We start from the raw sequence: 71,708 nt of genomic DNA on the forward strand, positions 1-71,708 counted from the left end.
GTAAAATGGGGGGAAGCAGCAGAAAGTAACATGCAAAGGTCATCACTGGCACTGATTGAAATTGCGACACGAACAGGATAAGTAAATTATTAGACTGTGTATAAGTACAGGATTATCTTTTGCTCCAGCCGTGTATGCACAGGGCTGCTCGGAAAGCATAGCTCTGCTTGCAAAAAATATCTTTCTTCACCTGGTCTTCACCCCCCAGGAATAGGAATGTCATAATGTATTTTAATATTTTGTTGGAAGCTGCCCATCTGACTGGGGAAACCCAAACAGATGGGTGGGGTATAAATTATAAATTATAAATTATTATTATTATTATTATTATTATTATTATTAGTTGAAGGTGTGCCTAATTCAAAGCTACTGTTTATGTATATAGTGAAAAATTCTGAAAATAAAAAGTGATTTTATTTTTAATTAGTCATGACTAAACTTTAGCTTTAATCCACTAAATATTGTTCTTAGCTTTTGCATGGATGGAAGAAAAAGAACAAAAGTTGATCCAGAATTTATTAATGGAAAGAATCAAAATTTGGAAACTTGCCAAGACAAACCAAACAAAATGAAACCCAACCAGATGGGGTTTAGCTTCCTAGTGAATAAAGAACCTTCAAGCTAAATAAACTTGCTTAAACGCTGCCCCATTTCTCAACTATACTGGAAGAGATTAAGAAACCTATATTCAGTGTTCTATAGGGCATGATTTTGGGGGGGGGGAACACCAACCTTAAAGTGCATTGAGAAATCCAGAAATCAGCTTGTGACTAGCGCTGTCTTCCATTGATTAAATCTGAGGTGCAAAGGCAATAAACTAGAACAGCATTTTCAACCTTGGGGGGCAACGCCTATATGCCTCTTCCCCATGATTCCACCCCCGTTCTTCTAAGTTACCAGCATCTCTAATGACATATTTCTTTTCAGTGCCTTCAGGCAGATGGAAATTTCCTTCCTTCTTTGAGAGTCAGGAGAGTAGGAGACTCCTCATCTCGGAGTTGTGGGTTCAAGCCCCACGTTGGGCAAAAGATTCCTGCATTGGACTAGATGACCCTTGTGGTCTCTTCCAACGCTACAATTCTATGAAATTCTAAGAACATTTTGTGTATGGTTCAGCTTTATAGATAATGGCCTTAAAGCTTCGATGATTTCCTAAACTCCTTGAATTGGTGCAAAAACCTATCAAATCAAGCAGATTAAATGGTTAGGCAATGAGCCTGGTGTTCTCCAGACCTTTTAGAGTTTAATCTAGAATTGCCTGTTGTACAAGGTTGCATTGTACCCCACGCAGAACACTCAACCAAATTTCTTATAATTAAACAAGACAGGAAGTGCCTACTGTAAAATTTAAGTGACATTTTAATGACTCACTTTATAATATGAGGGAACAAAGAGGTCTATTCCAGGGGTCACGAGGATCTCATTTACATAATATATCTCTTGTAGAAATTAAAGTGTTACACAGCCCTCACATTACAGCAACACTAGAATGGTTCAAACTGCATGGGGTACATTTAAAAAAGTAATACTCTCTTCTAAGAAATACAATGGAATTACAAGCTGAACCTCAAAAGTCTATTTTGTGCAATTCACAATACAGTAATCACAGCAGAAATTAAACCTGGGAGCTGTTTCACATATTGCATTAAAAAAATGCACACCTAAAAATTTATATATAGATCTAAACCTATAAATTATGCAGAGACAAATGTGTTTGGAAATACATCATTAGCAATGGGGAAGAAATTCATTTTAATGCAATTTGTACTTTCTAAAGCAACACATAAAGAAGGAGCTATCCTCAAAATTCACACTGCCCTGAATTTTGCAGTACAGTTCCTCAACTGAATAATGTGTACAAAAATGCATAGATTGGTGAAAATAACACCCCAAAAACATTAGGTAAAATTACAGTGGTACCTCTCCTTATGTATCCCTCCGGTTACGTAAACTTCAGGATACGTAAGCGGCAAACCTGGAAGTATATTTCTGGGTTTTTGCCGCATGCGCAGAAGCGCTCTATTGCCGTGTGTGTGTGTGCAGAAGCGGTCTCTCCAGTTGCAAAAACCTTTTAGTAACACACACTAAAATGCTGGTGGGTTATTGTGTGGGGGTTTTGTGGGGGGGGGGGAGAGGGACTGCAAACTGATACAGATTCTGTCCCCGCTGCTATTCCACATCTATTGGCACGTGCCCCCAACCCCCGATGAATAGCAGCGGGGACAGAATCAGACTTGGTGGCATGTCACAGGGAAGCTGCCAAGATGTAGACAAGACGTAGACATGTGTCTCAAGGCTGTTTTCTGGTGCTGGTCATGCAGCTAGGAGCTGAACTACTGCAACATGGGGCCTCCAACTCCCAACCCACGGAGAGGGCCCAGGAAGATGCTGTGGTCCATGGCATCAAAAGCTGCTGAGAGATCTCCAAGCCAGCCTCTCCCACCTCTCCCTTGAAGGAGGTCATCTGTCAGGGCGACCAAGGCTGATTCCTTGCCAACATCTCTGCTAACATAGGTCCGGATAATCTGTTTCCTCCAAGGGGGCTTGCAGCTGAATCCAATGCCATTTATACAGGAAAGTAAGGGATCTTTTCTTATTTCATCTGCTTCTTAGGGGACCGCATATCTGGGTCTTTGTTTTTTTTTAAGTGCTGCATACTCTAAAAAGCGAAGGTTGAGAGCTGCTATAGAGCCATCGCTGTGCACGTCTGTGAGTTTACAGAGGCTATAGTCGCTAGACAGAGGCACAAACCACCTGCCTTGAAGAAAATATGTGAAGGGAGAAAGGTCAGAGGGCAGCAGTGAGATGGATAAAGAGGAAGTGTCAGTGATGATTGTGGAGGCTTCTTATAACAGGTCAAGGCCCATCACATGGGAAGGAGATGGTCTTCAGGTTCTAAAACAAGAAACGAGCCCAGCAAAGCATCCGAGCAAGGAGACAGGAGACATGCTGGAACATGAATGCAATACGTGCCAGTCAAAAGCTCTCAATATTTTAATGCCAGCCTCTATTCCGAGTGATTTTGGAGCCCAAAGGAAGAAGCCCAAGGCCAAGACTCTGTTGGCAGTTGCCGTATTTGTCCAGCACGAGCAGTTGGGTTGCCAACTAGGCTTCTCTTGAAGATGCTTGATTTGGGCAGCAAAGCTTAAAAGACAGCAAATAACTTAGAATAATAGAGTTGGAAGGGAGCCTGAGGATCATCTAGTCCAACCCTCTTCAATGCAGGATTATACAAGTGTCCCATACAAGGTTTGAACCAGCACCACACTCTGACCAACTGAGCTTAGGAGAATCATTTTTTTTAAATGTAGTGAACCGATCAACAATGCTTCTTCGTTTTCATTGAAACCTTTTCTTACCAAGGGGTGAGGAATCCTTTTTTGCTTTTCACTTTTTAAAGTTGTTCTTGTTTCTCATTAGATATTTTTCTCCTGCTGTTCCTACTTAACTTCCACCTTCCTTGACCCTTGGTCCACGATGACTGGGGATGATGGGAGTCCAATGGGGCCATAGGTTCCCTATTGAAAGAATATCCTGTTGCAAGAACCAAGGGGCCACATAGTCCAGTCTCTTTGCAATTGCTAAAGATATTCTGGCTTTTCTCAAACTCTACAAAGCGGGGTGTGTGTGTGTGTGTGTGTGTGTGTGTGTGCATGCGCAGGGAGAGGCACACTTCCCTCTTCTCTAAGTTACTGGGTTAAAACCATTTTATTCTCTTGAGCTCTTGGTGAGTAACAGCAGTACTGGTTCTCCAAGGCCAGAGCTAGCAGTCTTTCCCATCAAAATTGGGGTGCAAAGCTCCACCAGTGAACTCTGGCCCCCTCCCCTAGTGCAACACAGTTTCTTTAAAAAAAACCCACTGCCTTAAAAGTCCAGAATGCTGAATATTTTCTTGATGATTCCTTGCTGTTTCTTGGATCCTTAATGATGCACACACGTTCATTGGAAATCTTAGAGACCTGCTGAAATGGTGCCACGTGGGGGGACGGGAACAGAAGAACCGTGCAGGAAGAGACGACGAGCAGCTAAGAAGCAAAGCATGCCAGTGGGCTTATTTTAAGAAATAAAAGGGAAGACTGCCAGGCAACAGCAACCCTGTGGCTTCAGTCACTAGAGCGGCTCATGCAAGAAAAGGCGGCTATATTTAGCACAGCACCACAACCTTCCCAAGCCCAAATCCAGGCACGTCGTCAGCAACACAGCATTAGCAAAAGCCTCACAAATTCCTGCTGGTTTTAAAATACTGTCGCGCACTGTTTTTGCCTTTGTGGCCTTCTTTTAATGTGGCAACAGATGGTCAGGTTGGGACAGTACATCCAGATTCAGTGCTGGCCTCCCTCTCTGCAAGTCGGCAAAGCCGTTCAGCCGGGTCTCGCTGCCGGCTGGATTTTTCCAGGCACAAGGTCTGGGATGACAAAGGAACTGATTTCTGACCTCGGGAGGCTTCTGGGAGCAAGGATCGCCCCCACGATCACGGGGGAGTTTTTGGACAGGCTCCCCAGAATTACTTGGGCAAATCTCGCCACTCCCATGTGCTTTGTGGGGCAGGAGGACCCCACATGTCACAAAGGCCTTGAGTGAGGAAACACAGAGGGGGAGCTGTCTGCCAGTTTGTCTAATGAGGGCATTTGTGTGTGTGTGTTAAGGACGATTGTGGGTCTTTATGGGTCCTGCTGCTGAAATCCCAAAGTTCACTGCCCCAATATTCTGCTCCCAATGTAGGCATTTTTATTTATTTAATTTTCTGCAGCAGCAGCAACAACTTGCTGGCTGCTGCTGCACCTGTCTAATGGCAGAATTAAAATGGTAGTTTCAAAAAGTACTACATACAGTGCTATTTTATCCTGCAGTCTGTTTTCCAAGGCCAAAATCCTTTTATTGTTCACTCACAAATCCCATTTAACTAAGTCCCCCTGCAATGCTAATTAGTAGCTTTCTTATAGATTCTGCCCATTATTATCTTTTTTGCTTTTAATTTAGTGCATTTGGAGGATTTATAATTTACCGCCCTTTAGTCAGCATCTGTTGCCAACATGCAGCTTTTATTACTTGCTTTCTCTTCCCCATCAATTTTTATTTGATAAGTTTTATTTTGCTATAAGAGGGGGGAAATGCTATCTGAAAGGAAAGCAGTAACCAAAGCCACCTCTCCAATGCGGAACTCAAGTTGACTGACCAAGGAGCAATTAATCACTAATTCCTCAGCTGCATTGAACAAGAGAAAGCAGTAAAGGGGGCAGGCAGAGTGGGTAAGGAAGAAGCTTTTATCTAATCAAATTACAACTTATTTAAGTAGCCTTGAAAAGCCTCAGAGCACTGCCCAAGTTGGAAAGGCAGGCGCCGCAATTGCATTTTATTACTGTGCTGAAAAATAGACATAAACCAGCTATGAAACATGGCAGGAGACCACGTCAGAAAACCATAGCTGTCAACTTTCCCCTTTTCTTGCAAGGAATCCTATTCAGAATAAGGGAATTTCCCTTTAAAAAGGGGAAAAGTTGACAGCTATGCAGAAAACCAGTGGGTTGCAAACATTTATCCACATTACCAGGATTCTCAGGAAAGTGGGGAAAGAACGGCAGGGCCAGGGAAGACAGCAGGTCTTATAAAGAACACAAGTAATTGATTGCAATAGTGCTAGGATAATTCAGATAATAAATCTATCCTCTCCCAGCTGATTTTAACTGCACCATTTTCACTGGCCTGTAGAAAGTATGTGATGTTACTTTAAATGTGGACAGAGAACAGTGAGCACCTGGGCTTGGTTTTTAGGTTTAGGAATCGGACTAGACAAGAACAACAAACTGGTAGCAAGCCATCCCTGAATCGATGCCCCCAGCAAGTTTAAGAAAACCACCACATCCATCTATGGAAGGAGCAGGTTGCAACTAGAGTCCACTACTAGGAGCAGATATGTTTTCTGTATAATAGCTACCAAGAACTTTATACGATGAGCTGCAGAATGGAAAAAAGCAGTAGTTTTAACCAATAAAGAAACTTGTATCAAAGTGAGTCAGTGGCACTGCATGGGAGAGAAGCAAACAGAAGCAATTTTTTGCAAAGAGGAAAGGATTTCCATTCTCGGAGCACACTGTGGACCGGGTTGTTTTGTTCCCTTAAACACTTGCACGTTTCAGAATATTCCTGCACTGGACTTGTTCGTTTAAATGGGAAATAATGAATTCCAGACATCGCCATACAACAGAGCAGGGCAGAATGCTGTCCTTCTCGATAAGAATACGTTTGATTAATAGTGAAGAGTGTGTGTCCATATGGTGCTCAATATCACTTGCCCTAGAACAGCAGTTTGTGAGACGCTACTTTACTCAGCCTCCTGCAGCTCAGACGCCAGCAACAGGCACCGACGTATTTTATTTCTGCTCTGCAGCACATCAGTGTTGTTGAACGGATATCCATGAAATGCCAAAACAGAAATTCGCATGTTCTGTGGAGTTATAGTCCCCCAAAAACAGATGGTGCCAAAGTTTCAAATTAAAATACCCCCCTAGACTACCCAGAAGAATTGTGGCAGTCATTTAAAAAAAAAAAACTCATAAAAATATGCAGCTCCCAAGCCTTTAATCTACTGTTTTTGCCCCCATTTCAGGAGGAATCTGAAATAATCCTCAATTCGGTCTGATGCTTTAGTCTTCCTTAATGCTGCATTTCACAATGCTGACCACAATGATGATTTTCTTCAGGTTAAAATCCAAGGAAAAACCTGTACCAGCTGCCTTGTGAAATATCTTTGGGAGAAGAAAAGGCTAAGGAGTAAATCCTACACAAATCCGGAGCGGAGTCCCTAAGGCAGTTGGGTGGCACCTTGTAATCCTCCTTCCTGCAGCCCAGCAGGTGCTAAAGATATTGCTCTGCTTTCCTTTGGACCACGTCAGTGAGGCCGAGAGGGGGGTCTTGTTGTCTGGGCAGCCCAGGACCTCCAGACACACCGCCCAGACTTGCGCCCCAGAAAGGTCCCTTCAGGAAAAACAACGCAGGAGGCAGAAGTTATGAGTTCCGGTCTCCGCAGCCACAGCAGGCGCTGCGATTCTTCTCCAGCAGTTTGACTTCACCCCCCCCCCCCGGAGGCACACTCCATTGTCTCTTGAAACAGAAAGATGCCAACAAATGATGATCTTCTACACAACATGAGATAATAGTCAAGTGTGTTCAAGGCATCACATTTACCAAATCTCTGGTATTAATTCTTTAGGCGGCCAAGCACATTGTTCATTCAAAAGGGCTTAACAATATTTTAATTTTAAGGCTTCTGAATACAGTGGTACCTTGGTTTACAACCATAATCCGTTCCAGAGGTCTGTTTGTAAACCAAAACAGGTTGTAACCCAAGGCGTGCTTTCGCCAATGGGGACTCCATTTTTTTTTTTTTTTGTAATCCCCCAAAATGGGATGTAATCCAAAAAAAGGTTGCAAACCGGGACACGCACTTCTGGGTTTGATGTGTTTGTAATCCAAAACGTATGCAAACCAAGGTATTACTGTAGTTAGACGTCGAAGAGCTGCAAGCATGTTGCCCCACCTACAGGAAATGAGAGTTACATCTTCTTTGCTGGAGACAAGAGTTCTTTTTGCCAGGGATGGGGGCAAAGTGACAGGGCGGGGGTCACGTATCAATTGGTAGGGGCAGCAAGCATACCTTGCCAGTGTGCAGCCGGGAGTGCGATTGCTCCCGATTGTGCGTGAGCAGTCCTCTCTCCACAGACCCATCGCTCGACACCACGCATGATGCGAAGGTGGGAGGAAACGGCCTCATGGGATAAAAGTTCCCTTCCCTTGCTTGATTCTGTACATATACTTAAACACAAAATAAAATAGCCAGCCCCCTTCTACTGCAGACCCGGTTGCAGAGCCCACCACTCCCCAACTGTTTGCTAGGGGAAAGCAACAAACCCAAGGTCTGTTTTCTCTTCAGTACAGCCTCCATGTTTCTAACCCATGCAAGTTAGAATAGATTGCTGCTATATGGTACTAAACACGTATTTATGGAGGCAGCTGAGAGAGGTTTTGCTTCCAAGATCTACATCTAACTAATTGCTGCACTTGGAGACAAGAAACACTTCCCTCTGTCAGATCATACGGACTCTCAATGTCTTTTGCATGGCTTTGGTTCAGCTGTTTCAAGTTTTTTAGGTTTGGCGCTGGGCTCTTTTTTGCAGTCTGCTTACAGAAGCCAAGATTCTGGAGGAAGACCCATTTACAAAGGCTTGACCAAGAACAATCCACTCTTAGCACAAAGGAAATGTTGTCTGCCTACATCCTAAACCCTAATAAAACACTTTCAACCATAAGGCTGCATTTTAATGTATTGTTGCAAACAACTTCTGTTATGGGCAATTGTTTGTTTACCTCGGTTGGCAAGATGTCAACAGATCAAGTATCAGGAGAGGGTGAAAGCACCTGTGTATCCCTCTGAAATTCAGCACTGGAAGGAAAAAGTATTCCCTGAGGGGATGAGAAATTGCCACACTTGGCTCATAGCAGATGGCAGAACTCTGCAAAAAGGCATTTGGAAATTGAGGATAGAGAATACAACATGGAACCAAGCGTCACAAAAATGTGCCAATATCATAACTGTGTCAGGCCAGTCATAATTCCCTTACAATTATAGAAGCTTTTGCAATGAAAACAGGAAGGAAATTCTGCTGACTCAGAACGCTGGTGATTTGTAGACATCTTTTGAGAGCAAAGCGAATTGAGAGCTCTCTTTTAGACATAGAATCATGGGGAAAGGAGGGCAGTCTGAATTTAAAGCTGCAGAAAGGCCACTTCTGATACCTGATCTCAGTGGAGGAAATGGGGGGGGGTGGATCCTGCCAAACTTTAGACTGACAGGAGCAGGTGGAACTTGCACTCCTGCGACTGTGGGCAATTTGGATGAAAACGGCATATCTAGAGGTTGCCTGGTTCCCAATGCATCACTCCAACATCCCTCCCCAAAGCACCATGACCAGAGAGTGCGGGTCCAAGTTGTTTCCTGCCATAAGAAATCAGGACTTCTCACAAGAGACAGCCTCTCCCTGGTGTTTTCCTTATGTGGAGTGTTGTGGGGCAGAAGAGACATTATTTCTAGACATGCTGCATCTGCACACATCACTAATTAAAACCCACGTTCAGACCTGTTGGGCGGATATACCACCAGCAGCTCATCCTTTGCTTCAGAATCAGGTGTGACTACGTTAGCCGTATCACTGCAATCCAGTCCCTACCTTTGCAGCAGGGATTGGGACCCTGGGACCCTCCAGGCATTGCTGACCTACAGCCCCCATCATGCCTGACCATCAGCTGTGCTGGTTGGGACTGATGGGGAGTTGGAGTCCAATGATGGCTGGAGGGTCACAGGATTCAAAACACCACATCTAACAGTCAACTTGGGTAGTGGTGGGCCTACAGCTTGGAAGGAAAAGGGGCTGCCCCCCAAACAGAAGTGGTTTCCACATACTGGGAGGTGGGTGGGGGACTGTATTATGTGTATGAAGGAGCGTCTCCACCCCCATCATTCTACCCGGACACTGAGGTCCAGCGCCAAGGGCCTTCTGGCGGTTCCCTCACTGCAAGAAGTGAAGTTGCAGGGAACCAGGCAGAGGGCCTTCTCAGTGGTGGTGCCCTGCCTCCCACCAGATGTTAAAGAAATAAACAACTATCTGACTTTTAGAAAACATCTGAAGGCAGCCCTGTTTAGGGAAGCTTTGAATATTTGATGGATTATTGTATTTTAATATTTTGCTGGAAGCCGCCCAGAGTGGCTGGGGAAACCCAGTCAGATGGATGGGGTATAAATAAAATAATAATAAATAATGATATAATATGCAGCTGCTTATAAATCAAGCACTCACTTGGCACCGTAAGCACCTCTGACATCCCAGGACTGCCTCTTGAGAGCAGTTGAAAGGCATCGGGCAGACTCAGCAAGGCAACAGCCAAGTGTTAGGATATTAATTGAGGGGGGAAGTGAGGGCTGTGTGAACTGGGCTGCTCAACCCTGCAGAGCATAGCTGTCAACTTTCCCTTATTCCAGCGCCGTTTCCCATTGCAAAAAAAGGGAAAGTTGACAGCTATGGCCGTTTCCCAATGCAAAAAAAAGTAAGGTTGACAGCTCTGCTGCAGAGCTTCTGGCGAGAGCTACACCATTCACATGCAGCCCTGCCGTTCATATTTCTATGTGCTCCATCCGTTCCAAGCAAAGTTTTGGAGCTATTCCCCCAGCGAGCTCAGCTGGTGTCCAGAATGTGTCGGCAACGTGATCAAGCAAACAGCACGTCCAGCCTTTCTATAGCTTTGCTTCTCTTTAATGTCATTTCAGTGTCGAAATTTACAGTGGTTTTCTGATACAGAGCAATTGTCCTCTGCACACCCCTGTAGGTGGTTCGGGGAGGACAAATTCACAATTCATACAAAAGTTAAATTTTACAAATTTTTGGCAATTAAACTGAGTAACCCGTTTTCTCCTATTGCCATTGCCCAACCATTGAAAAAAAGTTATACAATAATTTACATTGAAATGTGTTTCTTCTCCAAAGTGCTTGATAGACTATCCTCGGGAAAATTTACAGGGGCCTGTACAATTATTTACAGGAAGTCCTCCTTGCAGCGCTTGTTCCTCCCCTATGGCTTCTTGGAAAGTGCTTTATACAGGGCCAGCGGTGGCAATACTTATTAAAAGGGTTACAGGTAACCAGTGACTTAAAAGCTGAATTGCTGCGGACAGCCGTTGACAAGCTCCCGATGAAAATGGTTTGTGAGCTTGTGCCATCTTCATTCTCCCATGACAGGAAGGAAAACTGTCCAGCCACTGGCTTCTGTCCAAATGGTGTAAAACAAAAGTAGACTAGGAGATGGCTGCCTTCATGATAAGTCCTCGTCTGTGCTGACGACCGATATCTGTTCGGAGGAGAAACGAGGATTCATGACATTGCAATCCCTCCTGTTTCATGCAGTGAAGCTTTTGCAGCATGTTTGTGGTTTGTGTTTAACACAAGATGCTCCGGGCTGTCAACTTTGTATGATGGGAACCGTACACAATACTTAGCCTGCTTTACTTATCCGCAGAGCTACCTAGACAGTAGCTGCCACAACTTCAGCAGCTAACGCAAAGTCATCTACGTCTAGCCTCAAACATGAGTTAGGTGGGTGCTGAGACAGAACCAGTTCCAAGAGCCCAAGAGCCTTGGCAAAGGGTATCAATGGTGCCCTGGACACCTCCCATCGCTCATTCTCCCACCCACAGATAAAACTCAAGGTGACTCCCCATATAAAGATTAGAAGAGGGGAAGAAGTCCAAATTGGGGTCAAAGGAGAAATCCTCAAAGGGACCTCCCATTTTCTGCCTCCTTCCACCCACTGGCGTACAAAGCCGCTTGGCCACCTAGAGCGGCAAACCTGGGGGTGTTGCTCTGTAGCGCGCATGCACAGCATTGCTACGTACAACGCATGCATCACTATGGAGCGCTGGCAAACCTGCTCGGCGTGCACTTTTCTATTTCCAGCGTCCCTCCCTGGCCCGCCCCTTGCCTCCGCCCGAGCTGGAAATAGAAAAGTGTGCACCGAGCAGGTTTGCGAGCCCCGCCACTGAGTGTGGCTTTTTACCGGGCGGCCGCGGGGCTTGACTTGGGCATTGTGGGGGGGGGGTGCCCAGAGTGTCACCCCCCTCCAGGGTGGCACACGGGGCGGACCGCCCCTAACGCCCCCCTTGCTCTGCCCCTGCTTCCACCTGCTTGCTTTGCAAGTGATCCTATGCAGGCCACCTGGAAGTGAGCCTCACTGAGCCCAGTGGGTCTCCTTTCAGAGGAAACCAGCGAGGCCCCTTCTGAGCTCCTGGATCCCCAGACAGTGCTTGGCCCATGGATGGATCTGCAGCCATGTCCAAAGTTCTGCTATGCAAGTTACCAAAGCTAGTTTGAGATTTAAGCCTTAAGAACCAATTTGGATTAAGGAAACAAATTCTGATTTTCAAGAGTTGCCGGGATCCATTTAAGGCAGTCACTCTGGTGCCCTGCATTCCCATAATCCCTGATCGCTGGGCCAAACAGACTGGGGACGATGTGAATCACGATCCAACACATCAGGAGGACAACACATTGATGGCACCACTGCTTCAGATACGACAGGGAAGTGATGCAATATTCTGCTACACCATTCTAGGAGTACCTATTTCTGGTGCCTAATATTTACTATCTTCTGCAGTTCCACCCCCTTCACTTACAGCCGGATACGTGTGGCCCACTGAAGCGCTGTGTCTTCCGATGTCTATAGAGAGGTCTTCTTCCGTCGTTTTCAAGTACACTGGATTGTCAAAATTCATGCTTTTCATGTTCTTGTGTTGCCAGTTGCGCCACATGAAGTAGCTGCCTGCTGCCGCCATGGTCAACAACACTGAAAGAAATGGCAAGCTGATGTTCCTCTGGAGCATTTTAGCCCAGCTCAGACTGCTGAATAGCCTTCAGTGGCCTAAGTTGAACCCAGCCATCATCAGGAGCAAGTGTGCCGCCTTGCTCCCACGATTTGAGGGGGCAGCGACCACGTGGCATCAGCGGGGCATGCAAGCATGTCAGCATGCTGACGTGTTGTGCACACACCCCACGACGTGCGCACAGGGCTGCCAAGGAATTTTGAGGGGGCCCAGCCCCCACCCTGAACATGGGGGTGGGGCATTGACCCCCCTGATCAGGAGGGAGGTACAGTGAAAATACGTCGCACAATTTCAGGGCAACGTCTTCTACTTACATACGGGAAGAATGGCCCATGCTGCTGAAGAACTTCTGGATGAAGAAAGCTCTTCTGAAACTGGACTACTTAGATTTTGTCCTAGGAAGAAAGAAACAACCATTTCATTCACACCCTGGTTAAGAGTTTTAAAAGGTTTCCACATCTGGTAGAAAGCTTTGCCTACTAAACAGTTTAAACTCTAGAGGAGGCAGAAAAGTTGCCCAAACTTTAGCGGAGGAAATGAGCCACCTGCCAAGCTGGTTCCCACTCAAAAAACCAAGGTGCGCTGCCACAAATCCCCTTGTTTTAGGATACTGGCCAATGCATCATGGCATCACTGCCGGGTGCAATAGCTCTGCTGGCCAGAGTCAGAAGGGGATATTCTAGTTCAGGTAAGAGAAGGATCAGCTCCGAAGGATCCAAGGCCTACCCAATGGGCATTACAATTCTGAGTGGGAAATGGTAGCATGAAGCTTAGGGCAGAAAAGACCAAGTTACTGTTGCTTGGGGGGGGGGCGTCTAGAGACCTCCCTTGAGGTCTGCAGCTTGGGGGTAATCCTAGATTATTTTTACACTGCAGAAATTGCTAGGAATAATGCCTGCCGTCAGCCGTCTCCTTCCCTTGATAAGACAATCCAGACCATGTAATTAATGGCTTTATTTCTAGATTACTGTAGTGTGTTCTGTGTGGCTGCCCTTGGAAGCTAGCACTGTATTGTGGAGTCATATATTCTTATTTTCTGGCTCTGTGCAGCAGCCACCTTGTGGATTAACCGAGGCTTCTGAACTATTAGCTTTGCTTACTTCAAGTGCTGGTTGACTTTTCAAAGCCCCCATTACTCTGGGACCGAAGTATTTTAAGAACTGCCTCCAGGCATATGAAATCATTCCCCCTCAAAGATGATCTGTCCAGCCCCTGCTCTGTGTCCCTCTGCTGCAGACAGGCAGACAAGACACCTGAGAACCAGGAACAGAGCCTTTTCGGTGGCGACACCAAGTCCTGGAATGTTCTATTGTAAAGTAAGTTTCCCTGGACGGAAGTGCCACTCCGCCTTTGGCAAGCAGCCAAGGCTTCTCTCCCAGCAGGACTTTATTTGGCCTCTGAACTGGGTGTGGCTGTTACTTTTATTGCAATTTTTACAATATTGTATTTGTTAAGGTCGCTCACTCTGCATTTTATTTGTTCAAATGTTGCGTAAACAAGTCAAGAGAGCACACTTTTGGCAATCCTTACCAAGGCCTCTGGGATATGGCATTCTCGCTCAAGAACTTAAGTACCTTCCTGGAGGAAGCCAAGATCCAGCTAAACATGCTATAGCTTAGAGCCCCACTCTCTTGGCCCCCCCCCCCAAATTATGAGTCTTTGTAAATTGTGTTTCTAAAGGAACTTTTGTTATTGCCAATGTGTTTGCATTATTAAGTTTGTTATGAATAAAAAATCATTTTAAGTTAGAGCTTAGTAATTATTTCACTAGTAATATGCTACTTCTTAATTGCATTTCACTATTAATATACTTCTTAATTGTAGTTCAGTTCAATTTGATAAAATACCTATTTTGTTATGTGCAAATGGCTTGAGAGAACTATTAGGTCCATAAATTACCACATAGCATATATTCAACACAAAAAACAGTGAAAATTTGTTGTTGACAAAGGACAAGGGCCCCATTACCTTCAGTAGCTGAGGGCCTCATCAAACCTAAATCCGGCCCTGAGCTTAGCCCAGTGTTCCTTGGAATAACCCAAACACGCAGGTCTGCAAAAAGACCTTTGTGCCCCCCCCCCTTTGCCTTCGCTTATTCTGCTCCACCACCAGCAGGCTGCATTCGGACCAATACCTCCAGAAAGTGGTCCGGCTGGTTTTTCTGTTCTGCTGTTCTCTTTTGCCTCAGCAGCTCCTGTACCTGAAATTATAGATCAGCAACTTTGAAGCCCAGGACTGACTGGGTCCTTGTTCTGTGGAGGTGGCGCATCTACAGATGAGCATGTTCATGCATGTCTCAAATTAGCTTTGGATTGCAAGATGTCAGCCGTCTGCTGCAGCTTCATAACGCAGTAGATCTGCCCTCAGACCAGCTCTTAAATGTTTAGAAAGCAAGGCTCAAGTTATCTAGCCCATGGCCACTTAAGCCATTTTTAGTATTTTTAAAGTAAGAGCTTGAGGGGTCAAGTGTATTTCAAAACTATGCTGGAAAATAAAAGCCAAGGCTGAAGTCTGAGCTACGCTGTGCTTAGAGCCAAGCTGCAGGACCAGTTGAACACATTGCTCTTTGGAATGCCAATTATCCAGCACGCCAAGAGATGCTATAGTAGGTTGATATGTGAGGTTTCATACTTCAACTAGCAAACCTTTCCCACCTAGAACTAGCATTCTGAATTAACACCTTGCTTTTTCAAGGCATTTTGCCTCCCAGTAGGTTGGATGTCAGCATACATTCCACTGCAGAGAATATCTTTTGTCCAATGCAGTCTCACAAGTTTGTGGCAGAAAAGGAGATTGAGGCAGCTCACAATGCATTATCGCAATTATTATCAGGACAACATTTGAATTTAATAGGTGCCTACTATAGCTTGTGAAATCCATGAGTATGTAGATGCCAGCCAGAATATGCCGCTGAATGACCACATTGAAGCATTTTGGACAGTATTACTGCACAAGATGGACGGGGCAAAGACTCACGAGACGCAACTTCAAGGAGCATGCAAGGATACCTCTGCATCTTAAGCCATTGTCTTGCAACGTGTCGCCATCGGGACAAATGCAAGTATACTTTGGCGAACGGTCATTGATCTGGGGAGCAGGCAAGCACAGATATTCACAGCCTCCGTTTGTCATGTTCTCATCTTCACACCAGTTCTTTCCTGCGGAGAGACGTTTCCAAGCATGTTCATCTCATATCGGAACTTAAACTTCCATCAAGACGGCAAGGGCTGTGATCAGCTTACTAGGCGAGACATTGTGCTACAACGTTTGGCTTGCAGTCAAGGCTATGCTCAACATCTTCCTAGAGTGGGAGTGTCTTCCAAGAGGAAATGCGAGAGCAGAGAATCCTCCCCAGGACATGCCCTTGAGAGGAAGAAGGCTGCCCCATCTTTCTTGCTTGGGTTGCTATTTATGCCTTGACTATTGCCAAAGTAAACCATGGACCGAGAGAACGTTACAATCCGATCTTGGATGGCCAAAAGCAGAATTTGGGTCAACCATCCACTTCCCTCTCAGATGCACTGTGGCAACTTTAAACAGATTCATTTTTGAAAGTATTTTTATACTGCTGCATCAAAAATATATCACAGCAGTTTACAACAATATAAAACCATAAAGATTAGAAAAAAGTTAAAAACAAGTAGTAAACAAAAGAAGCAAAATAGGAAATTCTTTCCAGTAGCATCTTAGAGACCAACTGAGTTTGTTCTTGGTATGAGCTTTCGTGTGCATGCACACGAAAGCTCATACCAAGAACAAACTCAGTTGGTCTCTAAGGTGCTACTGGAAAGAATTTCCTATTTTGCTTCGACTATGGCAGACCAACACGGCTACCCACCTGTAACTGAAACAAAAGAAGGGAAGGGATCATCTAGTGGAGGCATTCCCAAACTTGGCCCTCCAGATGTTTTGGGACTACAACTCCTATCATCCCTAGCTAACAGGACCAGTGGTCAGGGGTGATGGGAATTGTAGTCCCAAAACATCTGGAGGGTCGAGTTTGGGGGTGCCTGGTCTAGTCCAACTGGCTGCAATGTATTGTGGGAGATGTACCCTTCATTGCCTGTCTAGACCTGGTGGAAGAGAAGTTCTCAGCTGGCATTTAAAAGTTGGCCCACAAAGCTTCTTGCACGGCACCTGCTGACTCCTGTTACCTGATTGCTGTACAAGTTCATGATACACAATGATGTCCCGGGCATCATACAAGTTGTTGACTACGGTTTCCAGCTCAGCGCCCGTAAACTTATTTGCACCGTACACGGCTTCGTTTTCACCATCTGTCCAGTAAACCGTGTCCTGGGGGGAAAGGTGGTTATATCAGACTGAAGGATTATTCTTTGAACTGAAGTTAAAAAGAATGCAAATGAGGCCCAAACATGTTTTCCATCAAATGCCATGAGTCAAGTTAAAAGGAGCAACCTTTCAGCAGCAATTTAGTTCACTACCCTCCTGGCCCAGCGCCATTATCACAGAAGGCAACAGCATTTCTGCAGCTCAAGTGACTTGTCGCCACTCTGAGCTTGCTAATTTATTTCTCACATTTACAGACTACCTTTTCTCCCAAGAAAGCTCAATGTTCTCCCCCCCCCCCCCAGTTCATCCTCACAACAGCCCTGTGAGGTTGGTTAGGCTGAGTGACTGTGACTGACCCAAGGTCAGCCGGCGAGCTTCATGGCCCAGCGGGAATTTTAACCCTGGTCTCCCAGGTCACCACCCGACACTCAACCCATTAAGCCACACTGCCTCTCATTGAGACCTAGGTTCTTACCTCAAATATCGTCAGAGCAAGGGGATGAGCAAGGAATTCATGGGATTCCAACACGATCCTTCGGTCGTGCCCATTCAGATCGACACTGGACAGCTTGTGCAGCTTAGAATCAACCCAGTAGAGACGATTCTTCACACGATCTGAAGAGAAAACATCTCAGAATGCAGCCAAGTTTTGACAAGAGCTTGCCTAAATGCACTTCTAGGCCTAGATTTCTAAGGAAGTTTTGCAGTAGCATCCTTGGCTATGCAATGGGTAATTAAGGCACCACAAATGCAGATTACAGGGTCCTGAAGTCAATGGCAATGATCCTAGAGAGAAGCCATGGAAGCATGTCAAATACCCCCAAGGCTGGGTATTGGCTTGATTTGGGGTGGGGAAAGGTCTCATCATGTTCTGGCCCAAAACAGTTCATCCCAGAAGACTACTTGCTTTCACACCCTTAAGGCACTCATCCCAATTAATCCAACTCCAAGAATTCCTTAAAGAAGGAATTCCAGCACGGTAGGAAGAACATTTATGTACCTAGTGCAATCCCATTAGGCCTCTCAATATCTGTTGTCACAAGTTGTTGCCTGTCAAGTCCATTCATCCCTGCTTTCTCAATTTTGGCTGGTTCACCCCAATCAGACCAATACATGAAGCTGTAAGAGAAACCAGGTAAAAACTGTCAGGAGTCGACTCAGCCGCCTAGATCATTTTGCATGTTTCTTCCTCAGCAGTTGCACTCACTAGAGTTTCACCTTAAAACTTGGGCTGATGGGCCTTTTTCCCCCCATCAGCTCCTGGCAGGCCCAGGCGTTGTATTGTCTAAAACCGGTTTAGAGTTAAAATCACAAGAGCAAGTTTGGAATTTCTGATCAGGCAACGCATCACAAACCCCTGCTCACCTCACTTTCAGCGAGCCTCGCCCCCTTCAAGTGCTCCGCCTGGTGCTTGTCACCCTCCCTCCCCCCCTGCAGCCCAGCCACCTGCCTCATGAGTGGCACTTTCCTGCCCCCCCCCCGTGTCCTGGCTGCCTCCTCCCTCCATCCCTCCTCATGCCGAGTGGAATGGTTGCCTTCTGGGAGCCAAGAGACACTCCAGTCACAGCGAGACACGGCTGGTGGTTCCGGGGAGGCCGGTGGCTCCTCGATGCCCAGCAGTGCCCCAGCTGATGCTCTCTGCCTGGGGCAGCACCACCTGCCCAGCCTCACCAGAAAGAGATAGAAGCTGTGCACGGTGACACCAATCGTCTCCTCAGCCGGCAACTGCTTTCTTCCTCTCTTCCAACATCGTAATATACTGCCATATTGCGAAGTTTAGCTGGCGATCTATTACAAGGTTGGAAAGCAGGTATCGCCCAGCCCTAGTTCCTATTTGTACCAAGTTACAGAAAGGACGGTTATCTTCCGTCAGGGTCATTCTTTTGTTGCGCAAATGCACAATGCACCAAAGCATATAGATCAAACCTAGAAAAACAGCCCCTTCTTAACTGGGGTGGGCAAGTACAGGCATAGGTGAATTCCGGCCCTCCAGATGTTTGGGACTACAATTCCCATCACCCCTAGCTAACAGGACCAGTGGTCAGGGATGATGGGAACTGTAGTCCCAAACATCTGGAGGGCCCAAGTTTGCCTATGCCTGGGCAAGTATCGCGCGCAGCTACTCTGGCAATAGGTTACTAGCAATTCTTCCAGTACCACTTCCTGTCTATTCAACACAGATGTGCTTACATTGGGCAAAGATATAACAGTTTATGAAGCAAGTTATTGCCGTCTTTTCTGTATTCCCCAATGCAATCCTCCATAATGTTCTCTCCAATTGCGGGTTTCCTCTCTCCCTCCTGTGCGGATAGGTTATATGAGAGAGCCTCAAAAAGCATCAAGGTTTATTAAGTTAAGATCATCTCAGACATCGAAACTTTGTTTACCCAGAAAGTGGATCCACAGCAAGAGAGGCGGGCTCTTTGAAGTCTGTGTTAAAGAGGATCTTCCTTTTGGCACCGTTCAGGCTGGCCACGGAAATGGACTTGAGAGAAGAATCCGTCCAGTAGATGTTCTTGTATATCCAGTCAACAGCAATCCCTGCAGGACTCTGCACATTCTCTATGATCCGGCGGTGCTGTAGTGGCTTGTTATTAGAAGTGATTGAGGTGCTGGGAAGAAAGATCTCATTAAGCTGAGTCCCCAGTGGGTGCCGTCTGATTCCGACCCACACTGCACAGACTGCCCCAAACCCAGTGTGTGGGGCTCCAAGTTAATCCTAGACTCTGATTTAGCTAGAACAAGCTTGCAGCTTAAGGGGTACATTTTCCTCATAGACAACCTACTGGGAGCTACATGCAGGGAATGCTCCCATGTGCAACCGGCTAATTTCCAAGCAGGCAAAAGCTGGAGATCCTCACACATTTTCCACCAAGTCAAGCGAGAGGCAGCCCAGTTCTACAATACATTCAAGCTAAGGAGAAGCTGTGGAGGACGCAGATCAGAAACATGGCCTGAGGAGAATTCCCAGGGCTGGGGGCACCTTTGGCCCACAGGCTGGAGGCTACTAACCTCCTGATCTACAAGTTGAGAGACTGAGACCCCATGGCCACCCATCGAAGGAAATTGATTTGGGCCATCAAACTTGCTAGCATGTTTTGGTAGTCACACACAGTAAGATTTCAGCTAGACTTCCCTCCCCGGTCTGTGTGCCTGGTACCAAGCAAAAAAAGGTGCCCAGGACTTTTAGTTTGCAGATACACATCTGCGCAGCTGCATTTGAAACTCAACTGTGTTAGTGATGTCTTGCTAAGTTGATAGCCATCTTGAAGCCAGGTACAGTGGTACCTTGGTTCTCAAACTTAATCTGTTCCAAAACTAAGGTGTGCTTTCCCACAGAAAGTAATGCAAAGTGGATTAATCTGTTCCAGACTTTTAAAAACAACCCCTAAAACAGCAATTTAACATGAATTTTATTATCTAACGAGACCATTGAGCCATCAAATGAAAGCAAACAATGCACTGCATCAATCAATCAGTAGCTGAACTGAGTTCCACACAGTCACAAAAACAAAACGAGTCAATTTAAAAAATAAATAAATAGCAAAAACAGACAGACCTCAGCATAACACTCAAAATGGAAGTGTGGCACCCAAATCGTAAGCGTAACTCTAAAAATGGAGCACATTCAGCTTCCAAAACAAGTTCACAAATCAGAATGCTTACTTCCGGGTTTGCATTGTACAGGAATAGTAGCTCAACATCTTAAGGGAGCCCTCATTATTAGAAGGTTCTCACCAAGTATAAAATTTTGCACAGTGCTGTTTAGAAGATTGTGCTTTATGGTAGCAGCCAGCACTGGAGAGCTCAGTTGGTTAGAGCCTGGTGCTGATAACGCCAAGGTTGCAGGTTCGATCCCTGTATAGGACAGCTGCGTATTGATTATGCATTATCAAGTTGAGGCCAAGAGTAGGGTACAAGACATTGTCTTCACCCAAAAAATAAGCTGCGTAGTCTTAAAGGGAGGTTTGGGGATCTATTGCAAGTCAGCCAAGTCAAAAGCTGCTACTCTTCAGGTAGGTGTGGCAAGCAGCTCTTCACCTGCATGGAAAAAGCTTACCTGAGGAGAGCATTTGGGCCAATGTCCGCCCAGAAGATGGCATGCTCAGCCATGTCTGCATCCAAAGCCACCACATTCCTCAGGTCTCCTATTAACTGGGTATAGTCCTGCCTTTCCAGGGCAAACTGCCTGATGTTCCAGCGATTCGTAAAAAGCAGGCTTGGTTCCCCACCTGCAATAATAGATTAGTAGGTGAAGTGTACAGCCAGATGGTGCACAAATAGCTTCTGACCCCGAGCGCCCACTTTCAAACAAGTTCCTCCGTCGACCTTTTCTCCATCTGCAGGCTCTGCTCAGCCATTCGTGTCTCCTCATTCCAATTACGCATTTCAGGAATTCAGATCCCAAGCGATTCGGCTTCAGGGGCAACCAAGGGCACCCAACGTCAATTACAATAGTCCTCCGGGGACATTTTGCAAGGTGGACAACTTTCATTTGTCTCTCTGGGACGCAAGGCTCTGGGAAGGTGCCCGGAAATGAGCTCGCAATTGTTTTACAGCCTCAAGTGGAAAATTATGGACACCAGGATGAAGAGTTGCTTAGTGCCAGAACCACTCAAGCTCCTTACCGATTGCCTTACATACTAGAGTTTGTGGGTCCATCCGGTAGCCCCGGCTACATTCGCATTTGTACCCCAACTTTGTATTGATGCAGATTTGGCTGCAGATACCCGGGTTCTGGCATTCATCGATGTCTGGAAGAGAAAAGCTACTTAGCATTGCACTACAATAAGAATACAAGTTTCAGGAATACCATCTCGCCACAGAATGCTTACCTCCGCACGTTTTTCTGTCTATCAACTCAAAGCCAGCAGGACAATCACATTCATAGCCTATAACCAGGTCCCTGCAGATATGAGAGCAGCCTCCGTTGTTCACTAGGCACTCGTTGACGTCTGGAAGAAATGAGAAGGGCCACTCAGTCCTTTGTGAGATTTGCTTCATGTGCTTAGAACACGGGTAGGCAAACTAAGGCCTGGGGGCCGGATCCATCCCAATCGCCTTCTAAATCCGGCCCACGGACGGTCCAGGAATTAGCCTGTTTTTACATGAGTAGAATGTGTGCTTTTATTTAAAATGCATCTCTGGGTTATTTGTGGGGCATAGGAATTTGTTCTTTTCCTCTCTCCAAAATATAGTCCAGCCCCCCACAAGGTCCGAGGGTCAGTGGACTGGCCCTGCTGAAAAAGTTTGCTGACCCCTGACTTAGAAGCAATACCTTCCCAGATGCTAATGCAATACCTCCCTAAACCTTCTGGAGATGTCTGATGCAACAGAGAGAGAATTGGAGGCAGAGTTGTTGAATTAGCACATGACCCATTAGAGCCGTGGGGAAATTGCTTTACTCGTGATATGCAGGTAGCAAGGAGCATTACCTTGCTGGCTTCGAAAAGGACATGGAATGCATGTTGCTGCTGAATGTGGTTCAGCTACATCTAAAGTTCCAACCTTGAAAGGGAAGGTGGTTTGTTTGTTTGATAGATCTAAGAAGACACAGACCTATTCAACTGTCCCGGGTGCCAACAATCCACGCTACGCTACCTACAACTTACTGCATTCTTTGAGAGGTTCGTCACTCCAGTCTTTGCAGTCCTGCTTCTGGTTGCAAACTTTGCTGGACTCGATGCACTCGCCACTTCTGCACCTGAACTTGCCGGGTCCGGTGCACTGATTCGCTGGATGTCACAGAGACGAGACAGACCACGTTAAACAGCTGTCGTCCCAAACTCAAAATGCTGTGGCTGTTGTCAATGAACTGTTATTGGTGTCGGCTTAATACATATTCTACCATTTAAAGTATGCCATCTTCCCATGATTGCTTATACTATGCAGAAGCACTTAAAAACCACACGACATCTAGACTAATAAAAATATGAGCAGCAACACTTTAAGCCCCTTTTTTTAATTCAATGTCAAGATATTGCCCTTCGATGATATTAAGGCACTCTATGGGCATGCAAGAGCCTTTAGTAGGAAGGTTACCAGAGCCATCACCAAGTTCATTCCAGATTGCATTTTGCGTGGCATTTCTTGAGGTTTCAGGTCTCAGCCCACCATCTTCCCTGCTCTGTGAGGCTCCCCACTTACCTACTTGGCAGTTCACTTCATCCGATCCATCTATGCAGTCCCTCACCCCGTTGCACTGCCTGGTTCCATGGACGCAGTTCCCATCCTCACACCTGAACTGGTCGGGTCTGCACGTCTGGAAAGCTGGGGGCGGGGGGAGAGAGGGTGTTCAAGAACTCAGCTTGCAGCCAAAGGAGCCCAGGAGCCACTTTCTGCCGCCTGCAGACCAACGGCCCGCTACTTACAGCAGTTGATCTCATCGCTGCCGTCTTTGCAGTCTGTGTCGCCGTCGCAGCGCCACTTCTTGTGGAAACACTCGTCTCCTGAGTCACAAAGCATTTCGCTCTCCCCGCATTTCACGGTCCGGACCGGCTGGTGGCCGCACTGCTCCGAAGACTCGTCTGACCAGTCGGTACAGTCCGGTTCACCGTCGCACACCCAGTTCACCGGGATGCAAGTGTCGCTCTCGCTTTTGCACTGGAACTCACCGACCCGACAAGTGGGTGCCGCGCAGCCGACCTCGTCGCTGCCGTCGCTGCAGTCTTCGTGCCCGTTGCAAGCAAAGTCCTTGGAGATGCACTGCCCGTTGGAACACGTAAACTCTTCCGGGTTGCAAGTTATGTTGGCTAAGGGGAAGAAGACACAACACGACTTTTAATTTTATTTACTGGGGACTGCCGCTTGACAGGAAGTCACCGTTGGGAACTGCCAAACACTGAAATATTACGCTGATCAGGTTAATTTTGCACACCCAGAGAACTCTAGTACATGTTTTGATTTATACTGTAGTATACAGATGTACCTTGGTTTTTGAACAGCTTAGTTCTTGAATGTTTTGGCTCCTGAATGCAGCAAACCCAGAAGTGACTGTTCCGGTTTGCAAACTATTTTTGGAAGCCAAATATATGATGGGGCTTCTGTGGCTTCCAATTGGCTGCAGGAGCTTCCTGCAGCCAACCAGAAGCTGCGCTTTGGTTTCTGAACGTTTTGGAAGTTGAACGGACCTCTGGAATGGGTTCCATTCGACTTCCAAGGTATGACTGTATTTAGCACTAGCAGGATGGGTTTCCACTTCATCTAGGACCTAAATTAAGGAGCATTTTAGTACCGTAGTAACAGAGTTATTTATTAAGGCTACGTTTTGAAACTTAAGCAATTGGTGAGTAGCAAAATTCATGCTGAAAGAAAAACAGCTCCTATCTTCACTGCAGTCCTGAAGTTGCCATCTACATGGTTTAATACAAAATGGCAGTTTGCAAATGCAGAGATTTTAATTTAGATCATTGTCTCTTCTAGGCACTTTACGGTTTGCTGCTTTGAACAAGTGGCATCCCTGCCTGAGATTCAACACCAGGGCTGGGCCCTGGATTCAGCTGAGGTGTGAGTCAAACTGGGCCTGTTCCTGGGGACTCTGGCATTGGATGAGTTGGGTTCAGGCAGCCACGGATCCTGACAGGTCTGACAGGATGGCCTAGAATGATCCACAGTTGTCAGGGGGCAGGACGGAGGGAAAACCTGCTTGCCTGCCCGATGCCCTCCTCCACTCAAAAGCTGGCGTGTGGGCAATGTGATCCTGCAAAGTGAGGGTGACAAGTCCTGCAGAGATGAGAGGGTGGTCCAAGGGGAGGGGGCAGAGGGGGAGGAGGTCTCTTTCCCAAGCCCCTGGCCTGCCTTGCACTTATTTAGGAACAAGTCCAAGGTGGGCTGGGGGTGGTCCCCAGGCAGAGTGGATCCAGTGCCATGGGGCAGATCTGGGGGCCGCGCACAGCCCGACTCAACTACTCCTGGAAAATGTTACTGGGGGATTTGCTCAAGTCCCTTTTGTGGGATGTATTGTTACAAGAGCAGTCAAGTACAACATTTCCCCATTGCCTAGAATGGACACACGGGGGAGTATGGCTCCAGACAGGAAGGACTTCCTATCATACCTGTTCTGGAGCTTCCTTCCCCTGTGTGTGACCAGGTAGGTGGGCGTGACCCCAGCTGACCAGATCAAAGGGCTCCCCACGCAACCACCTCTCTTGGTCTCTCTCAGTCTCTTGGACTCCTCCTCCTCCTGGACTCTTGATCTCCTGGCTCTTAGCCAACGCATGGCTCAACCTTCACATAGGCTGGAGCCCACAAGCAGAAAGTCTGAGATGTAGCTCAGACTTCTTTTCACTGTAACCACAAGATAAAGCCTGCCTTTAGATTACTGCTGTGAACCGAATGTGAGTAAAACTTTATTCTTGCTTTTAAAGTAGACTGTGTTGTGTTGTGTTGTTATTATTATTTTAAGAGGGAAATAAAAGGGAAAACCTATGAGGAACAATCAGGAACAATGAGGAACTGGACAATCCAGATTGGGTTGCTTAATTAAAGGATTCTAACTAATCAACTCCAACAAGTTTCAAAGGGAATGTGCTCTGCTGTTTACTTAGCGTGAGTAAGGAGGGATAATAGCAAAACAATATATCCTCTCCTACCTTCCTTAACATTCCCACACCTTTAAGCAGAGACAAGAAACCACAACCACCATTTTACTGAAGCTTCACTCAGCTGGATACAGGAACTGATGCTTGCCTATCAAGATGCTATATCAGCTGCAAAGACTGCGTCCTGTGAATTATGGGGTGCGATGCGGCCAAGTCCACCCACACAGCCCTGATGAACTCAGGCTTACCACAGTCATCTTCGTCCTCAGCAGCATCGCAGTCGCTTTCTCCATCGCACTTCCAGGACACTGGGATGCAGCGACTTGACTGAGGGCCACAGCTGACTTCCCCTATATCACACTTCCTTGTGTCTATTGAGAAGCGATCAAGAGTTCACTTAAAAATAATAATCATACCCGGAATACTTATAAAGCTCCCAGTCAAGTGAGGCTTGGTCTATGCTCTGCTCAGAGATCTCCAATCCTGCAGAGGGAAGCCAAGCCAATTCTCCCTTTCAGCATCTTAGGTAAGACCTGAGAAGCTTAGGTTTTTTTGGGGGGGGGGGAGAAGAAGGAAGAGAATCTTGCATTTTTAATACTGCATAGATTTGGCTTGATGTTTGTTTACACATTTAAAACAAATACCAAATGCTACCACAACACAATATCCCATTTGGGGTAATAATGCACTGGCTTATGCCAAGTTATTTGCCAATATATAGCTAATGGTTGGTTTGATGTTAAAACGTTTTAGTTAATTGTGGAGAAAGGGGCTAATACACCAACATGGCTTCCCCCAGAAATCCGGAAGCCTAACCTTGTAGCGAAAGTAGATGAAGGCTTGGATTGTAGGCCAGACGTGAGCGATCTGAATTCGAATTCCCCCCCCTGCCTGTCTCCTGCCCAACGGCTTAAGAGCATGTCTGCAACTTCAGTGCAAGAGGTTCTTTGTCTCAGCCGTATGGAAAGAGCATGGAAGCAGCCTGCCACAGGCACAACCTCTCCCTTGGCTTCAGCTTTAAGGGACGGTGGCGCAGTTGCCTTGCGGCGTAAGGACCCGGCTACTCACAGCAAAGTTCAGATCGCTCGTCCGATGCATCTTCACAATCAGGGTCCCCATCACACTGCCATCGGTTCGGTATACACTGCCCACTTAGGCACACGAAATCAGATACGGCACACGTCTTCTTCACTGCAAGGAAGGAGCATTTTGCTGAATTTGTCAGGGAAAACACCACTGCTTGCTTTCAACTGCTCCGATCAACAGGTGCCCCAGCCCAGCTCATGTGGTAGTTGGTGCCAGGTGTCCTCCACAGGACCAGTGCACAGGATTTCATGCTCCTTGGAGCTGCCCTGTTGCAGGAGTCACAGCAGAGCTATGAAACCCTAGTTAGGATTCTGGCCACTTCCTCAACACGAAGAATACATGAAGAAAAATACCAAAGGACGTGTATGGAATAAATTTGGTAGGGGTGCTAAGTGTGTGTGGTGGACCTCAAAGAAACACGGTAGCAACCTCTAGCAGGATATTTAAGGTGCAACTACAATAGAAGTTGGCAGAATGACACAGTCACCCTGTTGCTCCAAGAGATGCAGGCTTGCTCCACTTCAACATTTGGAGGAGGAATTTTCTGTTTCCCAAGAGGTCTTTCAACAACAGTTCCCAACCCCAGGGCGGACAGTCAACGTATTTCCATCTTGTGTCGTTCATATCTTTACAAAACCAGCCCTATTCCATCCAATTCATGGGCAGGTTCCTTTTTAAGGGAAAATCCTAAAAAAAAAAAAACCCACCCAGTTTTATGAACAAACAAAAGCAACACTTATATGAGGTGGTTCAAGAGCTGCCCTTTTCTCCTTGGAGATTTTACAGCTGCTCAGAGCAGCACTGCGGCTGCATTGTAAGATTTGTTTTAAAATGCTCTCACAACATGCAGTCAAGGAATCGTATGAAGAAAAGGCAGCTGCTGCCATGAGCCTATGAGTGATGTTATTTCCCCCCCCATACAATTCCACCCCCATTGGGCCTCCTCCAAGGGTCTTCTGGCAGTTCCCTCACTGCAAGATGTGAGGTTACAGGGAACCAGGCAGAGGGCCTTCTCGGTGGTGGCGCCCGCCCTGTGGAACGCCCTCCCATCAGATGTCAAGGAGATAAAGAACTACATAACTTTTAGAAGACATCTGAAGGCAGCCCTGTACAGGGAAGTTTTTGATATTTGAGGTTTTATTATGTTTTGATATATGCTGTAAGCCACCCAGAGTGGCTGGGGAAACCCAGCCAGACGGACAGGGTATAAATAAAATGAATAATAAGGTATGGACCGATTGGACACAGAGATTCACTGACTGTGTTGTATAATCTGTAGCCATTAAGGTGTCTGAGGTGAGCAAACTAGGAAGACTTGCTTCAATATGCAGATGGAACTACAATTGTCCCCATCTCTATATAACACTAAATTGAGTACTGTAGGGGTCCCCAAACTAAGGCCCGGGGGCCGGATGTGGCCCAATCACCTTCTAAATGCGGCCCACGGACGGTCTGGGAATCTGTGTTTTCACATGAGTAGAATGCGTCCTTTTATTTAAAATGCACCTCTGGGTTATTTGCGGGGCAGAGGAATTCGTTCATATTTTTTTCCAAAACATAGTCCGGCCCCACACAAGGTCTGAGGGACAATGGACCGGCCCCCTGCTGAAAAAGTTTGCTGACCCCTGGAGTACTGTATCACTAAAAGCTGTTTTTAAAGCACTTTTCATCTACTAGAGCAGGATATAAGAAAGGCATGAATAAAACCAAGGTATACTTGGTATGCACTAAAAAAAAAACAAATCATAATGCATATGGAGGTCATAGAATACAAGCAGAGCAGATGAAAGGTTGATTAAAAACCGCAATAAAAGTCCCTGGGCAAAGTAGTGAGCTTTGATCCTGTGTTGACATGAACATGGCAGCATGACCGCCATCAGTAAGAAGGCTATTGCACAGACAGAGTCACCCCCAAAGGATGCTCATACACGTCACTGCCAGTTATTTTATTACCTCTCCGTCACCCCAAGGTCTCAGGGCAGGTTTCAATGATTTAAAATACAGTTTTAAAAAACACAATCATGAAAAACGGTCTTGAAAATCTAACGTTCCCGGGTGTCAAAGGAGAAAGGGGTGCAACTACAGCATTTGCCCCGAACTGCAAATGAAGTTGCAATACACACCTCAGGGGCTGCCACAGAGAAGACCCTCCCTTGGCCTATTGGCACCCAAGCTCCCGAGGGTGGCAGAATCTCCAAGAGACTACAAGTTGTTTATCTAGGCATTGACCAAATAAACAAGGTAGCAACTTAGAAAGGTCAGCCAAGCCGACACTTAAGGTTCAGGTTGATCTAAGTCACAGAGTTCTGAGCACAGCCTGAAGAAAAAGAAGTAATTGGGCCTGGGAAAAGACATATAAAGATTTGAAGAAAATGTGGGAAAATAAATTACTGAACCGTGCAGGACAAATTATTATAAAAAGGGCAACTGTTTAATGCACATTTTTCAAGCTTTGTGTGTAGATTTTTACATTAGTATAACTTTTAAAAGTCACTTGTAATAAGATGAAGAAGGTTTTAAAATTGGATTGCTAAGTATATAAGATATGACAGACGTGCATGAACAAGTATATTATAATAGAACCAAGAGGGGGAGTGGAGGGAAGTCAACCAAAAATTATGCTTTAATTTGGTTATGATCTTTTTCTCTTTTTTCCATTTTGTTATTTTTGGAAAATCAATAAAATGTTATTTTAAAAAAGTGGGGGAAAGAAAAAAAAGGAATTGCACAATTTCCTTTGTCCAAACCAGTGGGCCATCCCACATGCAGCCAAGGATCTTAGTCCCTTGATAGGGATGCATGCTTTGGTAAGCCTGAAGTGGAACCTCATTTTGCTCTTCAGGGTTGGCTGCCAGCTACCCAAGCTCAAAGCGTGTCAGAGGCAGGCCAAAGGACCTGCAGAGCTACTTTGCTACTCAACTACGGGTTCAGTGGCCATGCAAGACCTTCCTTACCACAGGACAGTTCATCACTGCCGTCGGAGCAGTCTGGATCTCCGTCACATCTCCACAGCAGCGTTATGCAGCGGCCGTTGTGACACTGGAACTGAGAGTCGTCACAAGTCACTCTTGTACCTTGAATGAAGAAACAAGCCCGTTAGATGCAGAAGCAGTAATTCAGAGTTAACCGATCCAATGCATTCTTTCACAAGGACGAGGCTTCTTTGCTTTTAGTGTCAGTGTTTGGCATTGTCCTCTGTCCAGCTGTCACAAGATGCTCCTTCTAAACATGGCAAAGGGAGGATCCCATGATCTCCAACGTACAAACTCCTTAATTCACACAGCTCAAGTCCTATCACTCTTCTGGGATATGACTAGCAACTAGCTTTGATTTATTCTGTGCTCAGCAAAAAGAGATTAACAACCAGCCATGTTAGTAAAGTAAGGCCACAAACATTGACTACAGCATGAGTCACATCCCAGGAGAATGTTGTCCCTGGTCTTTCGAGTCAGGGGATCTTGAACCTGCAAAGGGAAAGAGAGATCCTGTGTCTGGCCTGCAGGATGCAGCCCTGCTTAGCCATGAGCAACTCAAATTTTGGGCTTGCACACATTCCGACTGCTTGTACTGTAACTGGGAAGAGAACTCCCCATGGCCTGCAAAACATTGCTGATTTTGAAACAGGAGTGCATTTACAGTAAGAGAGGACTCAGATGGGTAAGGGCGTAAGGGGAAGCACAAGACAAACAGCCACCATTTAAAATGCAATACTGAAACTATGATTGGTAGCAGAGGTTTGGCATGGCATAATGGCATAGCTCCATTATTTGATGATATGGTAACATCTAGCACCTGAAACCACTACTCAAGGCTTATCAGCCATACACAGAAGCATAGTAAGCTGCTGGATACCAGGGCAGACTATTGGTCCTTCTAGCCAAGACCAGCATCACTCCAGGATTTCAGACAGCAGTCTTTCCTAGTACCACCTGATGTGCCCGGGATAAAATGGCAACCTTCTGCATGCAGAGCATATGCTACTCACCAGTTAACTACAACCATCTTCACATACAATTTAGATGCCTATAAACTATAAGCAGGTCCTGAGTGGGTCAACTGTGCCCCCAAAGGACCAGGTGTGCAGCCTGGGAGTCATTTTGGACTCACAGCTGTCCATGGAGGCGCAGGTCAACACTGTGTCCAGGGCGGCTGTCTACCAGCTCCATCCGATACGCAGGCTGAGACCCTTCCTTCCCCCAAACTGTCTGGCCAGAGTGGTGCATGCTCTGGTTATCTCCCGCTTGGACTACTGCAATGTGCTCTACGTAGGGCTACCTTTGAAGGTGACCTGGAAACTACAACTAATGCAGAATGGGGCAGCCAGACTGGTGACTGGGAGCAGCCACCAAGACAATATGACACTGGTCCTAAAGGATCTCCTTGGCTCCCAGTACGTTTCTGAGCATAATTCACAGTGTTGGTGCTGGCCTTAAAAGTCCTTTAATGCCCTAAATGGCCTGAGCCCAGTATTCTTGAAAGAGCGTCTCCACCCCCATCACTCAGCCCAGACACACAGGTCCAGCGCCAAGGGTCTTCTGGTAGTTCCCTCACTGTGAGAAGCAAAATTACAGGGAACCAGGCAGAGGGCTTTCTCAGCAGTGGCACTTGCCCTATAGAACCCACTTCCATCCAGAAGATAAATAAGACATGTGAAGGCAGTCCTGTATAGGGAAGTCTTAATGTTTTATTATATTTTTATGTATGTTGGAAGCTGCTCCGAGTGGCTGCTGCAACCTAGTCAGATGGGTGGTGTATAAATATTGCAGCATTATTACTATTAATTATTACTACTACTACTACTACTACTACAACACATCAGCAGGTCTCACTTTCCACAAAGTGGTATAGCTTCCTTTTGCAAGTACTGTAACTGCAGTAAGGAAAGGGCTGCCTGGCATGCAAAGGAACTGGAGAAGCTGACTTTTACCTAGCACTGTATTCCAGTTTTTGAACTTATTGCTTCCAGAAGCGAGTAATTGTGCTCCTCCTCCCAGCACGTACTCCCAAGCTGATCTGAAGGACAATAATAAATTCTCTTCTGCGCAAGCTCAAGTCGGGCTCATCTGTCTAGAAGCACAGTGAAACATGATCCACGCATTGTAAAGGCCAAGGAAGTGCAGCATGATGCAAGACTCTTCTTAATTTGTTGCATCATTTCCATGTTTACTTTTGCCACCTGAAGGTTAGTAGAGAGCATTTATTTTAGTCCTCACTAAAACAGCAAGAGGTGATCCAAGTCAGCATCTCCTAGCAGAGCTCGCCAGTATAATGGACAGTCGGAAAGAAGCTCCTGGCTGGAAGTGGCATTTCCTGATTAGATACCTAGAAGTGAAGACTTGGGGAACGCATGAAGTGTGCAGGGTCCCAGCTATAAATCCTTAGGTTTTAGGACAGCCTCGGGCACTGCAAACTTTTAAAGACATTACCACCACTAACACAAGCTCCATCTTCCTCTTGGGATGGTTGATTAACTAGCCTGGTGGTAGGCCAATGCTAAACTGAACTCTGTAGAAGTGACAAGCGTTCGCCACCTGATTGGAGAATGCATTAGCCGGTGACCCAGTTTGTTGCGGAGCCAACACATTTAAGGCCTCGTGAATTAGAATCTCAAAGCAATTGCTCTGAGGTTGGTTTGTTCTTTGCACAATTGAGGAGCACCTACGTTTTAAGAAACCAAAATATACAAAATAAAGTTTCAAGGACTATATATTCCCAAGGGAGGACCTCTTCTAAAAGTTGGCACATGCTCAAATTAAGCAGGATTGATTTAAGTGCCAATGATGCGGTATCTGAATGGCCGGTATCCCTGCCCCACCAGGGATAGCCAACAGCCCCCCTCCCTGCCCAGACAACTCTCCCCAGGACTTCACCCTGAATTAGTCCAATGGGGCTGTGCATCTATCGGTGTTTGCAAGAGTGAAGCCCCCAAGATAACTGACTGGTAGGGGCAAATGTGGTCCTTAAGCCAAGAAAGCCTTAGCCATGCCCATTTAGGAGGACCAGCTGCAAGGAGACCCTTAGGACAAGGAGGTCCCTTATTGTACCAAGTTTAGAGTAGGCAGCACACATTTTAACTACACAAAGTACTTCTGGAGAATTCAGGTATCCAGTCACTTTTTGAGAGTTTGCGATTAACTATTAGACTCTCGCCTTTATGGATTTAAGAGGCAACAACCAAGCAAATGAAACTAGTAAGGAAGAGACAGTTAAAATACTGCAGCAAATATCAACAACTGCAACAGGATGCATTAGGTTTAGAGGCAAGCATTTTGGCCAACTTCTCTTAACTACCATTTTCATTGGCAGAAATATAGAATTTAGGTTTGGGGTCATGGCAGATTTTGTCTGCAGGTGCCCCCCTCAGCCCTACAGCAAAATTATTATTGTTGTTATTGTTGTTATTATTAATTATTATTATTAATGTGCTGTCCATCTGACTGGATTGCTCCAGCCACTCTGGGCAGCTCCCACCAAAATATTAAAAACACAATAAACATCAACCATTAAATACATCCCTGAACAGGGCTGCCTTCAGATGTCTGTAAAAGTATGGTAATACTTAGAACCGTAGAATTGCGAACTGAGACCTGCGGGGTTAAGGGCAGTATACAAATATAATAATGGAGCTGGAAGGGACCCCGAGGGTCATCTAGTCCAACCCCCTACAGTGCAGGAATCTCAAAGCATCCCTGACAGACAGACATCCGACCTCTGCTTACAAAGTCCACCATCTCCAAAGGGAGTTTGTTCCACTGTCAAACAGCTCTTATGGTCAGAAAACTTCCTAATACTTTGTCAGAATCTCCTTTGTTGCAGTTTCAATTCACTGCTGCACCTTTCTGGCCCAGAGGGGCCAGTTATAGGCTATTCTGGCCTACTTAAACACCACAGCCACCAGCACCAAGTACTTTCAAGTGCAGATTTCCCTTTAACACCAATGGCATTCATTGGAGTTGTCTGGTTCGGCTCTTCTCCTCCAGGCTGTTACTCAAAGTCTCATTTAACTCTCCGGTTGCTCCCAGTTTATCTTCAAGCCACACACACTTCAGGTTAGCAAAGCAAATTTTGAAAAAGTGTCATTTTAGGGAGCGGCTGGTTCATAGTTTAACTACTCAAACAAACGCTTCTGTCCCAGGTGTTACTTATAAACCTATGCAGAACCACTACTCAAAGAGCAGAGCGGTTGCCACAAGAGGAGACCCAAATGTCAGCCCAAATTGCGCAGAAAACACGGGAGCTTGTTCGCAGGCCACGAGCAAGAAGGCACTCCAAGAAGCTTCGCTGCCCCCAAGTTCCCCTGTTTCATTCGAGTCCCATTCCTGGATCGGACGGACGGAGCTCTGGACCACCAAGCAGCTCACCTGGTCCATACAGGCACCCAGAGCAATTAGTTGGACTATGGAGTTGGGCGAAGCTGAAAGCGGAGTCCTGAAATGGGTCAAACACGCCTGGGATCGACCCTGCAAGCAACAGGGGAGCAGCAAGAGGGAAGCCAGCTGCTCTCTCTCTCTCTCCCACTGAAATCTCCTCCCAGGGCGAAATGGGGAAAAGATCCCAGGTGATCTCTTCACCGGCGGAGTGGAGGCGGCAACAGCAGCAGCAGCCCTGGAAACAAAGAGCCTCTGCCTGCCTGCCTGCCACCCTCCTCCCGAGGCCTGCCGGCTTCTTCGGCCGCGGCACGGCGAGGGGATCCCGTCCATCCCTCGCCAGGGCTTCCCCCGACGCCCCCCGCGTAGCGACACCCCCCCCCCTCGGGCGCCCAGAAGCAGCCCGCGCCTGCGGCTGCTCCGCGCTGCGTTTCTCGGGTTGCTTTTCCGAGGAAGGACCTTATTCCATCCGGAGACCCCCCGGAGGAGGGAGCGCCCACCCAGACGCGCCCCTTCCTCACCCGCGGGAACCCCCCAGCCTCCTCGCGCTCCTCCGCCCACGCCGCGGCGCTTCCCCGCACCCGCGTGGAAAAGGCCCCGCGCCCCGTCTCGCTGCCGGCTACTCACCGCGCGCCGCGGGCAGGCGAGCCGAGGCCAGCAGCAGAGGCAGCCAGACGAGAGCCCAGCCGGGCAGCGCGCCCATCGTGCGGCGCCTCCTCGCGCCCCTCCGCGGAGCCAAAGCAGGCGCGGGAGCGAGAGCGGCGGCCGAGTCCGTCCTTCCTTCCTTCCTCCCTTCCTTCCTTCTACCCGCGCGGCTCCTTTTTGGAAAGCGGAGCCGACAGACTCCCGGACGAGGCAGGCGGCGCAAGGACGGACGAAGCGCGTCTCCGGGAGGCCCCCTGGCTTGCGCGCACCCGCGTCCGGCGGCGCGGGCGAGGGACGGGGCGAGCAGGCGGGGAGGGCGGGCTGCGCGTCTCCGGGCGCTCTTATAGAGGCGCCGCGCTGCCTCCGCGGCCGCGTGCGGGCGCCTGGCTGGGCGGCGTCTGCGGGGCTCCTGCCCGCGCCTCCAATCGCCAGCGCCGCCGCCGCCGCCGCTGCCCTGATTTCCTGATGCGCCCAACCTGGCGGCGCAGCTGCGCCGGGCGCGCCCCCGCGCGCAGCCGTGATCCCGCGCGTACTGCCCCACGCGCCGCCCAGCTGCGAAGGAGCGAGCAGGCGCGCGAGGGAGGCTCTTGGGCGCCCGCGCCGCCGCCTGCGCGCCCCGCACCTCCGCGCAGTAGGTTGAGCCTAGCCCGGCGGGGTGGCGCGTGGCGGGAGGAGATCCACGCGAGGAAAGGCCGGGGGGGGGTGCAGGATTGTCTCATATTTCAGTGGGATACAGTTTCGTCCTGTGTTTCAAGTCCTCTCTCTCTCTGTGTCAAGTTCTCCACAGGCAGGTGTTTTGAAAAGGTGTGGGAAAGACCCCAGGAATCCTAGGCTTGTAGGGCTGGAGGGGACCTCGAGGTTCATCTAGTCCAACCCCTTGCAATATGGGAATCTTTTGCTCCACATTGGACTCGAACCCACCACCCGACTGAACTCTGGGTGGCCAAGCATAGACAGGCTATAAATTCGCATTTATGCGCGTGTGCACGTGCGTGTGTCAGGAATTCGAGAGGGGCCCGTAAGAGATTGGAATGGATTGCTTTGAAGTTATTGGGGGGGGGGCAAAGGGACCCCTGCCCCTCTGTTGGTCCTAATAGAGGCATGGCCCAGATACGGGGATCCTAACCATGTCTACTCGGAAGTAAGTCCCATTGCTGAGTAAATGCCTGTAGGATTGCAGCCTTCGAATGAGACTCTTAAAGCTCCAATACTCACTTATCTGGGAAGAAGTCACGCTGCATTCAGTGGGATTTACTTACGAGTAGACATGTATAGGATTGCTCTGCTTTGATGTGAGCAGTCTGTGATACTCCCCGAAGAAATATCTGGAAGTGTCACTTACTGATGATTCCAATCTCCATTATTGAAACCACTCACCTCTCATGGACAACCAGAGTTCAGTCACAGCTCCAAGTGGCTGCTCTCATATGACAGAGGGTTGCAGCAAATCTCTCTCCTCTCTTGGCAGGCTTCTCTTGTGTCTTTTAACCAAACAGGCAGGAATGTAACAGGTGCAACTCTTTGCATCACACTGCACATCCATGCATGCAAAGGCAGCATGCATTGAATTTTTGCCCAACATGCAGCTGCCAGCCTTCTGAATGCAAAGTGAATGATAGCCCAGCCATCTTTTCAGTGCATGGAAATGCAGGATCTGATAGTGACCGTAATGAAGGGCAAGGGGCTGCACTTATTTTGATGCACAGATGTTGCATTAGACAGCTTATCCCCAAACATGTAATGTGGAAAGAAGCCCCCCTAACTTCCGTGGCCCGAGACTGATGGGCATTTTACACAGCAGTGTTTGCTTACAGCTATGCTGGCATTGGAGTGTCTTTTTCATGCAATAAATGCATAGTGGATAAATGGAAGGCAGATGATGTACTTCCTTAAAGAATCGAGGAAGCTGATTGGCTGTGGTTCCCCAGTATGCCTGTTAAGGGATGCATAGCTCTCCTGGCAGTTTACCTCTTTAGAAGAAGAAGAAGAGTTTGGATTTGATATCCTGCTTTATCACTACCCGAAGGAGTCTCCAAGCGGCTCACATTCTCCTTTCCTTGCCTCCCCAACAACAAACCCTCTGTGAGGTGAGTGGGGCTGAGAGACTTCAGAGAAGTGTGACTAGCTCAAGGTCACCCAGCAGCTGCATGTGGAGGAGTGGAGACACGAACCCGGTCCCCCAGATTATGAGTCTTCCGCTCTTAACCACTACACCACACTGGCAGAAACAGATCCTGCAACACCAGAGCACCTGCTCCCAACATGATGCGTGAAGCACCTTTTACTTCCACATAACTCCACAGCTATTGGTACCGCACGGTCATGAAGTTTGGGGGCTTGTGAGCTTCAAGTGGGTTAATTTTATTTAGTTCCCTGCACTTTTATTCTGCCAACGTAAAATTCAAAGTGGGCTTCCAAAGTTGGTCTCCCATCCAGATGCTGACCAGGCCCAGACCTGCTTAGCTTCAGCCAGATTCCTGCATCCTGAGCCCTCGGATCAAACAATGTTTGAAATTAAGGGAACTTTAGGGGTCTGTTGTTCAAATAACGAAAAAGTTCCATGGTGCGAGGAGGGGAGTATGTGGAAGCTCATAAGCACACAGAAAGGAACTCTTTGCATCTGAATTATGGTACAAACAGCACTATTTGTTTTACTTATAAAATGTATAGTTTCCCCCTTTGCCAGTAGTCTTAGAGAAACTAATGAGGAATCAGAGTGTGTAAAACATTTACACTATTCTCCAATACCCAATTCAAAATTTTCCATTCCAATTTTCAAAATAGAGGTAGCTGCTATTCATCATAGGCCTGGCAAAGGTTACCAGCCATGCAACAGGAAGGAAGTAGAATAAAGCAGGCTGAGAAACCCCACAGTTTGCTATGTTCATGGCATATATATATATATATATATATTAGAACTGGTAAATCTGCAATCCTGAAACAAATGGAAAATTCTTAAGGGTCATTGTCTTCAGTGGGAGTTATTCATTGCAAGCAGGTTCAGGTTTAGTAAGTACTGTACTTGGTTTTTCTGTCCAATACTGCAGTAAGCTTGCGTATTTCTGTCATTTATACCCAAACCTGTTTTGATGTAAAGTGAACTGAAAGAGGATAAGGAATGCAGCTCATGATGTTTTTCCTCTCACCTCTAGCAACAGGGTGAAATGTTGCTAAGTGAAAGTTTGCAAATACTGTACACATTTAAGGAGAAGTGCTTGCAAAACTACTGGGGGTGTGAACGTTTTGAATGAGAAAGGATTCCATAGCTCCTCTTCAGTGATGTGTCATATCACCCCCCCCAAAAAAAAGTTAGTAAAGGTAAAGGTACCCTTGACCGTTGGGTCCAGTCACCGACGACTCTGGGGTTGCAGCACTCATCTCGCTTAACAGGCCAAGGGAGCCGGCGTTTGTCCGCAGACAGCTTCCGGGTCATGTGGCCAGCATGACTAAGCTGCGCATGGAAACGCCGTTTACCTTCCCGCTGGAGCGGTACCTATTTATCTACTTGCACTGGTATGCTTTCAAACTGCTAGGTGGGCAGGAGCAGGGACCGAGCAACAGGAGCTCACTCCGTTGCGGGGATTTGAACTGCCAACCTTCTGATTGGCAAGCCCTAGGGTCTGTGGTTTAGACCGCAACGCCACCCGCGTCGTCCCCTAAAAGTTAGCTTCCTGTTCTTTCACCTTTCCACAATAAGGTGTAACTAAAGTCGTGCCCACTTATCAAATGACAAAACATTGCAGCGGGGAGTTTGGGACAGAAAACAGTTTACAAAACACGCCATCAATCAATAAATTCAAATAAGACCAAAATCAACAATTTATGAAGCATCATCAAATAAATCAATACTGTATTGCAAAAGAAATAATCTAGACTTAAACACATAAGTGCAAAGCCACAAGGAAGGAGACAAGGACAGCTGACTGCTGCCAGTTCAGACCTTCTGACACTGGAAGCCCCCTAGGAGTGGGGCTGAGCTACAGCTCAGAGCGGGAGGGGCCTTATCTCCAGGCTAGATGACTTGCAGCTGGCCCCCACATCTTTCCTCCAGAGGAAGAAGAAGAAGAAGAGTTTGGATTTGATATCCCGCTTTTCACTACCCGAAGGAGTCTCCAAGCGGCTAACATTCTCCTTTCCCTTCCTCCTCCACAACAAACACTCTGTGAGGTGAGTGGGGCTGAGAGACTTCAGAGAAGTGTGACTAGCCCAAGGTCACCCAGCAGCTGCATGTGGAGGAGTGCAGACACGAACCCGGTTCCCCAGATTACGAGTCTGCCGCTCCTAACCACTACACCAAACCACTACACCAAAGGAGACTCACAGGAGCACAAGGCAAACACTGGGGAGGGCAATGATGCTGATGGCCCTTCTTCACCTTCCTGGAAGTTGCAGCGGCTGGGCTTGTTGTAGGTCTTCCTCCCCAAGAGCAGGCTCCATGGCGGGTGAAGCGGAGCAAGGATCCAGGGCCAGATTTAGGTTTGATGAGGCCCTAAGCTCCTGAAGGTAATGGGGCCCTTTCTATGTCCAGCTGTCCTTGGTCAACAACAAATTGTCACTGGTTTTTGTGTTGAATATATGCTATATGGTAATTTATGGACCTCATGGGTATCTAAAGCCATTTGCCACTGTTGCTGTATGTAGGTTTTATTTTATTTGTTTTTATCTTATATTTTGCAAATGTACATCCAGGTTTTTTCCCCTTTAAATTTTTTTGGGGCCCCCAAGAGAATGGGGTCCTAAGCTAGAGCTTGTTTAGCTTATCCGTAAATCCGGCACTGCAAGGATTCCATACAGAGGATGCTGCTAATAAAATTGCATGTAGCATGAAGCAAGTTTTTTAAAAAATACAAGGGAGGCAACAGGGAGATAAATGGACAAGTTAGAACAGGGAATAAAGCTGTAAGATCACAGAAGGTAACGCTACAAACTGCCTGGTGGTTCACTGAGCATGGATGATGCGCTGGAAAGCAGAAGATGGGGGGCTGAGTCCCACCTGGGAAGATGCACCTGGGGCCTCAATATGGTCCAGCTCACCTCAGGGATCCTGCTGGCCACCATAATTGCATATTAAAGATGGAGTTGCAGGAGTAGGATTGCTGCCGGTCTGTCTACACACTTTCTTTTTTTGCTGCTTTCAGGTCATTCAGAAATACTCTGGGAGGTTCCTTCATAAACACCAGAAGAATGTTTTGTGGGGGGGGGGGGCAGGGTGTGCATAGAAATCTCACCAGCCTTACTTAAGTCTCTCTTGCCAGGAAAACAGGTGTTTTTCTGCCAACCTTCCTCTCTGTGGCACTTCTCCTATGCACTTGTACGTGACGAGAGAGAGAAATACTTATTCTTCCGTGTCATCTTGAGGCTCTTCTGGGCTCTAGCCAGAAAAGAGTCTCCTTGTTCCAGGTTAGAAAAGAATCAAGTTCCTTCTCTGGAGAGAAGGCAGAGGCTGGAATTTATGGAATAATGCTGGGAGCTAGGTCTATTAGGGAAATGATTTTCTCTGCAATCACCTGTGGGTATGCAGTCAGGACTTTTCAGAAAGGGAGAAAACCACTGTATGGTTTGCTTGTGCCTCCATATTTATGTAGTCTATAGAAACAGAAATTCTTCTTTCAGAACATATTTTTTGCATTGTGAATGATTGATATTTCCTTTTGGATGTTTACAGTGGAAATGATCTTGCAGGCAGTGGAAGATGTGGAAATTGCCAAGAACTAAGATGAATCAGCTGGACAGAGGCAATGTTCAGGAAACTGACTAATATTGCATCATCAATAACTTTCTGGATCGGTCATGAACGTCCATCTACAGAAAGATGCTTAACAGAATTTTAATTATGAACACCAGTTTCCTTGCCCTAAAGAGACAAAAAATGCAAGGCCTCTTGTGGATACAGTATGCTATTCTCTGTGATAGAAGATTTGGTGTACAATCTGAAGCCTTAAGGAAAACCAAGATGTCAATTCAGGATCACCTTCTGGGCTGCAGGCAGTGCCAAAAAGTTACTACTTGAGTTGCTGGTGATTTTGGTTCAAAAAGAGTTCTCATCCAATTATCAGTACTTGGACAAATTCTGGGATGGATTATTGAGATTGGCCTGCGAATCCTCAAAAAAGAATTTCTGGATGAATAATTCTCACTACAGTATTTGTTCAGCACAAAACAGAGAAAGATGTTGCATTTGGGTACCAACAGGTGTGTGGGAGAAGGCAGCGTTCGAAACTAGCCAGGCGCCAGGCGCCTTTTCCCACTCGGGAGCGCCCCCTTGAGACCAAGGGGAGATTTCCTGTTGCAAGGTTTGCGACTGAAAACTTCCACTCTTGAGCTTTTGGCATTCCCCTTTGCTACTCCCCTGAAACCTTTTGAAATGCCAAAGAGACTCCATAGTGGCGCTGTTTGCCTAAGTAAACATACAAACTGCAAAGCTCTTTCATGTGTTTAAGTGGATGCTTATTCAAATTGCCAACTTTGCAGGAGACAGAGCAAACTGTCCTCCTGTGCTGGGCTAGTCCCATCCTCCCCTGGGTTTACAAAAGCTGTAGCAACTGATCTTTAAGTTGGCTCACTCGCACTTTCACAGTTCCTTGCTCCTAGATAGGAGGGGGGGTGAATTGCCTGCCTCCCCCACCAGGAGCCATGTGACAAACAGCTTTTCCATCCCAGTTTCTAACACAGGTAGGAGCACAATCTGATTAATAACCATGCACGACCCCTTAAAGATGGGCGTTCCTCCTTCCTCCTTGAAGTTGTTTCGCAGTTTTTGTAGCAAATCATGCTATGTGTTCCTATATTCAAGCCCATGCTGATTCTTTTTTCTAAGGTAACAGATGATACAATAATAAAAATTACCACAATAATAGAAATCACCCCATTCACTCACTTTTTTTTATTTGATGTTTTTGGTAATTTTGGTCTCCTCTCCCGGTGTCTGTATATCTCAGCGGCAATGTGCTGTGATTTGATGCTGAGTTACATGATTCAGGGAGCACAAATTCTTTCCCTCCTCTAGCATTTTGCCCCCACGGGAGGGAAAGGATTTGTGCGACCTGTGGAGGCTGGGGTTTGGGCTTCTGCTCAATCCTGTAGACCTGAGGGATTGGTTCTCTCTCTCCCCCTCTCTCTGATAACATTTTATTAATTTTCCAAAAATAACAAAAAATAAATAATCACAACAATAAATAAAAAGAAAATGCAAACATCATAAACAAATTTTTGAACCATAATTTTGCTTGACTTCCCTTCACTCCTCTTCTTGGTTCCATTGTTTAGTGCTTGTTCATACATGTCCATAAAACCTTATAATCTTAATAATCCAATTTTAAAACTTCTTCATCTTATTACAAGTTAATTTTTAAAGTTATACTAATGTAAATATCTATACACAAAGCTTAAAGGTTATGCATTGAACACGTGTCCCTTTAAAAAAAATAAAATTCAAAGTCCTGTGTGATTGGTTTTCTCAGTCAAGGGTGGCTTGATTTTTTTAAAAAATGAAGTCAGTCTTGTTTCCAGGAGTGGAATTCTCTGTTGTTAGAATGACTGGGGACTCATATTCCCCCCACTGCGCTGAAATGTTTCTATTTTCAGAAGGTTAATTAGTGGATTCCTAATGAGAACTGACTTAATAATAGCAGCTGTTCCTGCTTGTGAATCTTCCCGGACTCCCAACGTATTTTGGAGTCTCTCCTCTTTTTTTGTTGGCAAGGATTTGGGGGTGGCAAACATATTTAGTAGCGTCAAAATGTTATTGATAGCCAATGTTCAGAATCAAAGTACAGTTTTACCAATATTGAATTCCCAGCCTCAAGGGATGGGGGCCATTCCGGAAGTGGGGGGAAAGGAGGCAGTCTCTGCAGTAACTGACGGTGGGAAAGTGGGGGGGGGGGGGGCTGGATAAAACACAGGCAGTTGCACAAACAGGGGTGAAGTTGCAACAAACAACCCTTGAAAGTCATTGTAATAAGGCTGTCTGAAAAGCTACGTTTATTTTATACGATTGTGAAAACTTGTAAGCACTTTTCATCAAATGCACATTAAAATTATTGATAAAGGTCAGAAGTTAAGAACAAGTTGACCTAAAAATATCAAAATACAAATAGGACCAGCAGTTTAAAATGCGTGCTGTAAAAAAGCTTCATATTAAAAGCCATGTCAACTTTACGTACAGCAAGCCATTTGCCAAATGTCAAGGGGCAGGGAGTCCCAAAGTGTGGATGCTGCTACGGCAACAGATGGATCCTATACGAACCTTATTTCTGCAGTTTGAAGTGGCTGAGTGGCCATCGATGGACAGCTGTTAAGGGCTGTTAAGGGCTTTATCTACTAATAGTGAGACCTAGGATACCACATCCTTATGTGACATATGTGACCTTCAGAGCCTAGGTCTGCTTACAGGCAGCATTCAGCCTCGTGCAGAAACAAATTCCTAATTTAATAGGAGAGATTTAAGAGGATTTTTGACACAAACGCACTATATGCAACAATGAAGAATTAACGCGGTATATATATCTTGTGTGTGCTGTGTGAGGGCAAAAGCACTGCGGAGGAGGAGGAGGTGGTGCTGGGAACAAGGTCCCAAGGACAAAATACAAATCAATTTAGGAGCAGGTTGGTGCAAGCTGTAGGGCTGGCCGATAGAAAGGTGTATTGTCCAAAACTGGTCTGAAGTACATACTGTGATATTGGTTTCACGGTTTTTTCCCCTGGCAATATATCGCGAATCACCATGTTTGTGTGTGTGTGCTATGCAAAAACCACAATGGGGGGGGGGGCTGTGAAACCAGCCAAGGCCTCCTACAAAGATCCATCCAGATTTCAGACCTTGCGATATGTATCACAACGTTAGCTGGGGGCAGAAGGAACCTGGTGGGGCCGTGCCCAATTCACCCTTGTGGACTCGCCTCCACTGAACCAAATCTATAAAGGACAGGAACAGAAAGCGCACACAGAATAGGAAAGAACTGAAAACAGGCATGAATGGAAGTTTCCTTAATTTTGTTCCCTTGTGCTGTTGCTCCGTGAAGGAAAAATATTGTACAACTCAGCCCCATAGCAATAGGTACCATGAGAGTCGCAGAGGAAGGGTGGCCTTCTGCGTAGAGAAAGTGGCAAGGCACATGAGATCTTGGCATCCCATGCCTACTGGATTTGGAAACATTGAACAGAAGTTTTTCAACCCATGTGAGGTGGAGAGTGGGGCAGAAATGAAACTTCCAGACCGTCATATCACTCCTTTCCCAGATATTCCCACCACTGCTGCTGCTACTACCCAGTGTGGTGTGGTGGTTCAACGGTTGGACTCGGACCTGGGAGACCAGGCTTCATATCCTCACTCAGGCGTGAAGCTCACTGGGTGACCTTGGGACAGCCACCTTGGGACAGCCTAGCCTACCTCACAGGGTTGTTGCAAAGATGAAATGCAGAGGGTGGAAATCACGCATGCCAGCTGGAGCTTCTTGGAGAAAAGGTGGGATATCAAACAAACAAACAAACACACACACACTACTAGGCTAGATGGACAAATAATCTGAATTAAGCTTCTTATATGCCAGTATCACGGAGAAATTCCAAAACAACAGCTATACAGTGGTACCTCGGTTTACAAACTTAATCTGTTCCAGAAGTCCATTCTTAAACTGAATCCGTTCTTAAATCGAGGCGCGCTTTCCCTAATGAGGCCTCCCTCCACCACTGCCCTTCCACCATTCGGATTCCGTTCTTAGACCGAGGTAAAGTTCTCAAACTGGGACACTACTTCCGGTTTTGCCGAGTTCATAAACCGAATCGTTCGTAAACAGGGCTGTTCTTAAACCGAGGTACCACTGTACTACTTTCTGGAAGAAAACCAGAGAGTTCTCTGGCACCTTAAGAGTAACAGATGTAGTATAGCTTAAATCTTCCTTAGATTCTTAGAGTCTAGCTGCATCCATGGCATAAAGGAGCAAAAGGATCCTTCCATTTGCTTGGAAGAGGAGGCCGTGTGTGTGTGTGTGTGTGTGTGTGTGTGTGTGTGTGTACGTACGTACGTGCAAGCACACACACTTGCTTCTTCATTTCTACCATCACCAGGGATATCAATGTAGATGTGGAAACAGGATTTCAATATGTTACTCTGCTTTCCACAGAGCAGCAAAATCTGTGCATACCCCAAAATAAGTTGCCCACTTCTGGTGGCATATGGGGGTGGAAAGTGTGTGTGTGTGGGGGGGGGGGCTTCATGCCCTCCAGCCCCACCTCAAATGTCTCTGCACATGGGAGCTCCTCCTGGACCTTTGGTGTTGATAGCGCAGCATTGCCAATTCTACGGAGGCGCCCAAGGTGAACTGAATGCTGTCGGAAGCCCCTTTCAGTCTTCACAGAAAATATTGGATGCTTCTTTATACAGAGTCAAACCACTGGACCATCAACTCAGCACTGTCTACACCAGTGGCATAGAGTGGGTTGCCAGTACCCGGGGCAGGCAAGCCGCCACTGCCAAAGTGGAGCCAAGAAGGGCCATGCTGTGCCGCCTGCCAGTCCACTCAAGGGGGAGCCTAGTGGGCCAACACAGCCCTTGGTGGGTCAATACCCCAACACCTGTGGAGAGGAAGAATGCTGGTCTGGGTTGCTCTGGGCTGGGTCACCCCTTGACCTCCTCCCTCCATTGGTGCCCACTCACCATTGGCCTGAGCTGCTCTGCCACCTTTGTCAGAGTGGGGATCCCTGTGGAAAGCAGCGCCTGTGTGGGGGCAGTTGCGCCCCCTCTGAATTTTGCAGCCAGGGCCACAAAACCACATTACGCCACTGGTCTATACTGGCTGGCAGGGATTCTCCAGGATTTCAAAGACAGTCTCTCCCAGCTCTACCCAGAGATGCAAATGTCAGTGGGAGGGGGGGGCATGCCTGGCATGCAGGGATTTTTTTTCGGGGGGGGGGCTGGCAGCCTAGCCTGTGTGTGTGCCCAGCCCCCTGCACACACCTGACTTCTTGTGATGAGGCCAAGGGTCTGAAGAAGGATAATATGTTCATCAACGTGTACGGTGTCCATGGGAAACACATCTTTCCATTTTCATGTACATGGTGACATTTAACCATCCAAGGACATTTTGCTGCTAATCCACTTAAGAGCCTCGCCGTGGGCAGAATGAGCTCTGAGCTTCTACTCTTCAATCCCATTCTTGGCTCACGGCAGTCTTTGGAGCTCTTCACAAAACTGCCGGGGACAATGAGGACGGAGGACAGCGCAGGAGATGGTTCCCACGTGGCTTTGACTGGAAGAGGCTGTCTTTCTGTTGGGGTGGGGAGGAGGAGAAGATGTGGTAGAGGCAGAACTCAGAGACACGCTGGATCCACATGCCACCTTCCTAGACCGCTGATGGTGTGATGCAGAAGCGCAAGAGAAAAGAGGAATAATGGCATGTTGGCAGCCTGGAGCCAATCAAGTGTTTGGACTGTGCTAATATAAATGAGCACAGAGATGGTGTGTTTTGCTGGGATCCGGTGAGATAAATTACTGTGTCAAGCACCTATTAGAAAGTGCCCTTATCAAATGGCAAATTCTCCATTTGCTGGTTCCTTTCCCTGGTAAATACTGTCCCCCCCCCACCCCCACCCTGTCTGCCAAACATCTGAAAGACCAAATGTTCAACCCAGTTTTTTGACAGGTGCCAATGAAAAGATAAAACCACTTTCTTCCTTTCATGTTTTGTGAGTATGCTTTTCTTAGGGGCAGCCATGGGGCTGGCAAAGTTTATTGGAACTATTCGACGCTTTGCTGTGCTGGTAGGGTGGCTGCCATTTTAGGATCCCCCCCCCCCAAAAAGTCCATTTTGGGACATTTCTAGATACAACCTCCGAAGGAAAATGATACAATGGTGTCGTTCTGCAGGGATTTGGGAACCATCTCTCCCCCCCCCCCCCAAAAAAAAATCAAGTGGGTGTAAGTTGGAGAGAGAAATTCACTGTCAATCTAGCACAGAAACAGAACCGAATTAGTGTCAGTAGTGGCAGCAAACGGCAATGTATAACCTATAATTTTAAACAGGAAGAACAAAAATTAATTTGGATCTAAGTTGCATAAGTATAGGTTTCTCTTACCAGTGAATAGCTTCATTATGCTGATACAATTAAAGAGTTTCATTTGCAATGACTCTAACCTCATTTTTGTGCCAGCACCTAGAAACATTGTAACCTGTTTTATTCCGTATCTGAGTTAGATCTGTTGCTTGCGGAACTTCTTTCAGTGCCTGAAAATAGCTCTGAAATTGCTGCTGTGTGTATTCCATGCTGTGTCTGGCTGTGTACCCACAAAGGTCCTGGGAACTGTAGCTTTTTAAGGGTGCTGGGAATTGTAGTCATTTCGGGTGTAAACTGCAGCACCCAGTTTTCTTTACGGGGGAGTGTGTTTGATGTGTCAGGAAGCAACTGCGCTTGCACTGAAGGCAGGAGCTGGAGATATAATAATAATAATAATAATAATAATAATAATAATAATAATAATAATAATAATAATAATAATTTATTACTTATAGCCCGCCCATCTGGCCAGGCCTCCCCAGCCACTCTGGACAACTTCCAACAGGATATTAAAAACACAATAAAACACCAATCCTTAAAGACTTCCCTAAACAGGGCTGCCTTCAGATGTCTTCTAAAAGTCAGGTAGTTGTTTGACATCTGGTGGGAGAGCACTCCACAGTGAGGGCACCACCACCAAGAAGGCCCTCTGCCTAGACCATCCTTTAAGCTGCCCTAACCAACGTGGGTGGCACTGTGGTCTAAACCACTGAGCCTTGGGCTTGCCGATCAGAAGTTCAGCGGTTCGAATCCCCGTGATGGAGTGAGCTCCTGTTGCTCTGTCCCTGCTCCTGCCAACCTAGCAGTTCGAAAGCACGTCAAAGTGCAAGTAGATAAATAGGTACCGCTCCAGCAGGAAGGTAAACGGCGTTTCCGTGCACTACTCTGGTTCACCAGAAGCGGCTTAGTCATGCTGGCCACATGACCTGGAAGCTGTACGCCGGCTCCCTCGGCCAGTAAAGCGAACCCCAGAGTCATCCGCAACTGGACCTAATGGTCAGGGGACCCTTTACCCTTTACCTTTAACCTCCCTTCAGACTACTAGACTGACACTCCTGTGGCTGCGGACATCATTTCCCACTTCCTCCTTCTTCATGAGAGGAGACCCCTGTTTTGCAGGTCTCTCCATCCAAGATGCAAGATGGAAGCATGGCTGATTGCATCACCTGCTTAGTTAGAATTGGGATCTTAACTACGCCTGTATTTCCTACAATAAACAGAGCTTTCTGATTTTGCTAGACTCAAGGGTATCAGTCTGATGACATCCAGGGCAAAGGGAGCAGGAATTCAGTTTTCAGTTCAGCTTCTGACAGCTTCTTAACTCCAACGTTTGTTGGCATTTAAGCCAAGGTTGCAGGTTCGATCCCCGTATGGAACAGCTGCCTATTCCTGCATTGCAGGGAGTTGGACCGGATGATCTCCGGGGTCCCCTCCAACTCTATGATTCTGTCATTATAAATGTGATTTAAATGTGCAGTGTGCATGCACCTAATGTGACTTCACTTGCTTAGGTCGGTTCCTTTATTTTTGTGAGCAATTAGCTGGACTTTGCAGTGAACACATTCAAAATAGAAACCAAGTGCTCTTCCCCACTGGAGAATTCCTCTCTATTAAGTCAGAGGTTAGCCAGAGTTATGCCTACCAGATGTTGTTAGGACCTCAGCAGCATCCCTGACCATTGGACATGCTGACCACAGCTGCGACGGGAGGTTCTCGTCCAGAGCGCGCCCAGGTCAGCTACTCTTGCAATAGATGTTCAGCTGAATGTCAATGGATAATGTTGTTAGCTGTAATGTAACTTCCACTGTTGGCAAACATTGATTTGAAAGGTATTGATTATTTCTCCTTCTCTTCCTCTGCTGAATCTGAGGTAACTGAACTATCTCGCTCACTGCAGGCAAAACACATCCACTCATTAGCTGGAAATGCTTAGTTAAATCAATTGAAGAGCTCCTAATTTCATTGTTTCTCTTTCCATCCTTAAATACATTTGAGTTTTCCCAGCTCTTTAAAGTCATACCATTAGTGCAGACATGTAAAAATAAGTAAGTTTGGTATCAATATGTGCTTGGTGGAGCTCAGTTCCTAGTGCATTCGAAATGATCTGTTTCACACGGCACAGTCCACCAATGGACCGGTAGTTTGTCTTGTTACAGTTTGTTGCAGATATAGATTTTTAAAATCAGTAATGGTACGGATCTGAGGCATTAAGCTCTCTCTGTCCAGATGTTCCAAGGGATGCCTGTGAGACTTTTTGGCAGTCCAGATGGAGCCCTTGTTTCTTTCCTGTGGCCTGTGCTGTATCACCCTGCTCTCGGTTCCCCCAGGTGCTCAAGTGTCAGATTGCTGCTTCTGGTTCAGGGGCTGCAAGTGCCATGCTGCCTGGTTTCCACCTTGAATGTGTTCACAGGAAAGTCCACTGAAGTCCTGAAGTGTTGAGAGGAAGGCTGGAAGCAGGACCTGAGCACAACGGCACTTTCCTCACGATTCCTATAGTGCAGTTGGTAGAGCAGGGGACTCTCCTTTGCAGGGTCGTGGGTTCGAGCCCCCACATTGGGCAAAAAGATTCTTGCATTGCAGGGGGTCAGACCAGACGATCATTGTGGTCTTTTCCAATTCTACATCTCTACGATTCTATGATTCAGAGGGGGGACGTAGGCATTGGGAAGACTGGGGAACTAATGCCAGTGTATTGGAAGAAGCAAAGATCACCAGTGTTGAAGGAGTGATTCTTCAACATCAATTTTGTTGGACTGGTCATGTTGTGCGGGTGCCTGATTATCATCTTCCAAACCAACTACTCTATTCCGAACTTAAAAATGGAAAGCGTAATGCTGGTGGTCAACAAAAGAGGTTTAAAGACTTGTCTCAAGGCAAATCTAAAAAAGTGTAGTATAAACACAGACAACTGGGTAGCACTGGCCTGCGAGCGCTCCAGTTGGAGAACAGCCTTTACCAAAGGTGTCGTGGGCTTTGAAGAAGCTCAAACGTGCTAGGAGGAAGGCACGCTTGGCAAATCCACACCGTGATCAACTCCTGCACAGAAACCAATGTCCCCACTGTGGAAGGATGTGTGGATCCAGAATTGGCCTCCACAATCACGGACTCACTGTTAAGACCGTGTTCATGGAAGACAATCTTACTCGGCTATGAGTGATCACCAAAGAAGATAGGTAAGATACCTTTTACCTTACAGCCTTATGTATGCCCACTCAGAAATTAGTCCCATTTTCAAGGAGGCTTAGCGGTAATCCCAGATAAAGGTATATAGGATTACAACCTGACAGACTTGGGGCACAGTACCAACTCTCAGCCTAACGTACTTAAAAGGCGTGAGTTGAGTTTAAGGCAAGAACCACATCGTGCACGAAGGACCAAACCATCTGATAAACAAAAGTGTAACCAGAAAGGTACAAAAGTGAAATGCCAGCTGCTATCCAACCTCCATCGAAATAGCCCAGTCCCTTGCTTTGTGCCTTTGTCACAAATGTCTCCTGGGCTATAAGTGCAAGTGCTGCTGCTCTGCAGAACTAATGGGTTCCTTCATTAGCATTCTGTTCATAGACTTGGCTGGGTTAGTGTCAAACGTTCTTGCATTACGATTTCTACAGATCTTGCCCTTTATCACCAGCGGTCATGGACTCTGCCTTCAAATGGATTCCCAGCAGTAGCAGCCGGGAGATTGAGCTGCGGTTGCCAGGAGGAACCCAGTGAAATGAGCTGGAGCAGAGTGGGGCCCGTCCTTCAGTGGGGCTGGGGTGGGAGGATTTGTGCCGGGGGGGGGGTTAACCACCCCCTGCAGTTTTGTAATGAAAACAGGTGGCAGGCGGCGGTTTCAATATTAGCAGACCTCTGTGACTCTCAGACATGGCCGCAAATGCGAGCCAAGGAATGCCATCAGGTAATGCCAGGCTTCCTCAACCTTGGCCCTCCAGATGTTTTTGGCCTACAACTCCCATGATCCCTAGCTAGCTAGACCAATGGTCAGGGATGATGGGAATTGTAGTCTCAAAACATCTGGAGGGCCGGGGTTGAGGAAGCCTGGGTGATGTAATAGTGTTAAAGGATTGGGGTGGGTCCCAACCAAGCCTGGGACTTCAGATGGAACAAGGTGGAAGTTTGCTGTAGAAGGAACTGCTGAACTGGTCAAACCAATTTCTCTTTCCAGTTGATGGCCTTGTCAAGCATCTTCATCGGAACGGCTGAAGAAGCCGGTGGAGAACAAGGAAGTTGCTATAGAGCAGGACAGTCCAACACGTCACCTGAGCCCCGTTGCTGTGTGTGTTGATCTCGTGAACCTTTCCTCATCTGGCTATTTGGTACTCCAGCTACCACCAGCCTCAACCAGCAAGGTAAACGGCCAACAGCCTGGAGTGATGGGGGTTGTTTAAAAAAAGGAGAGCAGCAATTTGAGGAAGGGTGACCGAGATGCTATTTTCAGTTTTAAAATCATGTTTGGAAAAAGTAGGCAGAAATAATGATTTGTAGCTCAGATGGCACACAAATGTGTTTCCGATGATACTGAAAAATAGTTCCCAGAGATTTCCTGTGAGTCGAAAAGCAGGAATGAACTTTTTTGGACTGTACCAATTTCTGTGGAATAGAAAGCATGATTATAAGGTGCTTTTTCACATATGAGGCCTAAATCCCCCCTCCCCCCATTTTCTTTGTAATGTGAATGTGGTAGGTAATAATGCCTACAGTGGCTAGAATAAACTTTTGGTTTTAAATTGGCTGGTTTTTGCTTTCTTTCCTGCATTAACAACATTCACATGTGCCCAGCTTTCAGGGAAAGTGATTCAAAAGCTCTTTTAAGTGTCATGTGTGAAAACTCTTGAAGTCTGGCCATTAGAGGGAATCATGCCACAGACTTTCTAAGAAGCAGATGTTTCAATGTTCTAAGAGAAAAGTGTCATCTTTCTCCAGCTACGACATCGTTTAACGAGTTTATTTGGGCTGGCAGCCTTTTCTGCTTCTGAGACACCTGAGATATTGCAGCAATTGAATAGTTCGCTTGGAACTAAAAAGCCAGTGATTGCTTTTTGTACATATTTATTATTAATAAACAAGCTTGGTATACAGACATTAAGAAATGATAGCAGCCAAGCACTGGAACTTTAAATATTACCCACAGTGGGAAAATGCATCAGTACCAAAGGTATCAATGGATCTTAAATTAAGACATACAGCAGAAAATAACATTCAGAATTTACTGGACTCCTTTGTTGTTGTTTATTCATTTAGTCGTGTCTCACTCTTCGTGACCCCATGGACCAGAGCACGCCAGACACTCCTGTCTTCCACAGTTTGGTCAAACTCATGTTGGTAGCTTCAAGAACACTGTCCAACCATCTCGTCCTCTGTCGTCCCCTTCTCCTTGTGCCCTCTATCTTTCCCAACATCAGGGTCTTTTCTAGGGAGTCTTCTCTTCTCATGAGGTGGCCAAAGTCTTGGAGCCTCATCTTCAGGATCTGCCCTTCCAGTGAGCACTCAGGGCTGATTTCTTTAAGGATGGATAGGTTTGATCTTCTTGCAGTCCATGGGACTCTCAAGAGTCTCCTCCAGCACCAGAATTCAAAAGCATCAATTCTTTGGCAATCAGCCTTCTTTATGTTCCAGCTCTCACTTCCGTACATTACTACTGGGAAAACCATAGCTTTAACTATACGGACCTTTGTCAGCAAGGTGATGTCTCTGCTTTTTAAGATGCTGTCTAGGTTTGTCATTGCTTTCCTCCCAAGAAGCAGGCGTTTATCGTTATGCCAGGAAGAGTGCAAATTTGGTGAGTGCCAGATCCAGCTGCAGTCTTTATTTCAGGGTGAATGTTCAGTGAAAACTCACTTTTAAACTCATCTTTAGTGATAGAGTCTTCTATAAATAGCACATCCATTAATGAGAAATATGGGGAGGGGGAGGAGCTCTTAAGACTTCCATTGCCTTCAGTGGGAACAAAATAGGTCACAAGGTCTGTGCATTAACTTACAGAGAATAGAATTATGCCCGCTAGGGTTAGAAGAAATGTCCCAGATACTGTGCTCAGTGAATGAAATATGGGGATGGTGGGGATGTCTTTGTCCATGCTTACATTTGAGTTTCTTTCTGCCCTAATGTGTCTTATACTGTCATCAAGTCCATGCTTAATCTCAACCTCAACAACAACAACAACAACAACAACAATCTTTATTACGGTCCAGAGACCCAACAATTCATTACAAAACAGTACACAATTTCGACAGCCCACCTTTGGGTTACACAAGCATTTTGTTCAGACTTAGGAATAGGGATCATTGGTTCTTGCCACCACCGATAGAAACTTCGCCACTGCTAATGTTCTGTCATTTGTCGGTCTTCCAGTAGGAACCTGACATAGTAAGCCTCTGATTTTCCCGGGAAAGGTACTAACAAGGGTAATATCCGTTCAGCCCTGGCTTGCTTGAATTTCACACAGTGCAGCAAAATATGTTTTATAGAGTCAATGTCTTAGGCACATGAGCATAGTCTGTCCTGGTAAGGAACTCCTCTCAATCTGCCATCCAACACTGCAGAAGGAAAGACGTTAAGTCTGGCTTTTGTAAATAGCCTTCGGTAATTTGGAACTGTCAGATTTTTAATATAAGATGTTAATTTAAAGGCATGCCCATATTGTACTCCCACTACCAGCGGACTGCAGACTGCGTGTGATCGATATTGCAAGTCACAGTGTGTAGTAATAATAATTTATTTATACTCCGCCCATCTGGAGGCTGCTGACTGGGGGACATTGAATGCAACCCTAAACACATCTACAGTGAAGGAAGTACCATTGACTTCACAATCCAGATAATCTGACCAATATGGGTCTTTTAAATTACCGGTATGCAGTTTTATTTCAGCACTGTGAAGCAGGTAGCAAACACACCATTCTCTCTGTGTGTGTTGAGTTTGTCAAAACTTTCTCAAGGCACCCTAGTCTTGGCAGACTGAACAATGTACAATGAAAAAGACACGCCGACTAATCTTCCCAAGCAGTTTCCATTGTTTGAGGCCAATGAATCAAGTCAAAGACTGACAAGGAAATTCTTCAGTGATGTAGTCAGGATTCCTCACTCATTGTGTCGCATTACTGTATTCTGGCATCTATAACAGGGAATTACTTTAAAATGGGAACGTCAGCAATTCTCATGCCTGGCCAGGTGCATAAGGCTTTTCTAACAGGAAATAAAAGATGCTCCGAACTAGAAATGCGTATGGCAAACATGCAGTGGAATGCCAAACTTTCCTTTACAAGACGGGGCTCCATTAAATGGTCTCTGCTGCTGCTGCTGCTTCGGAATAATAATGACACACACTGAAGAAGTGTGCATGCACACAAAAGCTCATACCAAGAACAAACTTAGTTGGTCTCTAAGGTGCTACTGGAAGGAATTTTTTATTTTATTTTGTTTCGACTATGGCAGACCAACACAGCTACCTACCTGTAACCACAAGGGTGTGTGTTTGTGTGTAGTGGGGCTCTTGAGATTGGAACCAAGGCAGCTTGCACCTGCATGGAACTTAATTAAATTAGTTATTCTAAATTAGTCTTCTAAAAGTCAGATAGTTGTTTATTTCCTTGACATCTGAAGTGAGGGCTTTCCACAGGGCAGGTGCCACCACCAAGAAGGCCTTCTGTCTGGTTCCCTGTAACTTTGCTTCTGCAATGAGGGAACCGCCAGAAGGCCCTCAGAGCTGGACCTCAGTGCTCAGGCTGAATGATGGGGTGGAGATGCTCCTTCAAGTATACTGGGTCCCAAAACATCTGGAGGGCTGAGTTTGCCTATGCCTGGCATAGATATCACCTTTATCTATAAAATAAACTCAAAGCAGCTCACAAGGGCCTCACACACTAAACAAAGCACAACTAAGTGGTTTAAGTTACAATGCAAAACAGTTCAAATTACTAAAATCAATTTCGTACGCTAAAAACCAAGAGCAGAATAAAGCAAATCAGTGTGGAAATGGGGGGACAAGACTTGAGCAAGCAGAGTGGAGCTAAAAAGCTCGCATGAAGCTTCAAAGAGAAGGTTAAGGACAAGTTGATTCTGCATCAGATTTTAATTGCTGATATGCAAGAAATCCTAATCGAAAGAGATTTTGAATGGACCACCTGTGGCTCAGTCACGTTTTGCCTGTTTTCTTTTTAAAAAAGAAAAAGCACATTCAGGCCAGGAAACACAGCAGAAATGCTGGATTAAATGTATGCACACCAGTTTTGGAAGGGCATAAACAACATCTGGTTTTCTTGGCTTTTGTTGCATGAATTTCCCAATTAGCTGCTTTTCCAGCACTTTGTTTGTTTTTTAAGGGAGACTGGAAGATGTAAGAGTCATCAGTGCCATCAGTGTAAGGGGAGCACAATCCAAACTTTGGGGAGCACAATCCATGGTTCAGAGAGAGACATATGATTGGTGCCTTGGGAGACAGAGAGAGGAGCAGGAGTCTCATCAGCCAACCCTTTTTTCAACAGGATCATCACGTTGTCTACTCTCTGGACATCCCTTCCATTGCATATCCAACAGGTGCCTTCTCTCCTGGTTTTTTGGCACCTGCTAAACAAGGCTTCCAAAATCATCGGTTGGTATCTACATAGCTCCATCCTTATTTCAGACATTGTGCTACATCAACATATCACAATATTTAGCTGGTGATATATCACAATGCTGAAAACCAGTTCTTGCCCAGCCCTAGTGTGGAGAGTTGGCAGTTTCCCAATCCCCAAGTTAATATTCCTGAAACCTGTGAGCTTCCCACCAGCCAGGGGCGTTGGGGAAAAACCCATTGCCGGTGAGAGCCCTGAGTGGCAGGTCACCTGCTTTGCAAGATTGTTGTGTGCCGTGGGCTCTGGGATGCTGGCTCAGATCAAGTTTCCTCAGTTTTTCAGTGTATCAAATATCCCTCGCAGCAACAGTAAAATCACACGTTGCAACTCGCCCTTTGAGATGCACCTGATGGTGGATATCCTGAGACAGAACAGACAATCGTTGGGTTGTTCCCATTTATTTCTTGCAGAGGAGTCTCCATGTCTAAATCCGTGAGTGACAATGCCGTCTCTACTCTTAATATCGAGAGACAGCAACACAGTCAAGGTTGTCATCACTGAAATTAATTGTTGTTTCAATTAATTGTTCCAATTAGTCTCTCTCTCTCTCTTCAGTTATGCCTTTCTAGAACAATCACACCTGAGATGCTTAGGGAAATTGGAAGTGCTCTGTGGGTCACATACTCTGCAATTAAAACTCTTACCATCTATAATGAGTTTCCTGCCATGTTTTCACTGTTACCCTAAGAACACCTATATGCAGAGTGGGTGGTCTTGGGGTGGATAGCTTTGTGTTGCATGTCAATGAATAAAGGACAGAGGGAGAAATGAAGACAACATTTCTGTGCACACCTACATAGGAGTAAGCCTCATTTTGCATAGTGGGGCAGAATTATTTTGTGTAGGATCCTGGATGGCTCAGTTGGTCGAGCATGAGACTCTTAATCTCAGTGTCGTGGGTTCGAGTCCCACATTGGGCAGAAGATTCCTGCACTGCTGGGGGTTGGACGAGATGACCCTCGTGGTTCCTTCCAACTCTACAATTCTGTGATTCTATGACTGTTCACTCGCTGGGGAATGCTTTTCAGTTGCTGGGAACATGACCAGATATGGTTACTGTACTCACGCCCAATAGCCCCATCCATGTTCCCCACTACAGATATCATGGTGGTAGCATTATGTTTAGAGTGTTGGGAGAGACCAGGGTTCAAATCGCCACTCAATCATGAAGCTCGCTGGGTGACCTCGGGTCATTCTCCATCGCTTAGCCTAACCCACCTCCCAGGGTTGCTGTGAGGATGAAATTGGGAGGAAGAAGAACCATGTATGCCACATTGAGCTCCTTAGAAGATAAAGGTGGTCTATAAATGTAACAAATTACTTAAATGCAGCACTGAGTCCACTCTTGCACCTCAGCAGCAGATGACCAAAGTCACATCTGGGTGTAGCAGAAATGCAGCAATCTTTTTCCTCGAAGCATTTTGCTTGTATTTTTTTAGGGAAAGGTTGGGCAGCCATTCTCTAGCAATGCTTAGCTCCCTGCAGAACATATCCTGCCTCAGAGCAGATTGACATCCTTCCCTAGCAAAAACAAACATTATTCCTCTCTCCTCCTTTTCAAAGGTTACTGGGGTCTCTGGAACTCTTTGGAGAACAGAGCTCATTAAGCTCGAAACCAAAACTTTTCTGGGTGATTGAAGAGCTGACCCTCCTTGATGCCGCCGACTTTCAGAAGCTGGGCTTGTTTGTTTTGTTTATCGGGTGCTCATGTTAATGTTGGCTCCAAACACACAATGAAAAGAGTTTTCTTCATGCATTCTACAGCTAAAAGGAAGGCTGGTTCAGAATGGCTGGTATTTCTGACCCAAAAGCTGTTAAAAGGTTCCCTTTTTAAAACCTATTCATGTCCCAAACAATCGTAGAAACTAGTTTGCCAGCAATGCTATGGTGGGATTTTCATCCTAATGGGGACTGCTCTGGTAGCAAAAAGGTTTCCAGAGTTGGTGTCCTTAACTTGATGATGTACTTCCTAAAAGAGAATCAGCCACGGCCTTTTCAGCAGATGTTCACATGTAGCAACTTCTCATTTTTCTACACAAATGCCTGCTTACAGGTGGTGCAACAAATGGCCTCTGCCAGTTGCCTGCATTTACAGTGCCAAATGCCACCAAATTTCCAAAATTGCTGATTCAGAAGAAGAAGAACAAACTGGATGCAGAAGGGAGACCTGCCAGTTTTTGATGCTCATAAATGCACAACGGGGAGCATCACCAAGCAATAGACATGCGGAAAGAGTCACAGAAGCAACAATGAACTGGAGAGTCTTCACCACAACCACCAAAACATTAGCCTACCTCATAAACCTTTGGGGTGTTCCTCAAATTTCTAGAATGCTCACACTCATTCTTACTATGAGCCCCTTCAACAGTAGTCTTGCATACCCTCCAACATTTCTCCAATGAAAATAGAGAGGTCCTATTCAACAACAACAAGAAGAACAATTATTATTATTATTATTATTATTATTATTATTATTATTATTATTATTATTATTATTATTATTTTATATCCCACCCATCTGACTGGGTTGCCCCAGGCACCCTGGGTAGCTTCCAACATACATAAAAGCATTTTAAAAAAAACAAAACTTCCCTGTACAGGACTGCTATCAGGTGTCTTCTAAAGGTTGTGTAGTTACTTATCTCATTGGCTTGGTCATCACATAACTTCATACACTCCAAGATTTCTCCAATGAAAATAGGGATGGCCTAAGGAAAAGCAGGACAGGATCAAATCAGAAACTGGGATGGCTTCTGTAAATCTTGGGCTATCCTTGAAAAATAGAGACACCACAAGGTCTGGTCTTGGGTGATCAGTACTGGAATAATTTTCAGAAATACTTAGGTGAGGTTGTCTCAGCTCAAGAGAACTTCTCATTCAGGGCTTCACACAGTTTCCTCAGGGTTCAGATATTTCTCCCATCCTTTGATATCTGCCCTGCTGACTCATATCTTCCCAGCTTTCGTAGGCACATTCCACAGTTTGAAGGCTAGACTTCCTGAGACATTGAGTCATGGGTAGTTTGTTCAGTTGCATGCAGTTTGACCCCCAACTTCTTCTTTGTCTGGCAAAGTGCAGAAGCGAAAGAAAAAAGAAGAAAAGCCCTGGTGAAGTAATGCAGAGGCTAATGGAGGACATGAGACCTAGTGCCACATCAAACTGAGAAGATCCAGCATAATAATTCAAACTGCTGAAAAAGTGTCTCCTAAGACTAGGATTTGACATTGACCAGTTGTTTTACTGGTCAAGAAGAGTCAGACACGACTGAACGACTGAACAACAACAAGTTGTTTTACTACAACAAGCAACACTTCAATAGATTGATTTGGTAAATCTGAAACGCCTCCGTTTAATGCATAGTTCTCCTTCATAAAATGCCCATATGAAGGCTCCTATAATCTATAAATGAACATAATCAACTCCAGACACGTTGACTGCTTTCTTTTTATAAGAAGGCAATTTGATACAGGACGCAACCTGGAGACAAATGGAAGTTATTGCACTCCTAGTGTCTGGAAGAGAATGGTCTAAGGAAGGCCCCAGGCTACCTTAAGGGATATTGGAAGTCAAATGGCCCTCAGCAGCACTTTGGAGCTGGGTACAATTCTGAGGAAAATGCACTTCAAGCAATTATAAGGCTCCAGAAGAATTGTGGGTTTTGCCTGATGACAAATCTGCTGTAACTGCATGCAAGTTTGTGAAAAACAGCTGTACATATGAACAGGGTCATGCCTCATCTCTCTTTATATATATTTTATAGAGAAACTACTGCTTCTGTTTCTTTTTCATGAAGGAGGCAAGAATAATACAGCTGTCTAAGTTCCTTTGATTTCCCACGAGATCAAGACAATTTAGTGCTATTTTTGTCTTTGAAGAAAATCCAGTTTTTCATTTACCCATCTTGTACGTTGGCTCACAAGGTTTCACACCCCACTCACTCAGTTTTTAAAAAGAGAGGTATAAAAACATAAAAAGTGCTAGCAGGTGTCAAAGGGAATAAGACATGTAATACATTCAGGTGTGGGCAGAGTTTCTTGGGCTTGCTGATCGGAAGGTTGGCGGTTCAAATCCACCCCACGGAGTGAGCTCCCGTTGCTCTATCCCAGCTCCTGCCAACCTAGCAATTCAAAAGCATACCAGTGCAAGTACATAAATGGGTACCACTGGGGTGGGAAGGCAAACGGTGATTCTGTGCGCTCTGGTTTCCCTCATGGTGTCCCATTGCACCAGAAGCAGTTTAGCCCTGCTGGCCACATGACCCAGAAAGCTGTCTGTGGACAAACACCGGCTCCCTCAGCCTGAAAGGAGATGAGTGCCACAACTCCAGAGTCGCCTTTGACTGGACTTAACTGTCCAGGGGTCCTTGACCTTTACTGTACCTTTTTACCTACGAACCTTCTCATTGACAGATCTCTGATAAAATTCAAAAAATGCCACAGGCAGTGTTCGTTCCTCTCCATGCAGGTATGTCATATAACTTGCTTCATGAACTCCATGTTGTCCTATTAGAAAATAGCCTTTTTGACTCCTGAGGTCACTTGACTGTCTCTGGGCAGAGTGGCCTTTGATATCGTGTTGGATCCAAAGCTTCCATGAATAGCTTCTGTGAACAGGACTCTCTCTCCATGAAGGGAAGGAATTCCCTCTCATGGAAAACCACGCTTCTATTTACTGGAGGAAACCTTTCAGTCAAACCCACCAAGGGACGGGCAAGGCAAGTTGCTAAAAGTGCAATCATACCATGCCATCAATCCATTTGTGCTCATAATATTGACAGAAAAGGGCATGTTTGGTTACAGTTCTGCTTGGGGTCAGGAAAGTGGACTGACGGATATGCTAACACATTATGGAGTCTAGTATACAGTTTAGATTGTTGACTTTATGCAATTATTATTTATAATATGCTGTGCCTCCTGCTATTTTCTGCTTGGTTTGCATTTAATCTTTTCTGGATTGGTTGTGTATCTATTGGAAGGGAGAGAGATGCTGTTCCATTCTAGCCTATTTGTATTCCTGTGGCAAAACCAGTACTAGGGGGATGTGGCCGATTTCCCCCAAGAAATGTTTTCAGGTGATAACCAATTCATTGTCATAGACCTTGTCTGGATTCTGGACGAAGGGGAATTGATTTTCACCTTCAGAAAACAAACACGTTGCACAAAAAATCTATAAAGACAGCAAAATGAATGAATTGTTCCCCTATTAAAATTGGATTGTTTAAGAAAAGCCGCTATGTCACAAAAGATTCATTCACGAAGCATGCCACAGAGGACAAGGGTGCCTCTTAATGAAATGCATAAACTTCTTTCTGAAACATTTAACAAAGCCTTAAAACATGCAATCAATGTGCCTCAGTGAAGCTCTGTCTGTCTTTCTTACTTAATGGGGAAGTGGCATTCACCCACGCCTTCAGCTGTAACCAATCAGCTGAATACATGAAATGCATTTGCTGATTTCAGCACAGCTTATTGATCCCAGCAGTTCCTGCACACAAGACTGTGTCATTTTGTGCATTCTGAGATGTGCTGACTCTTCTGCGACGCAGCTGCTTCATGCAATGCATTGCTGGAAGTCAGCAAAAACATCTCCCATATGCTTAGGTGAATGCACTGCCCGTAAAAAACGTTGCCAGGTCTCAAAAATTGCTCCCATTTGCATAACATAGGTAGGGCAGGAATGTGTGCGAGATATTTGTTTCTTAGTTTGCAAAGTAATTGGGGGGAGAGGGATTGCAACACATTGTCAAGTCATTAATCCTTGAGAGCTAAACATTGGAGGTAGCTTGCCTTACAAATGCATTTGCATGTCTAGAAGCAGTGTGCAAGTCCAAAACTGGTAATATTTTTGGCAGTGGTGAGAGATATAAAGTAGGTGGGCAAACATCTCTTCACCAACACTCTGCAGAGATACTGAGGAGAGTGTGGGTTGGGTAGCCTGTGCCTTGTGGTAGACCCAAACCATTGCAGCTGGATTGAATGATCCTCCTTGCCTTTCTGTTGACTTAAAGTTAAAGGGACCCCTGACCATTAGGTTCAATCGCAGACAACTCTGAAGTTGCAGCGCTCATCTCGCTTTACTGGCCGAGGGAGCCGGTGTACAGCTTCCAGGTCATATGGCCAGCATAACTAAGCCGCTTCTGGCAAACCAGAGCAATACACAGAAACGCCATTTACCTTCCTGCCAGAGCAGTACCTATTTATCTACTTGCACTTTGACATGCTTTTGAACTGCTAGGTGGGCAGGAGCTGGGACCGAACAATGGGAGCTCACCCCATCGCGGGGATTCGAACTGCCAACCTCCTGATCAGCAAGCCCTAGGCTCTGTGGTTTAACCCACAGCGCCACCCGCGTCCCTTCTGTTGACTTACCTGCAAGCGATATGACCGAGAAAGGTGGAAGGTGGATTTCTGGTTCCACCCCTTTCACCAAATTAAATGGTATCCTGCGCAGATTTGCACAGAGGCTTCCATGCAGGGCTTCGACTGAAGGCAATTGCTGGGCCAGAGTCTTTCCCATCCTGGTGCTCTTAAAATGATTCTGCACAATCTGAGCAACAGGGGCAATAAAGGAGAAACCATCCTAACTGAGGCATGATCTCCAAAGCAACTCGTTAAAAGGGCGTCCAGAATAATCCAGTCCTGCATATCCCAGCCCTCGTGCATTTCTGAAACAATTATGGAGGTAGGCTCTACTCACTGCTGAAACAGTTATTCTTAAAAGGATACGCCCCTCGCTGGGCTCTCGGTGCTGCAGCTGCTAACACAGTGTATGAAACACTGGCCTGCCCAATTAATTGTCCTTTTTTGAGGAAGGTTTTTCTCGACAGAGACTCCTAATTAAAACCAGCTAAGTCTAGAGGGAATGGAGATGGCACCATTCCTTATTAAAGGGATCAGAAGCTAGATTAAAATACAGGTTCCCCAACACGTATTAAGAAGTGCTTACCGTAATTTATGCCAGCATTTTTGGTGGTCCCATTCAATGTGCAATTTTGCATTCCAGAAGCCGTGAGCAAAAATAAGAATATAATAAATGGCTGGACAGCCATCTGTTGGAGATGTTCCAGCTCTGGTTTTCCTGCATTTTCAAGCAGGGGGTTGAAACAAATGGCCCCAAATAGCCCTTCAACCCTATGACTCTAACCACTAGGGATTCCCTCCCAATTGGGGGACCTCCAAAATTTTCTCGCTAGCTGGGAGGTTTTGATTGCAGAGGCAGTGACAATGGCTTGCACATCCCCTCATTAATCCCCAGGCATTCTAATCTTTTCAGGATCTCCTCTAACATTGCTTCATTTGATAAAAAGGCTGTTTACTTATTTAAATATCTTTAATTAGTGCTCGTTGTTACTGAGCTATTGCTGCAGATTGCATTAGCAGAGCTGGCCAAGAACAGGCAGCTGAATACATTTTCTCCTCTCCGGTGCTGTGATGTTCACATCTCCCAGCGGGGCTGAACAAAAATAGCTGTCACAAATGAGGCTGACCAATATTGGGCTTTAATTGAGCTAACCCACTTGTTTCCATGACCAATTTTTGACCAGCTGGGTCTCCCCCGTCCCGCCTCCCCCCATTCCATGTTGTGCTATCCCAGGTGGAATTGAGATTTCAGGAGGATTGAGAGAGAGGCGATGTTTGTGCTTATCGTGTTAATGCTTAATTGCAACATTTGTAATAGTTAATGCATCTGTATGTATATTAGTAATATATCACCACATTATAATGTGCTGATGCTATTAATATTCATTAATATTTAAACATTTAAATGCAGATATGTTTAAATAATAGATTCAGATGTATAGCCACATCTGGAGTTTTCATTCCGTTTTTCAGGAAAATACTTGTGCAACCAGGCAAGTTCACAGATGCGTACTTTTAAAAACTAAACTAAAGCAGATTTTTCAGGGGTGTTTTTATTCCACTGGTTCGTGCTGTAAAAGGATCTTGGGGTGGAGGCTACAGTTAGCTGGATAAAACCTTCCTGAAGGAAGACAGTTCAAAACTGCTTTTGCTCACAGTGTGTCTCTGTTTATTTCTCCAGCCTGTTCATCAACCATCCATACTCTAAGTTGCTCAGGAAGATACAGATTGGGCAGGAGTCATCTATGTTGTCATACATGCTGAATGAGATTTGCTTATGCAATGAGACTTTCCCAACCTCTGCTCCCCTCCCCTCCCCAAAGACCTTGCTCTGGAGGGTTGGGAGAAGCCCAGAACAGGTTTAAGGGGTGCACTGGGTGGAGAGAAGGGGGAAAATCATATTGCACAAGTGGATCTCTGGTTCCTTGCATGCATGCCCCACTTAGCCAAACATTCAATCAGATTTGGCTATATAGCAGCATTTCTGTGGCTTCAAATGGCAAGAAAGGAGAATCTGACTAAATGTTAGGAAGAACTTTCTGATAGAGCTGTTTGAATGGACTACCTTGGAAAATATTGGGCTCTCTTTCATTGGAGGTTTTTGAACACAGGCTCGATGTTCATCTGCCAAGGATTCTTTAACTGTGATTCCAGCATCACAGGGGTTGGACTAGATGACCCCTGGTGTTCCTTCCAGCTCTACAGTTCTATGATTTTATGATCACTGAGGGTAAATGAAGACACCCTGTTGAACTCACTCTGGATGAAGGGGCAAAAGAGGGAATGTCCGGACAGGACTGTTTTCTGACTTGTTATGCTGTGCAAACAGTATCATTGCCCACCTACAGTGGCATAGCATGAGTTGCCAGTGCCCGGGGCAAGCCAAGTAGTGTGCCCCCTCACCTGTGGACCATTAGCACACCCTGAGTCCGTGTTCCTGAACCAGTCCAGTTCCTGAACACCAGTATTGAACCCCTTACCCCCAACACATGTATTGTATCCCTAGGAAACATATATAATTTAACAATCAGAACTGCAAAATTATAAAACAACCCCAATAAAGAAAATCTAAAACAGCAGGCAATATGAAACAACGTTAAAAGCACCGCAAGAATTGACACACTAAATGCCATTGATATAAAACATATTTTTGATTTCTGTCTAAAAGATTGTCATGAGGGAGCCATCCAAATGGCAAAACAGAATCTCTTCCAGAAGCTGCAGTGCCACCACTGAGAAGTCCCCGTGTTTCATGTTCCTTTGTCTCTTTCTGCCCCATACCTATGGAGGGCTAGATCATCTTCCCTAGCGACCGCTTTTGCTTCCTCATGTGCATCCCATTTAACACACATGGTTGCTTTTGATTACTTTTGTCCTATTGCAGTCAATCACTTGCATCAGCGTTTGCCAACCTGGAGCCCTCCTGAAGTTTTGGACTGCAGCCCTCACAGATAGGTCTTTTTGCTTGGTGCCACTGTTTTATTTCCATGTGTTTACTGACCTCTGCCCAATTAGATGGAGCATCTCTCCCCCACCGCACTGCCCTCCCCATTTTGTCTTATTATGCATGTGTTAATCAAGGCAACAGGGCCTAACATAATTTCTGTTAAATTGGACTGGATGGGTCCTCACAGAAAACTCTCGTTTATCACTGGTAAGTTTTACGGCCCTTCAGCCAGCTTGTAAACCTTTCCGAAGTGCTAATTTCCAAGCCAATTTGAATTAATTAATGAGAGAGGATGCGGGAAAGCTTTGTCGCTTCCAACGTAAGATCATCAGATTGGAAGTTAGATTTGTGATGGTTGTTGAAAATCCATCTCAGAAACAGCCGGCATAGGATGGGGTGGTTAATTAGCTGCGATGGCGGCTGATCTCGAGAGAATATTCTTTCATACCTGACGTGACAAACTGAAATGAGATGCTGAGGAGAAGGATAAACAAATTTAGATGCACATTAAAGGAGAACTAGGCCATTTGGTGGGTGGGTCTCGACAACAAAATAGGTTCCGAGGCTGAATTCTCGTTGCGCCAGGAGTGGTATAGTCATGTTGGCCACGCAACCCGGAAAGCTGTCTGTGGAAGAACGCTGGCTCCCTCGGCCTGAAAGCAAGAAGAGCGCCACACCCCATAGTCACCTTTGACTGGATTTAGCTGTCCATGAGTCCTTTACCTTATCTTCACCTACTACTCATTATGGCCTACTGCTCTAATGCTCCAGGATCCGAGGCTGTAGCCCTCTGAAGAACCTCTGCAGGCCCCCTTGAGTGGAAGAGGGCTGTTCTGTTTCTGTTTCCAAGGGGGCTTCCCATAGGCATCTGGGCTGAGCAGTGGGAGAAAAGGATGCTGAACTGGAGAAGCATTTAAAAACAGAGCAAAGCAAAGCCCTCCCTGCGACTGCTTTTGACAAACAATGAAAGTGATGGGAGCTCTGATCATGGATCTTCTCTAAACATGTTTGGCCCTGAGGCAGGAAGTTGTCCAAGGGTAAAATGCTGCTCACTAATCTGGATGGAGTTTTTGTTTCGATGCAATTTATTTAGCAAGAGCAAGAGATCCGCTGTCTCACACAAGCCCACGATAATATTGAGAGAGAGATGGATGCCTGCCATTTAAAATGGTTTTTATTTATATTTATTTTTTAAGGACAGACTATCATTTGTAAGACTAATCAGCCTCTCTGCAGGCATGTTGAAGATGATGTGAGCCGTGCTTTATACTGCCATCATATCTCAGAAGCGTGGGAAGAAAATTGCTGGGATTAGTTCATCAAAACGATCCTTTCTTCCCATATAGAGAAGTCGCCCTCGTCTCACCATCATGTTTGCATCATTGTTCTAGACTGGAATGAAGCTGGTTCCCCTTGGATACAGGCATGCTGAAAAGGCAACAAGCAAGGGAGGCAAAAAATAGCCGTTTGTGTTCAGCGTGTGCCGTTCTACACTATCCATCTGTTCGTTCGCCCTCAACAACTGCAGAAAGGAGCTTAGTCAGATCTTAGCCGGGGGGGGGGGGCAGAGGACACCGTTCCCAGTGTGAACGGTACAGTAGATGACATTTTGTTCACAACTGGAAACAGTAGAGGTGAGAAAATGTATTTATATATCTGCTTAATATATACATAATTCAGCAGCCAGAGCAAGACAGTCTGAGCATAGAAAGATAAAAGGGAAAGGACCACTGGACGGTTAAGTCCAGTCCAAGGCGACTCTGGGGTTGCAGCACTCATCTCGCTTTCAGGCCGAGGGAGCCGGCGTTTGTCCACAGACAGCTTTCCAGGTCATGTGGCCAGCAGGACTAAACCGCTTCTGGTGCAATGGGACACCGTGACGGAAATCAGAGCACACGGAAACACTGTTTACCTTCCCACCACAGCAGTACCTATTTATTTACTTGCACTGGTGTGCTTTCAAACTGCTAGGTTGGCAGGAGCTTTGACAGAGCAATGGGAGCTCACTCCGTCATGGGGATTTGAACCGCCAACCTTTTGATCAGCAATCCCACTGTATTGGCTACTGATTAGTTTCCAGGGTGAATTCAAAGTGTTAATTTTGACTGATAAAGCCTTACGCAACCCCTGAGCCCCAAACCCAGGGCTTTTTTCCAGCCAGGACTCCCAGAACTCTGTTCCGGCCCCTCTTAGGTGGGCGCCATTGCTGTTCTAAGAGAACAAGGGAGGCGTCCATGGTGAGTTCTGGCAGCTCTTTTTCTAGAAAAATAGCACTGCCAGTACCTCCTGTGGACCAAGTTCCAGTTGGTGGATAGAGTAGGCCAATTATTTGTTTGACAAAGACACATTTTATTGGTGTTCATGAAGATTGACAAGGCATTGCTTCAAGCCATGTTGGGTCTTGGGGCTGCTTTATTCAACACCCAGACATTAAACATGGCAGAATGAACTTTTTCTGGCTAGAAGGTGTTTACTTTTCACCTGCAGGAAATGAATGTTGGCTGAAGGACCTAATGATTGGTTGCAGTTGTAGGCTGGTTTGGCGGCCAGGTGTCAATTTTGCCATTTTGGGTGGCAGATAGGGCACTGGGTGTAATCCTTTGACATCATGTTGGGGGGGGAGGAGTTTGAGATCATGTGTGTGTGTGTGGGGGTGAAGTGGTGCATCACCCCCACCTCACAACAGTGTGACCACAGTGTGGGATGTGATCCACTGGGAGCAGTCCAATACAACATTCCTTGTTTTGCTAGAGTGAACATGCAAGGGAATGTTTGGTCCAGTCAGTTGAAACTTCCTGTTCCTCCTGGCCTGGAGCATCCTTCCTCTTGCATGTGACTAGTAGATGGGCGTGACCTTTCCAGACCCGGTAAAAGGCCAAGTCACCTCCTTCCTCTTGGATCTCCTTTTTTGTCCGGCGAACTTCCTGATTCACCTGGACTGTACTGCTGGCTGCCATAGCCGTTCCCCCGGTGATCTCCCTTATGGAGTAAACCTGTTTGTACATGTTTGTAACTTTAAGCCTAAAGCCTGCTTTCAGGGATCACACTGTGCTCTGCCTGATCGTGAGTAAAACGGCTTTTTGTTGCAAATGAATAAGACTGTGGTGTCTTTATTCTTTTAGGAGGGATTCAAAGGGGGATCTTACCAGGAACACACAATTCAATCTGAGCTAGATTGAATGGTATAATAGTAAAAGGCTCGAGCGAGTCAGCGACTTGTTTTCTGCTGCGTCAGAAGGGGAATGCACTCTGCTCAGTGACGAAACTTGCTAGTCCAAGTTAGGAAGGATGTTAATAAACAATATATCCTCTCCTGCCACTCTCAGCATTCCCACACACAGGGGTGCCCCAATAGAGGGGTCTAGATGGAAATCTCTGTCCCAAAGCCAAGGCATTCTGCTGATGCGTCATAGTGCCACCTTCAGCGGCCTGGGAGAGCCATTCGTGTGGAGCTGCGTCTTACATTGGACCTGTTGATCCTAGGATTGACCCTGTCGTGCCTCAGCCTTCCACCAGGAGCCCGAGAGGGATAGATACCCAATGCCTGAGCCAAATCCGACCTCCATCTGGAATCAATAAAGTTGTGGCCCATTTTAAATCCCAACACCTGTCTTGTCCAGATTGTTAATCTGTTTAGATTAGGTCTTGCTCCCTGGGGAGGAGTCACTGCGAGTGGGACCGCAATGGGGATTTCTTTGGTGTACATACCCGTTCCAAATCCAAACTGACTCTTTTCCTCTGTCCTCCAAACAGCTGATCGGCACTATGGAAACTGATTGTACATGAGGAGCAGCACCAGGTCATGCCCAGAGCCAATTTGGAGAGTGGGGCATAGCTTGTGTAACATTTCCTGATTGCAGGATCTAGCAGTGTTTTTTTGATGCAGAACTGGGACTACTGTTGGATATCACAGTCCCACCCATAAGCCTGAAACATCCTTTCATAAAAAAATTAAATACATCTGTGCCAAATCTCATCCAAACCAAGCAGAAGGGAGATTTTTCACTCAGCTGTCTGCCATTCACCCTTGGAGGAAATTTAGCCAGAATGCTGGGGTTGCCACTAATTAACAAACAAAACGAGTTGGCCAGCAATTCTGTGAAGCAGTCTTGCAAACATGAGCATATGCAGCGCTGGGAGAGAAACGCCACAGTTTGGCCGATGTTATTTGATCCCACTCCATCAGCTGGAGGAAACAACAAACAAGGAAACCACAGCCATGCATGCAGCTGTTTGGAAGCAGGCACACACAAAAAGGCCTTGATAAATGACAGGCTGGTTTCATCAACAGATGGATTATACACAACAATTGGAAAACACACAACTGCATTTTGTCCCTGCTGACATCCGCCCATGTAGAGTGATATCCAGGAAGCACAGCAGCATTTGCAGAATCCACCATTCACCCCAAGAAGGCTTACATCAAATCTCTCCAATGATATAAAGGGGGATTGGCCAGGGGGAGTTCTCTGTGGCCTTTATTTACTCTGGAAAATTGTATGCAAGCAATTTGCCCTGCGTGTGTGCGTGCTTGTAGGCACACACCAAGAGGTTCCTTTCAGAGGAAGGGGCATTGGCAAATCATGAGAAGTCCCTGACACAATACATTCACAGCTCATTAGTACTTTTGTTAAGTCTGTTTGCTCATGCAAATGCAGTCCAAACTCTCAACGAGACTGTTTGTCAAGTGGATTGGAAGCAGACAGAGATCACATAGCAACTGTGAGACTGGAGAGGGGGAATTTACTTAACAGTCTCTTTCTCCCAAGAAATGCAGAAGACAGCTCAGGATTCACAGAACAGGAAAAGACGCTCTCTGTATGGCTATTTAACTGGGCTAGTTGGTGGGGGGGGGCACCTATAGTCAGTTTTATCATGTTGTGTATGAAGCCAAGTACGGTTAAAGTTTAGAGAAAGTTTTCCAAAGAGTCAAAAAACCAGGTTCATTGAACACAAATCTGCCAGCGGGAGGAGGAAGTGATAAATACTGAAAAGAAAGACCAAGAGGACATTGCCTGGAATCTGTAGTGGTGAGCTGCTAGTGTACATCTGGGCTCCATGTTCACAGCTCCCATTTATTCTCAGAAAGAGAACTTGGGACTTCCCACATCCATTCACCAGGCAGGAGGCCTCCATGACCAAAATGATCTGATCTGAGTAGGAATGGATAGGAGTGCACTGTCAATCATAATACCTGAAGCATGAGGTGTAAAGGAAGCCTGTCATCTTTAGATATGCCGCCGGTGAGGTTGTATGTATATCACAATTCCATGGTGCCATGAAACAAGAAAGAAGCATTTTAGGTGCAGAATTGATATCTCAGAAAATGCCTGCTTTATTCTTTCCCAGAGAGCTTCTAGCTCTTATGATTGCTACCTTATGTTTTGTAACTTATCTGGTGAATTTTTGGAAGCTAGAAAGGTAACTTCCCCCTGGGAAAACCCCATCTTTCCCACTAAATTGAAGCACAAGTCAGTCGTGTTTTCCACTGGTTGATGTTTGTGCCAATTCAGCACTAAAGAGCGGGTTTTCCTGGGGAAAGAGGTGGGGCAAACGGAAAACCACTTGGATCCGTGTGACAAGCGGAAGTGTGGATGAGCTCTGAGCAAGATTTCCCATGGTTTGGGCAGAACCTCAGCACTGTCTTTAGTCCCTAGCTTCTCCCTACGATTAGCAAAATCAAGCTAAATAATAGTATTTAGAAATGCAGACTAATTAATTCAACATAGTAGAAGTTATGGAAATCCGTTGAATTTGCATTGTACATTGTATGTTGCAACAGTCAGCTGTTCTGAGCATTGAGTCTGGATTACCCAGGTGCCAAATGTTAATTTCTTTTATCCACAATCTTATTTTCTAGAAAATGGGTTCTTCAAGTCTGTATTTTGTAAATTTATGTTGTGAACTGCCCTGAGGTCCACGGGTACAGGGTAGTATACAAAATTGATTAATTACGAATTTTATATGTGGTGGGGAGCATCACACACATCAGAATCCATAGACACAATAAATTCATGCCCAGTGTCATCTCAAGTCTTTAGCAGAAGCTTCAGTCAACATTGACCACTTAGTAACCCTGGCTGACTGGAGTGAAATGGGATGATTCATGGAGCCTTCCTCTCCAGAGGTCAAAACCAACCTATGTCAACAGCTCTGAGTTCTTAAGGCCAGATGTCTGCTCACTGACCTCTGGTAGCTTCAGCCCAAGATGATCAAGGGTATGAAAACCAAGCCTGATGAGGAACAGCTGAAGGAGCTGGGTCTGTTTAGCCTGGAAAAGAGGAAATTGTGAGAGGAGATATGATAGCCATCTTCAAATATCTCAAGAGCTGTCACATGGAAGGTTGTTTTCTCCTGCTCTGAAGGGCAGGACACAAACCAATAGCTTCAAGTTACAAGAAAGGAGATTCCAACTAAACATATGGAATAACTTTTGGACAGTAAGAGCTGTTAGACAGTGGAACAGTCTCCCACAAGAGGTGGTGGACTCTCCTACCTTGGAGATGTTTAAGTAGAAGTTGGATGGCCATCTGTCATGGATGCTTTTGTTGAGTTTCCTGCATTACAGAGGGTTGGACTGGATGACCCTTGGGGTCCCTCCCAACTCTACAATTCTATGAGTCTGCGATTCCATATTATTTCTTGTTGAGTTGCTTTGAGACCTTTTTTTGAATAAAGTTACTAAGTAATGTAATAAATAAGATTCACATTATCAATGTCGTCTTTCTAATGGAGATTCTGAACGGTATATCCTCATTTCAGAAAATACATGTGGAAGCTAATTCAGGCATCAGACAAGAAGCTTGGTTGCTTCCACATTCTTTAGGATGTACCCTCTTAAATATACCTGAAAAAGAAGCATTTATCCGTAATGGAAGGCACTGAATGGGATGTTTTGCCTTTCACCTTCAAAAATACTGTCCTTGACAGACCGAAGTTTTGCTTTTCCTTCCTTTTAATCCCCTGCCTTCAGAAGGAGAAACCTTTAATTATTGGAGCTGGCTTTGGAGAGGACAGAAAGTGTGCTTGACAGCAGGAGATCTGCCAAGACAACATGTTTTTGCTTGGTGCTGATGATGGTGGCAGATGAGGCAGCTTAAATTCTTGTTAGTGCAAAAGTGGTTGCATGTTATGGGACGCAGTTGATGGCCCAAAGGTCAGAGCTTCCTTGGAAGCCAGAAGATATCTGTAGTTTACCCTGCCAAATATAATTACTTTATTGTCTACAGCAACAATAACCATTTTCTTGTTTTCGTTGTCTAGCAGCTCTTGGGGCTACTCAGTCAGAATACTAGAAAGATTTGACACAGTGCCAACACTTTCGAAGAGGCCATAAACGAGTATTGGTACCTTTTGCTACTTTCAAAATTACTTATTTA

The 71,708-nt window shown here is 46.0% G+C and overlaps 1 protein-coding gene and 1 non-coding gene across 3 annotated transcripts; one reads left to right on the forward strand and one right to left on the reverse strand.

Moving 5' to 3' along the window:
• Nucleotides 1-10,286: 10,286 nt before the first annotated feature.
• On the reverse strand, nt 10,287-34,682 carry VLDLR (very low density lipoprotein receptor). 2 transcript variants are annotated; one of them, XM_033173094.1, is made up of 19 exons: nt 34,338-34,682; nt 29,298-29,417; nt 26,326-26,448; nt 25,506-25,628; nt 23,089-23,469; nt 22,865-22,987; nt 22,330-22,452; nt 21,553-21,672; nt 21,346-21,471; nt 20,778-20,949; nt 19,105-19,329; nt 17,718-17,836; nt 17,193-17,332; nt 16,579-16,720; nt 15,433-15,582; nt 14,559-14,624; nt 12,739-12,819; nt 12,218-12,387; nt 10,287-10,896 (listed from the first exon to the last, which is right to left on the reverse strand). In XM_033173094.1, exons 1-19 carry the CDS (start codon nt 34,411-34,413, stop codon nt 10,861-10,863), a joined length of 2,616 nt encoding a protein of 871 aa, XP_033028985.1. In that variant the 5' UTR covers nt 34,414-34,682; the 3' UTR covers nt 10,287-10,860. The 2 variants fall into 2 exon arrangements, with proteins under 2 accessions (XP_033028985.1, XP_033028986.1); XM_033173095.1 differs by lacking the exon at nt 14,559-14,624.
• A 21,188-nt stretch (nt 34,683-55,870) lies between these two features.
• TRNAK-CUU lies at nt 55,871-55,943 on the forward strand. Its single transcript has one exon. It is a non-coding gene; the product is annotated as a tRNA-Lys (tRNA).
• Nucleotides 55,944-71,708: the final 15,765 nt, after the last annotated feature.

Source organism: Lacerta agilis, chromosome 16 (assembly GCF_009819535.1).
Source record: "Lacerta agilis isolate rLacAgi1 chromosome 16, rLacAgi1.pri, whole genome shotgun sequence".
Classification (NCBI taxonomy): domain Eukaryota; kingdom Metazoa; phylum Chordata; class Lepidosauria; order Squamata; family Lacertidae; genus Lacerta; species Lacerta agilis.

Excerpts from the sequence above, each read along its gene's own strand:
- VLDLR (XM_033173094.1), bottom strand. The coding sequence starts at position 34,413 with ATGGGCGCGCTGCCCGGCTGGGCTCTCGTCTGGCTGCCTCTGCTGCTG. Across the intron at positions 29,418-34,337 it reads TCGCCTGCCCGCGGCGCGCG|GTACAAGAGTGACTTGTGAC; the intron begins GTGAGTAGCCGG and ends TCTTCATTCAAG. Across the intron at positions 17,333-17,717 it reads GCCTAATGGGATTGCACTAG|ATCGTGTGAAGAATCGTCTC; the intron begins GTACATAAATGT and ends TTTTCTCTTCAG.